Below are 72,089 nucleotides of genomic sequence, written 5' to 3'. Positions count from 1 at the left end.
TGGGCATCAGGAAGAGCCGGGTTCCTAGTCTTCTGCTGCCCTGTTCACCATGGTTTCTCTACTTTCCTTACACCTGGGAGTCTCCTCTGCCACAGCTCCTCTTCTCCATCTCCCTGAGCTTGCCTCGCAGTTTTCCTGATGGACTCTCTGGGGGCAGGGAGCAGGGCAGCAGGTGACCATATTGCCAAGTGTCTTGTCTGTTTGTTTTGTCTGAGACTGGGACTCAAACTCGAATTTGGCACCTGATGCTTTTGTTCCTTGGCTGGTGTTCTACCAAGTGAGGCAGGCCTCCCACCCCCTCTGGCTGGTGTGGCAATGCATGGCTGGAGCCTTGGCTGAGAGGTGGCGCTGGGGGGCTGCGGAGGGAAGCAGTGTCTTTCTCTGGTAGCCAGGAATGGCTCCATGCAGAATATCTCCATTAAAACACTGGGCTTTAGTGCAGAAATGGCCTGTCCCCTACCCTGGGCCCTGAGCCCGGGCACATGGGGTGGCTGTGTGTGGCTTTCCTTCATGGCCACAGCCTTTCTGGGTATGTGTGAGTGGACCTCCATTCTTGTTAGCGCTGGGAAGGTGCGGGGTCCTGGTCCTCATCTCGGGGTAATGAGTCAGCCCTCCATTGGCGCCACTCAGGGCAGCAGCTCGGGGAGGAGGGGGGCATGTGCCAGCATTGGCGAAGCAAAGGTGGTCATGGCAGATGGCTGGAGGAAGAGGACAAACAGGTCATTCCTGTGTCCTGCAGCACAGACAGGGTCGCTGATGGAGTTCAGCGTGCAGCCTGTGGGAGGCTGCTCTCTGTCCCCGTGGCTCTGCTGATTGCTTGTGCAGAGCACTCTGAAGGAGGTCATTTGGTGAGCCCCATTTTCCCCAGCGGTTCCTCTCCTCCCTCCTGCAGACTCCTTCTCTGTGTCCTGTTGGGATCCCTGGTCCTTCTTCCAGTTCTCATGCCATTTTCCTGGTTCCCCTAGATCTCACTGTGGTGTGGAGGGCTGTCTGCACAAGGAGCTCATTTCTCACGTTGGTTCCCATAGCACCCTTCCAGGAAGTGCTGCTGAGCACTGTGCCTGTGGCCAGAGCTCCTCCCAGTCCTGTCTATCCCCTTCTGTCTCAGCTGCTGGGCAGGGGGCAGGTGGCACAGAATGGTACAGCCCTGGGACATGACCTCAGCCAGCCACAGCCCCCCACGGGGACTCAGCCCTTACCCAGACATGGTGCTTTCCCCATTCCTAGAAGTTCCTCTCCCAGCAGCCGTGTGCTGCTTGTCCAGGGCTCAGGGAGACTCACACTTTGTCCTTGGCTGGCCCTAACCCTGCTGTCCATTGATCATCTTCTTCATGTCTATTTCCTCCCTTGTCCCTTTCCAGGTCAGTTTTGAGTCCTGACTGGCCCAGTTTGGCCCACATGTCCTGTCTCACTGAGACACAAAGACTGTTAGGGCTGTTGACTGTTTAACTGGCTCAGAGTCCAAGGAGCCAACTGTCAGATGATTCTGATTGGCTGAGCCTTGTGGCCACCTGAACACCTGAATAGCCAGCCAGGTGCTTGGCTCACCAACACACCTGTAGCCTGGGGCGAAAAAGAAGAGTGGAGAGGAGGAAAGTAATGGAAGTGATGTGGAAGCTAGATGGTAATTAAGGGCCTTTGTCCACAAGTTTATTGGTTCAATTTTCGTGTGTGTTTGTGAATAGTGAGGCTTGAATTTAGGGACTGGGTACTGTACCTTCTTAGCTTTGCTGTTCAGAGCTAGCCTTGTACCACTTGAATCATAACTCCACGTTCAGCCTTTTGTTTGCTAATTGGAGGATCAGAGTCTCACAGACTTTACTGCCTTTACAGACTTCAAACCACAACCCTTTGATTTTAGCCTCCTGAATAGCTAGAATTATAACACCCAGCTTATGGATATTATTATTATGACATTGGTGTATACTATTTGTGTGGACGCAGGTTTTTATTTACATGTGTTTTCTAGTGTCTAACTTCTGGGTCAACGTCTAATGCGCTGTTAAACTTGGAAGAATCTGGTAATTGGGTTTGAAAAGATGGCTTTGTGCTGGTGATAGCTGCTCAGGAGGCTGAGATCTGAGGACAGTTGATTGAAGTCAGCCCAGGCAGGAAAAGTCTGTGAGACTCTTCAGTCACCCACCAAAATGCCAATAGTGGAGCTGTGGCTCAAGTGGTACAGTGCTAAACTTTAAGGGAAAAAAGCTTAGCGGTAGCACAGGCTCTGAGTTCAAGCCTGAGGACCATCATGCATACATGCAGTGTTTGCCTGCACACATACGCAGCACCAGCGCTGTGCATATAATTCCAGAGAAAGTCACTCCAGAGGCTGAAGCAAAGGGGTTGTGAATTTGAGGCTAGCTTGGGCCACATAGCTAGACCCTCTCTATGAGAAAAAGTAAGATAAAGTACCTGTATGCTTTTCCATGTGCTCTAGCAACATATGAGTCCTGCTTTTTCTCCATGCTTATCAAGACATGTTACCTCTCCAATTTACTGTAGCCATCCTAGTGGGCATAAAACAGTAGTCTAATGTGCTTTTCCCCCACCTTGTGCCAGTGTTCTTAGCTTTTTTGCTTACTGCTAGCACTTTATCTCTTGAACCACAGTCCTACTTTCAAACTTTTGCTGATCAATTGGAAATAAGAATCTCTTGGATTTGTCTGCCCTGGCAGGCTTCACACAGCAATCCTCAGATCTCAGCTTCCTGAGTAGAAAATGATTACAATCTTGAGCCAACAGTGCTCATCTTCCTCTTGTGCTGCTGTCTTGCTCTAACAGCTAAGGAGTAGAACGTATTACCATGTGTTTATTGCCCAGGTATCATCTTTGAGGAAATGTGTATGGAAGTTCCTGCTCACTTTTTCCATCAGGTTGCTAAAATTTGTTCTAACATGTTGTACAAAGAGGTTTCAACATGTGGGCTTATGAGTGCAGTGCATTGTGATCAATGTCGTCCCTTCTCTCGTGCTCCCTCATCTCTCCTAACCCTACCCAGCCCCGCAAGCGAACCTGGCTCCATTTTCACATATGTTCATTGACTATAATGACTATTTTCTCATCCTTCCTCTCTATGGTAATGTGTACTGTGCAACCCAAAAGACTAACCAGGTTAATGCTGGGATTCCAGGCTGTATCAGACAACATATCTCCAAAGTACCACAAGATGGCAGCTCATGCACACAACAGAAATGATGGGAGTCAAGCTGTCCGTTAGTAATGCTCGGGAAAACTCTCCACTTAGAAGCTTATAATGCAAGCACACAGTCAATTCTTGAGAAAGATTCAAAGACTTCAAAATCTTCACCTTTATTTATTTATTTATTTATTTATTTATTTTGTCAGTCGTGGGGCTTGAACTCTGGGCCTGGGCACTGTCCTGGAGCTCTTCAGTTCAAGGCAAGCCCTCTACCACTTGAGCCACAGAGCCATTTCTGGTTTTCTGGTGATTAATTGGAGATAATTAGGTTAATTGGTGATAATTGGAGTCTCATGGACTTTCCTGCTAGGGCTGGCTTTGAGCCGCAATTCTCAGATCTCAGCCTCCTGAGTAGATTACAGGCACCCTGCTAATCTTCACCTTTTGATAGTGTGTGCCTTGCTCCTGAAAGCTAAGATAAATATCCTTTATAAATGAATTTGTTCAATCCAGATGACCTGCTTAGAATCAAAACTTGAATGTTTCATTAATTAAAAATTTAGCCTATAGGTAGAGCGCTCGCCTTGAGCTGAAGAGCTGAGGGACAGCGCCCAGGCCCAGAGTTCAAGCCCCACGACCGACAAAAAAAAAAAAAAAAAAAAAAAAATTAGCCTATAGGCAATGCCTTACATATGAATTATTCTCATTTAAAATAAAGGTAACGTGAGGATTAAAACTCTTAGGAACTTTTGCAGAAACTTTGATAATGAAACACTGCTGGGTAAAATGTGAGATGACCTAGCAACTCTTCTCTCCTGGTGTCCAACAATCTCCCGGGACCCTAGGTCAACATATATTGGGTTACATAATATATGTTATTTAAATTTTTACATTTTGTGGCTACTAGAAAATTTGGTATGTATGTGACTCATTACTTTTGTTGTTATTGTTGTTGTTGGTCATGGGGCTTGAACTCAGGGCCTAGGCACTGTCCCTGCGCTTTTTTGCTCAAAGATAGCACTCTACCACAGTTCTACTTCCACTTTGTAGGTGGTTAATTTGAACTAAGAATCTCACAGCCTTTCCTGCTTGCAAAGCAAGGATTGCTGGCATGAGCCACCAGTGTCTGGCTTCATTACATTTTTATTGTTCATTTATTTTACATTACTGGTCTAGAGAAAATAGATGGAGGAACCTGTGGAGAGAGTGTGAGGATACAGGGCCATTGTATTGACAAATGACCAAGTGGCACAAAGAAAAGGCTTCAGGGGTAGTTGAAGCTGGAAGAAGTCCAAAAGACAGAGGCACTGTGCCAGGGCTGAGGGACTTTCCAGAGAATCCTGGGATTCCCTGTGGGGCCCGGGCTAGTCAGGAACAAAAGTCCTAAAGAAGGAAGTCCTGATTTTTCTCAAGGCAAATTCTAGTGGTGACACTCTGAGTGCTAGCTAGGAACTCTTCCTCAGTCTGCCAGGGAGAAGCAGGGCGAAGCAGCCAGCTGGACTTCCTGATGGACTAGAGGAGGGGTATGGAAGGAAAGGGCAAGGAGGAGTCTAAGGTGTGGCCGGAGCATCACGAAGGGTAGTTTGTTTTTGTTTTCTCTCTAATCATGCAGGGAAGACTGCAAGTAAAGTGGGGAGTATGAAGGTTGGATATGAGCTCCTACTGGGAAATGTGAGGTTTGCTGTCCCCGATAGACCTTCAAGTAGCCATCTCGAGGCAAGCGCAATCAGGGCCTACAGCGAAGAAGAGAAGAGGCTCCCCTAGAGACGCAGATCTGAGACTCTTCAGCGTATAGACGTCATCCAAAGTCATGGGCCATGAATTCTGAGATCAGAGACTTGCAGATACATAAGAGATCGGTTGATTCACAGACACTTCTCTTTTTTGAATAGCCATGGTACGAACAACTCCCAATTTCTTTTAAAGTTGCATCTTCTTGCAGATGTATGTGCTCAATGCCATTTTTCTGGATTCATTTTACCAAAAAAAAAAAAAAAATGTGTACACTCTGGCTATACACCAGCTGGAAAGTACAAGGATTCAGAATACATTTCATCCTTCTGAGGACCTACAGCCACTCATCCAGAGCTTGCTTCCTTCTGCTCTACCTGGCTCTACACGTTGCTCCCACTGGTTTGCAAACATTTCCGGACAAATGTGAAATTTTGTCACCATGAGCAAAATGTGAAGGTGTTTCTAATCGGACTTAGTAAAAACACCATACATTAGACTAACTGATAAATAAGTTTCTCCAAAAAAGGAAATCTCTCATAGATTTAGCAATCCATTTTTTTACCTTTCTCATTTTATCTTGAGAATGGACCAAACACCAATGAACACTTGGTGGAGCTTTGTTTTAAAACTCAGCATAATGTTCCAGAGATTTATCCCCATTGTTGTGTTCTGAACTACCAATAATAATCTTCTTCTTTTCTTCCTCCTCCTCCTCCTCCTCCTCCTCCTCCCCCTCCCCCTCCCCCCTTCCCCTTCCCCTCCCCCCTCCTCCTCCTCCTCCTCCCCTCCTCCTCCTCCTCCTCCTCCCCTCCTCCTCCTCCCCCCTCCCCCTCCCCTCCCCTCCCCCATCCTCCTCCTCCTCCTCCCCCTCCCCCCTCCCCCTCCTCCCCCTCCCCCTTCCCTTCCCCCCTCCCCCTCCTCCTCCTCCCCCTCCCCCCCTCCCCCTCCCCCTTCCCCTCCCCCCCCCTCCTCCTCCTCCCCTCCTCTTCCTCCCCCCCTCCCCCTCCCCCTCCCCCTCCCCCTCCTCCCCCTCCCCCCTCCCCCTCCTCCCCCTCTCCCTTCCCCTTCCCCCCCTCCTCCTCCTCCTCCTCCCCTCCTCCTCCTCCTCCTCCCCCTCCCCCTTCCCCTCCCCCCCCCTCCTCCTCCTCCTCCTCCTCCCCTCCTCCTCCTCCTCCTCCCCTCCTCCTCCCCCTCCCCCTCCCCCCTCCTCCTCCCCCTCCCCCCTCCTCCTCCCCCTCCCCCTCCCCCTTCCCCTCCCCCTTCCCCCCTCCTTCTCCTCCTCCTCCTCCTCCTCCTCCTCCTCCTCCTCCTCCTCCTCCTCCTCCTCCCCCTCCTCACTGTTGAGTGGCTTACCATGGTGCAGATTTATCAGTTTGCTTAACCATTCATCCATTGACATGCATTATGGTTGTTTCCACTCTGGGGAATCCTACAAAGTTGCTATGAAAAACTTATGTATGCACATTTGTGAGGATGTAAGTCTTCATTTCTCTGAGGAAAAATTCCTGGGGTATGATTGCTAGGTCATATGTTCAGTGTATGTTCAGTTTTTAAAGAAACTGCCACACCATTTTCTACAGTGGCCATCAATGGCAAATCCCATCTTACATTCCCATCCGTGATGAGATGAAGATGTACTTTCTCTATATTACAGTAGCATCTCTCCCATATGGCCACTTTGTTTTTTTTTTTAATATAGCTGTAGTTATAAAAGTGGAGCGAAATGCTCTCACTGTTCTGCTTTGCATTTTCCCCTAACCAGCCCTGTATTCTTTTTGTTGTTGTTGTTGTTGTGGGGCTTGAACTCTGGGCTTGGGTGCTGTCCTTGTGCTCTTGGCTCAAGGCGAGTGCTCTACCGCTTGAGCCACAGCATCACCTCTGGTTTTCTAGCAGTTTATTGGAGATAAGAGTCTCACAAACTTTCCTGCCCGGGCTGGCTTTGAACCGAGATCCTCAGATCTCAGCCTCCTGAGCAGCTAGGATTACAGGCGTGAGCCACCGGTGCCCGGCTATCCAGCCCTGTAATCTTGATGTCACATCTCTTCCTCCAGATGATTTTGTTTTGTGATACCTTATCAGTTGTTAGATTTTCATTTTGGAAATACTGCCTGCTACTCTATAAAATTTCATCCTAACAGGTTTTTCACAAAGCGAATTTTAAATTTTTGTTAAAGTCTAGTTAATCAATCTTGTATTTTATGGATTATGCTCTTCTGGGTTCATGACTAAGTTTTTTTATTGTGAAAATACCGTACAGAGGAGTTACAATTACATGGGCAAGGTAATGAGTACATTTCTTATCAAGCATTGTTGCCTCCTCCTTTGTTTCCCCTTCCCATCCCTTTTCATCCCCCCCCCATACACCCCCCCCCGTTTTTTTCTTTTTAATACCAAAACTATTGCTGAAAGGGTTGGGGATATATGAGCCACCATTTGTGTGTGCTGAAACTAGGGCTTGAACTCAAGGCCTGAGCTTTTGTGCTCAAGGCTAGCACTCTATCACTTGAGCAACAGCACCACTTCTGGTTTTCTGGTGGTTAATTAGAGATAAGAATCTCATGAACGCTCCTGCCCAGTCTTGCTTTGAATCCTCAGATCTCCCCCTCCTAGTATTATAGGTGAGCCACCAGTGCCTTTTTCTTTTTGCGACAGGGTCTCACTATGCAGTCTAGACTGGCCTCAGACTTGCTACATAGCCCAAGCTGGCCATGCGCTCACAAATCATCCTGCCTAGGTCGCCAAGTGTTGGCAGTAGACCTCATCTGGCCTCACTGCTTTAAAAATTTTTTTTTCTAAATCTAGAAAACTGCATGATGTTCCCAAGGAAAAATGGATTTTAAAAAGTGGAGCATATCGGGCTGGGAAGGTGGCTCAGTGGTAGAGCGCTTGCCTTGCATGCATGAGGCCCTGGGTTCATTCCTCAGCACCACATAAGCAGAAAATAAAAAAGCCGGAAGTGGCACTGTGGCTCAAGTGGTAGAGCTAGAGCGCTAGCCTTAGGCTGAAGAGCTGAGGGACAGCGCCCAGGCCCCACGACCGGACCCAAAAAAAAAAAAAAGTGGAGCATATGAAGATATACTAACTAAAGAAGAAATTGTTTGGCAGTGACAAATACTTGAAAATATGCATATAGTCTTAAAAATTCTACTTTATATAAACTTTCACAAAACAGAAAAATAACTAGAAAGCTATTCATTTTAGAAGACCATCACAACAGTCTCTAAAACTTGGTAAAATAGTGTAGAACAACTAGGGGAAGGGTGTAGACAGTAGTGGCCTTTAACTTTTGGACCTTGTGATTGCTAGACAGGCCTTCTACCACTTAAGATACAATTCCAGAAAATTTTAAGTACATCTCCTAAATGTGGATAATATATTCTAAAACAAGCTTGCAAATAAATCAGTGTTAAAGGAATGATCTGAAAGGTAGTCAATATTACAAAATTAAGATCCACTTTTAGGGGGAAAGATTCTTTAGTAAAGAAATTTTCCTAATTTGACAATAGTCATCAACTAGAAAAGTTCAGTAGCCACAAATATATCCCTTTCAGTAGCCACAAATATATCCCATAATGATGGGGAAGATTGCAAGGTTTGGGATTGCTACTAGCTCATGAAATGAGATACCTAAAGTCAGAGAAAAATGTATGAACAGATGTAACCAGTTATCTAGAAAATCCCAGAGACCTAAAGAACACCATTCCCCCACTCCAGGGTTGTGCGTTGGAATGTCTACCATGCTGACTAACTGAAATTCAGCAACATAATCACAACAAGGAATAATCAAGAATTAACTGTTGGTTACTAAAGACATGTAACTAGAATCTAAAAACTCAATTTAAGAGTTTTTTTTGAAATACTACTAGAAACCAAACATTCTGAAGAGACTATATTTCAAAAATAATAATCCCAGTTGGGTGCCAGTACTTCATACCTATAATCCTACTCAGAAGGTTGAGCTCTGAGGATCTTGGCTCAAAGCCAGCCCTGGGCAGGAAAGTCTAATAAATCACTAGAAAACCAGAAATGGAGCTGTGGCTCAAAGTGGTAGAGTGCTAGCCTTGAGTTGAAGCCCCATGACCCTCCCCCCGGCCCGCCCCCAAGCCCTTCTATCTATAAGTGTAATATGTAGAAAATCAATCCATCATTGATTAAAATTCTGAGGGGGCTGTTCTGGAATTTGACAAAGTGACTCTCAACTTATTAAAAATACATGGAAAAATTGGGCAGTTGCTCCAACACCTATTATAAGATAAAGCCATAGGAATTATGAGGACTCAGTAAGAGGAATATCCTGGAAGATTCCTGGTGCCATAGAATGCTGAAGGGTAGCGTGGGAGCAGGCTGGTAAACTGTTAAGGTCTATACAAGGATGAGGTTCCCCTTAAGTGGCTAAGAGGAGGTGGGAATACAGCTACATATATGGAACTCAGGTTAGTCTGAGAAACCATAAAGGCCACTGAAACCACTGGATGCCGCTAAACTATTGTCAAACTTTTCTTTCTGATGTGGTTTGGCTTGTCAGTGAATTTCCTATCCACATTTCTATTTTCCATCTGAGGAAATAGGAAAAGGTGTGTTTTGATAAATCCAGTGGAAGACTACACAAATGGTAGAACTTTTATTATTCCTCGGTTTTTTTCCCCCCTATTTTTTCCTTGGTCAGAGACCAGGATTTGAACTTGGTATCTGTGGCCTCTTTCACTCATTGGCTAGCACTCTCCCAACTCAGCCAACCCCTCCTCAATTTTCCCCCAGTCCTGGGTCTTGAACTCAGTGCATAGGCACTGTCCCCGAGCCTGTTGGTGCTTAAGGCTAGAGCTCTACCACTTGAGCCATAGCACCACTTCTGTCTTTTTCTGATTAGTTTATTGGAGATAAGAACCCTAGAGACTTTTCCTGTTTGGGGTTGGCTTCAAACTGTGATCTTCAGATCTCAGCCTCTTGAGTAGCTAAGATTATAGGTGCGCCCAGCTCTTCCTCATTTTTTGTTTTTTTTTGGTTTTTTTTGCTAGTCATGGTGCCTGAACTCTGGGCCTGGGTGCTGTCCCTCAGCTCTTCAGCTCAAGTAGTGCTCTACCACTTGAGCCACAGCACCACTTCCAGCTTTTTCTGCTTATGTGGTGCTGAGGAATCGAACGAACCCAGGACCTCATGCATGCAAGGCAAGCACTCTACCACTGAGCCACCTTCCCAGCCCTCTTCCTCATTTTTAAACAGTGCCTTTTGTGTCATTTCCCTTCTTTAAAGCCATTGAACTTTTCTCTCCAACACATACCCCAGAATACATGACCCCTGCTAGGCCTTTGATTCACACAGGCTGTGACTCTAGGTGCTTTCACTATTACTCCAATCCACATCCTGTAAGGGCTTGAACACTCCTGACACCTTCATCCCAACACATACTCTCTCCTCCATGCCTCCGACACATGGCAAAGTCTTAATTCTATGCTTGCTTCATTGTGAGCATCTCAAATATATTTCTCACACTATACACGTTCACTGAGATATTTGAATAAATTTTCCCAGATAACACAGTATTTCTGCGAATATCCAACTTTCCATGCTGCCCTCTTTCCTCTCTCCCCCCACCCCCAAATGCATGGTCCAAATGTGAAATAAGAAGTAAATCAGCCGGGCGCCGGTGGCTCACGCCTGTAATCCTAACTACTCAGGAGGCTGAGATCTGAGGATTGCGGTTCAAAGCCAGCCTGGCAGGAAAAGTCCCTGCGGCTCTTATCTCTAATAAACCACTCAGAAAACCAAAAGTGGAGCTGTGGCTCAAGTGGTAGAGCACGCGCCTTGAGCTGAAGAGCTGAGGGACAGCGCCCAGGCCCAGAGTTCAGCCCCATGACCGACAAAAAAAAAAAAAAAAAAGTAAATCAACTGTACCCAAATCTAAATCAACAGGACTTGTTTGATCAACCTAGTGTGCCAAACAACACTATGAAAGACAAAGTGCCAAAATGCAGACAGTTGTGGAGAGGAGTCAAAGCAGAAAGAGCAATCATCCATCAGGAATGAGACCACAGGCACCCTCCTCCAAAGCAGCCCCTTCTTCATAGCTCATCTGCCAGGGGCAGCACTGACTGCCCCCAGGAAACTGTGTTTTACCTTCAACCCAAATTAAATATGTGACTCCTAGTAAAAAGGGTAGTGAGAATTCCAAGTGTAACTATGCACATCTGACAAAAAGCACACACACTTTAGAGAACAGAGCCAAACACACAAAACTGCACATTCACAGAAACTAGGGCTGTTGCCACCACCATTTATTTATCTAGTTCATAAGCAAGGACAGAATACTACAGTTGTGTTAGAAATCCAATGAATGCCTGCCCTTATGGGGCGTACAGTCTTACCAAGCAAATACAAAGCAGGCCAACTATAGGAAAGCTCATGCTAAGAAGTGTTAAGACTTCAGAAGGCAGCATGGTTTAAGAATGCAGGGTTAGGAGTCATGGAATCTGACATTTTAGCCCCCACATGGCAAGTCAAATCACTTCTCTGTGTACATTACCTCAGCTTCAAAGGAAGTAGTCCTGGAGGCTGCCAGCGTTTGTTTCCAGCATGGTTCCAATCAAAAGCAAGTTTTACAGAAGAGGAGGCACTGGAGTGGGACAAGTGACAGAAAGCAGAGAGGGCATTTCCACACAAGGAGGGCAGCACTGAGGTAGGCAAAAGTGTGGGCGTTAAGGAGAAGGCAGGCAAGTGTCACAGGGAATAACGGGGTGAGGTGAGTGGCGGAGCCATCGGCTACAACAGCCAGTCGAGACAGCACACTTCTAGTAAAGGCCAGAGAACAATGTGACACTTTAGTAAATAGTCTGTACTCTATTTCCAGAAAAGATAAAAGTATTTTAAGGTTATACCTCTACATTTTCACAACGACATCAAAAAGCCATTCAAATTGTCAAGATGTAAACCAACTCAAAGTTTACATTCATAGTAAAGTCCATTCCAAAGGACATCTCATTACTTCAATAGCTATTTATTTCCTACTGTGTCCATCATACTATGGAAATAAAAATGACAAGGTCCCTGGCCAGAAAGAACCACAGCCTGGTAGTTGTGACAAACTAGAGACTGTGATGATCTAGATTGTTCTCAGAGGCAGCATGATTGACCCATGTGACTTTATTAATAATAGGCATGATTGACATGTGTGACCCTATAAGTAATAAAAACAGGTTCCTCCCTTTGAAGGGGTTATGGCAAAGGCATAGAAGGAAGGTGAATGTTCCAAAGAGAAGTGTCCCGGGGAGAAAGAATGGAGTGGTGAGGAGATGGCTTCTAGACAGAGGAAATGTGGGCACAGATGGCCTGTGCAGGGCTGGCCACAGTTACAGAGTGGCTGGAGCACAGGAAAATGACAGTTGGGTCTGGAAGTAGCCCTACATAAACAATCATCTACTAACACTGGTTTCTAAGGAAGAGAAAGGAAAGGAAGTAAGCAGCCAGCTGTGCCTGGCAGTTACCATATAAGCCATTCCTGGCAGATTCTCCAGCCTGTCCTCCAGATTTCAGGAAATCGCAGTGGAAAGGCACCTAGGAGCACTGGGACAGAGCCAGAAATGCAGGTATGTAGCTGATCATTACCATAACGGAATGGCCACTGTAGTATACAAACACCTGCAGATGAAACTTCCTGTTTCTGAAAGGACCCAATTCATACCAAATGTTATACAATGCCATGAGATTTCAGATCCTATCAGCACATAACTAAGACTGGATCAAAACTGCATTTCTTGGCTTAAAATAAATACAAATAACTTTTAATTTCATGTCTTAATATTCTCAGCTACTTCCAAAATATGTCAATACATAAATAAACTGCCTTGCAAAGAATACAGAGGGAAATGTAGAAGCAAAAGAAGCCATTGCTTCAGGTCAATACTAAATTTGTTTCTCAGAGTAACATTACAAAACCATTCTACAAAAGTGACACCTTCTGGAAATTTCATTTTATAATAAAATAAATCTGCCATTTTATTTAACATTCATTCTTAAGTTACAATTATTGTTGTTACAATCTGTTTCTAATGAAATAAACTTTAGTATAATCCTAAAAACATGCATAGATATATAGTAAGAAACTCTATACGCCTAGATAAATTACATGCATGATATATTAACCAATAAAGAATACCAATGTAAGAATTCAGGACATTTATTTTTCTGAATGAACATTTAACTACTGTACAACACATGCAAAACAAAGCCCCATCTAGCAACAGTGTGTAATAGGTCATGAGGCGCTATAAGCATATTTAAAATGCTTATGAATGGGCTTTATTTTTAGGCAACAAAATATTTGCAATCCTTGACATCTTCTTACACTCACCTAGCACCACAGATGCAAGGATTTTTTTTAACAGTAAACGTGTACAATTTCATGCTTACAACCTAATGCATGCACAAGCCCAACTTATACTGTGATCTACTCTACTAAGTATGCAATACTTACTTCTTACTAATATTTTATACATTAAATTACCCTGCAGCATTTTTGGAATTTTAACATTTATACAAAGCAACTTTTGAAAGATTTATGAAACGAAGTTTCAAAGTTCACCTTCAGGCTGGTTTGGTTAAGCAAAACAAAAAAAATGGCAGCAGCCTTAAGGTTCATACTGAATGAAAATGGTACATGTGCGTATCAGTCCATGTAGAAATAGCTATATACACAGATGGCACAGGATTTGCTCAGGTGGAATAGCCAGTGCAAATGCATGCATTTGAGGTACTTATATTTCCATGGTCAGGTATAATTATGCATAGTCATTTTCCTCAAGTGCCAAAGATTACAGACCTGATCAAAATCAGAAATTCTAAGTGTAAATAATGAGATATATTTAAATAGTTAATTTCAAAGTTTTGCTTTTTTTAATAAAGATCTGTTTTAACATTATAGGCTTTACATATTTAGTTTAAAATAGTTACCAATAAATTTTCTCATTGTACCGAGAGTGACTGGTAATTATACCTGGCCAAGTGATTTAAATAGCATACTGGAAATTCTTGCAAGAACTGTAGTGAAAGAATAAAATACTTCATTATTGCTTCGTTGGACTGCAAAACCCAAAAGTCATAATGCTCAGTGATGAAAATGTAATACCCAGAAGAGCAGCGCAGGCCCCCAAAGGCCTCTATTCAATAATCACTAAGCATTCTCCACGTTATCAATGCCGTTGGCATCCACATGAATATCAGTCTCCCCACACAGAGAAGAAGGGACAAAGCGGCTAACAGTGGGACACAAACAGCTCTTAAGTTCTGGCAATTCTTGCTTCAGGCGTTCCAATTGCTCCACTTGGAATATATTTGGCTGTTCAGGCATCCAATCATATATCCTATGGTGAAACAAACACAAAATACATAAAATAGCGCAATTTTAGGCTTTACTTAAGATTGCCCGACTTAACCTTTTCAAGAGAATTCAAGTACAAGATGCCTGGAGCATCCATATTTCAGAGCTTTTGTTTAGTTTTTTAAAATGAAAGCATCAGCTTTATTTAAAAATCATTTTCTGTTAGGTGCTGGTGGCTCACACCTGTAATCCTCCTCCTAAGGAGGCTGAGTTCAAAGCCAGCCTGGGCAAGAAAGTTCATGAGACTCTTCATCGCCAATTAACCACCAAAAAACCCATTAAGTAAGTGGCTCTGTGGCTTAAAGTGGTAGAGCTCTAGCCTTGAGGAGAAAACCTCAGGGACAGTGCCCAGGCCCTAAGTTCATGACTGACAAATTATTTTCTTCTTCTTGGGCTATCTAAAAATGCAGAATAGCAGCACTGTTCTTTTGTACCCCTGATTACAAGGCAATTGAACCAGAAAATTAAAACCAAAGTTTATTAGTTATTCTGAAACTATCTGCCTTTAGCAGTGCTACCTTTTACAGATGAAAGCTTGTAAGAGCCAGAACTCATACTCAGTTCTGACTTCAAGGTCAATAAAGAACAAGATCCAAAATGGGGATCCCAGAAAGAACCTTGGCACTGCTGTCAAGCAGAGAAGTTGGCCTGGCATGCCATACTGTGAAAGACAACTATGCAGGGCACTACAAGAGAATCTTTATGACATCATATGAGTGATGAAGTTCTTAAGATAATAAACACACTGACCCTATTAAACATCTGACTGCACTAAGACTTTCTGATAATTAACAGTTACGTGCAGGGCTTGGGGTGTGGTTCAGTGGTAGAGCATTTACTTGCCCAAGATGTGTGAAGCCCTCAGTTTTGATTCTCAGCAATGAAAAAACAAAGACATGTTTTGTTTGTTTGTTTTTTAAGGAAGTAACTTCTAAGCTAGGTGCCAGTTGCTCACGTCTGTGGATCTGAGGATTATGGTTAAAAGCAAGCCCATGCAGGAGAGTCTCTGAGATTCTTATCTCTAGTTAACCACTAAAAAGCCAGAGGTGGAACAGTGGCTCAAGTGGTAGAGTGCTAGCCTTGAGCACAAAAACTCAGGAACAGGACCTGAGTCCAAGCCCTGGATGAGCACCAAAAAAAAAAAAAAAAAGAATTAAGAGTGACAAAAGTATGGGAGCTGGGGTGGCTACCAGGAGATGAGGAGCATGGTTGGAAGCCAGCTCAGGCAGGAAAGTCCCTGAGATACTTATCTCCAAAATACTGGAAATTGAGCTACGTAGGGTCAAGTGGTAGAACGCTAGCCTTGAGCAAAAAAAGCTCAGGGACATATCCAGGCCTTAATTCAAGCCCCAGGACCAATACAAAACCAAATCCAAAGCCCAAAAGAAAGGGACTAGGAAGGTGGCTCAGTGGTAGAGTGCTTGCCTTGCATGCATGAGGCCCTGGGTTTGATTCCTCAGCATCCCATAAGAAAAAAGAAAAAAGCCGGAAGTGGCACTGTGGCTCAAGTGGTAGAGCGCTAGCCTTGAGCTGAAGAGCTGAGGGACAGTGCCCAGGCCCAGAGTTAAGGACTCCCGAAACAACAGCAACAAAAAAAAAAGAAAAAAAATAGTATGAGTATGCAAAAAACTGGAGACAAAAAAAATGTAAAAGCTAGGAAATAGGTTATGTTTAGGGACATGTACTGATAAGGCTAAGAGCTACCTAGTGCCCAGAAAAATGGTTGAAAATAGATTCACTGGAGACCCATCTCTGGAAATTTGACAAAGAGAAATTCTCCTAGCTCCCAGATTACTTAAGGACTAGTAACCAATATGGCTTCACAGTCCTCAAAATCAATGCATAAAGTGGAAATACGATAGAGAAATGCTGATCAAATTCTAATGGAAAATCATATTTTGCACAAAATCAAGTCACACTTCTAGACATAAAAGACCTAAAAATGTTTACACCTTCCTTTCTCAGGAAGGAGGTTAAATATTATAAGGATCTTTCTTGGGACAATGTAAGGGTGTACGTAAACAAATGAACTCCGTAAAAATGAGAAGATCTATTTAGGCTACAGGAAAAAGAAGGAACACAGTATATACCAAGTTCCTGTCTCTCAGTACGACACTTGTGCCCACCAATGTGGGCATATTAAAAGGAGTGCATGCTGAAGTGATTATTCAAAGAAGGCTCTGTTACTTCAGCAGCCTTTTAACTTAAGGGGAGTATACCTAGATGAGTCAGTGCCAGCATCTTGGCTACTGTGCTGCAGAATACTGCAGTTCTTCTTGGCCAACCACATGTTAGGAAAGAACTCTGCCACTGAGCTGTATATCTCAGCTACTAAAAATATATTTTTTTTATTAAAAGGAGGGAAGCAGGAGCAGCTTACTGTGTGGCTAGTTCTCTGATACCAAAACTAGACAACCATTTGAAAAAAGCCATCCCAAATGCAAAACTCTCAAACAAAATACTAGAAAGTCAAATAAAACAGCTCATGTAAGATAACATGTTTAAATATAAAATTTACTGTTTTAATGTCTTTTTAAAGAGGAAAAAAAAAGTTTGTGCCTATCCTTGAACACAGGGTCTAGGTACTGTCCCCAAGCATAAGCATAGCACTCTACCACTTGAACCATAGTTCCACTTCCAGCTTTTTGGATTAATTTTGGTTAACTGGAAATAAGACATTGCTGCTGGGGATGGCTTTGAACTGTGATGCTTAGATCTCAGTCCCTTTAGTAGGTTAGGATTACAGGTATGAGCCACCACCATCCCGCTGAGAAAATTGTATTTGAACATATAAAATAATCACCATACCTTTTCTAAATGCATCAAATGCTCCAAACCACTAATCTCTCAAAACTTAATTTAGAAACATGCATGTAAATACAACAGCTAAAAGATTTAGGAGGTGGGGACTTGGCCAGGAACAATGGGAAGAAGAGATACAGATATTGCTGGTTTTTCTTTTGTTTCTTAGAGAAATGTTTGAAAATTTAAATATATACATGAAGTACTTTTGTTATATTTTAAAATACAATTTTCATAAGTAAAAATCTGTTGCAATATAATACACCTTATCTCACATCAGACTCTAAGAGAGTTCAATGCCAGGCTGTTCTCTGCAAAATACTATGCTCCTGCAACTCAACCCCTGCCCTGGTTCAGAGTCTTGCTTTAGCCTAAAACAAAAACCCTAACAAAGCCATTTTAATCATGGTCAAATTCCTACTAAATTATTTCTCTTTAAAGAAACCAGCCAGGAAGAACTTTTTACACTGTCATGGAACTTTCTGTTCTCCACTGTATGTCAACATATGATTCTAACCAATCAAGGTCCCTGAGGTGAAGGATTCAACTAAAAAGCTACACACTATATAATCTCACGTTACATTTTTCTTGTGAAAAATACTATGCAGTCATTCCTTTCTCCATACACATAAACTATTCACTTAAAATTTTAATTATTAGAAATACCTATAAAAAAAAAAACAAAACAGGTTGGGGCTGGGGAGGTGGCTCAGTGGTATAGTGCTTGCCTTGCATGCATGAGGCCCTAGATTCCATTTCTCAACACCACATAAGCAGAAAAAGCCGTAAGTGGCGCTGTGGCTCAAGTGATAGAGTGCTAACCTTGAGCTGAAGAACTGAGGGACAGCGCGCAGGCCCCACAACCGACCAAAAAAAAAAAAAGGACACAGGTTATGCTATTTTATGCAAAATCAACCAAATATGTTAAAAGGCGGGCAGTATCTGGACTACAATTTAAAAACCAGACTAATTCAGACAACAGTGAAGGGAAAAGCTTTATTTAACAAGTGATATCACTTTGTAGAACAAATAATATGAACTAAATCCTAGGACAGTGTTTAAGAGAACTGTAGATGCATCATTTCCTCTTTGCCTGAGACTACATGCCTATAATTCCACCAGTAAGTAAACAACATTCCAACCTAAACCTTCTTTATACTAAAGAAATGGTGGTTGTGAAATCTACACCCAGAAAGATGATTAAAAACAAAAACACTAACAACAAAAACAAAATGCAAAACGAGCATACGTTTTGAGTTCCTAATGTATCCTGGACTCTGGAGATGGTGATCAAAGCAGGCAAAATGCCTTCCCTTGTGCAGCTTCTGTCCCCATTTGTGTGTGTGCATTAGGTCAGGAGGTGGGAGTGTTTATGTACATGAAGCCAGGGGAAAGAAGCCAGAGAGAAAAACAGACAAGCAGCATATTATTCACAGGGCATGTATCAGGTGGTAATAAATGATATGGAGCAAAGTCAGGAAACATGCTGTGAACACAGGCTGTTATTTATGTTGGGTTATTTCAGAAAACCCTCTCTGAGGTAACAAGCACTCCACGCTCTGCAGGAGTCTTTCTCTGATAAAAAGAGAAACAGCAGATAGGCAAAACCTTTTGGAAGAAAGGTTGGAAGAGGGAAAGGTTGGGAGGTAGTACGCGGATCTGGAGGGAAGAGGATCAGACCCTTATAAAGACTTCACTCCTCCAGAGGACACAGCAAAACATGGGAGGATTTTCAATAGCAACATGATCTGGCTTAAGTTTTAAAAAGCTCCCTCTGGCTGCAGTTATGAAAACAAACTGTATGGAAGTACAGTTAAAAGACCGGTGCAAGGGCCAAGCCACATCAATAATGCACATGGGAGATATGGAGGCCTAGCTGAGAATGACAACAGTGAACACAATGAATAGATGTTATTTTGGCTACATATATCTTACTGGCTCTGGGTATAAAGAACAGTCATATAAAAAACAGTCCAAAGTCCCAACAGAGACTTGGACAGGAGCCGTTTATGTTGAAATCAAGATGGCAGTAGAAAAGGACATAAAAGTTTAACTATGACCAGGCCTTGAGTTTGAGCCCCAGGACTGGCATGAACTCAAGTCAGGGGGGAAAGACGTAGTTGGAGATACACAATAGTGTATGAGAGTGTGTGTATGTGTGTGTATGAGAGAGAGAGGGAGAGAGAGACAGAGATAGAGAGACAAAGAGAGACAGAGAAGCCACAGAATTGTAATGAGACTAATGAGAAAGAGGACAGACAGGGAAAACAGGTCAGGCAGACAGCTATTCTCTCTCCAATATGACTTAGAACATCTGGGTTAGAGATTGGTCATCTTTTGTGACTCTGATATGCTTCAAAGTTAGCTTAACTAACTTTATTTGTAATTTTATAAGACCAAAGCTACACTTTTTCTAGTATTCCATGTAAATTTTTTACAAAAAACAAATACCTATCATAAATTAGACCATTAACTCCAAATTCCTTCAATTTCCTTCTGTTTTCGGGATCATTGGTATCATCACCCCAACAGAATATGACTAGTCCCTTGGCTTTTGCCTCTTGGATATAGGATGGGTTTCTGAGCAGGTCTTCAGTATGTGCATTTATCCCCTAAAAAGAAATTGTTACAAAAAAAGGAAATTGTTAAAAAGAGAGTTGCTGCAAAAAAAGTAATATATTAACTATAAATGGTAGTCTAGAGGCAGAACAATGTTACAAAGAAATGTTACAATTTCTTATTACAGCTTGTTTATTCTCTGAAATAGATTTTTCATATACATATACATTTGCAAAAATTAATAATATATACACAGAACTTATAAACACACATTAAATGTGCATTCATTCTAATGACTAAGTAGTGCTAATTACTTGTTACATGTTAGTCAAAACCTTAAACAGATGTACAGAGTAATGTGAAGCCTTATTTACTGTTCTACAACACAGAACAATAGAAACTGAAAAAATAAAAACTGTAACATACCAGAATATTTTCAAATTGTGCAAAGCTCATTGCAATGGGGGTTGTTCGACATCTGAGATCCATTAGTTCAGGGTAAATATCAGATTTTCCCTGAGTCAAAAATAATATGGGATATTTGTTCTGCTTTTGACGAACCCTAGAAAAGACAATTAATAAAATACTTTTTTTTTTTTACGGAAACAACCATAATGTTCTATTTTTACATTTGAGAAAACAACGTAAAATTTAAAAGAAGTCATTACTCAGCTATAACCACTCTAAGCATGTGTTGCCTTTTGATCAAAGCATAAAAATGCAAAGCTTTTCTACATAAGAATTAAAATAAGCCACAAAAGTGGGCAACGAGTCAGCCCACTGGGGCTTACAGTTCAATAAGGAGGACATGAAAGGCTGTGATCCCTCACAGGGCCATAGAGTGAAGGGCATCTTGCAAGCCCAAGGAAGGGACACACAAATGTGGGCAATATGACCAGGGAGAGGACAGATGAAAGGCTAACTGTGAACACTTCCCAATCTTCCAGCCACCCTTGTACCCAAGCCCTAGCAACATTCCAAGAGTACTCACATTGTGCAGATATCTGCATCAAATGAAGAAAACACTATTCTCCTCTTCCCAGAGTTTTCTAAAACAGTTTTTAAAATTATATCCAAAAACAGATTCATGTCAAAATATGTTGACAAGTTTCCATCCCATATTCCATCCTAGGAAGAAGAAAAAGGAAAATAAAAGCCATTATACATTTTAGAATCATAGTGCTAGGAAAAACCCTAAAAACACATACATCAAAGTCACTATTTAAAAATTGTAAAATATATCTTACTGAATTTATTAAAGGTATACAACAGGACATTATGGGACACACAGATAGTGCAAGTATTACTTACAGTCCTCACATGTACAGGGGATCTATACTTATTCATCCTATACCTGTCACTTTATAACCTTTGACCTATATCTTTCTCTCTATTTCTTTCTCCACCCCAATTCCTGGTAGCCAGTTTTTGTTTTCTATCTCTGTGTATTTGAACTTGAAACTTTTTTTAGACTCCACATATAAGTAAGATTATAAAAAAAAGTTTAATGTCAGGTTTATTTCATTTAGCCTGTAATATCTTCCAAGCTCATTCATGCAAGATCAAATGCAAGATCTCATTTTCTAGAGTATCTGTGTGGTATTATTTCTTTAGCCATTTATCCACTTGTAGGCACTTAGGTTGCTTCTGTATTTTGGATATTGCAAGCAATGCTGCAATGAACATGGAAAGGCAGTTATCTTTACAAGTAAAGGTCATATGGCTGAGTCATATGGCAGTTCTATTTTTCATATCCTTAGAAGTTGCTCTTTCATAATGGCTATAACAATCTACATTCCCATCAGCCTTGTAGGGAATTCCACATAGCCACTCCTTGGCCAATATTTGTTATCTTTGTGTGTATGTGTGTGTGAATGTGTGTATGTGTGTGTGAATGTGTGTGTGCGCGCGTGCGCGCCTGTTCTAGGGCTTGAACTCAGGGCCTAGTTGCTGTCCAAGCTTTTTTCACTCATGCTCTACCATTTGGTAACAGTAGCTTTCCAATAAATATTTGTTTAAAAAATGAATAACTAAACCTGGGCATGATTTAAACCACACCTATAGAAATTTTTTTTCCAGAGTTACTATTAGAATTTACTACTGCCTAACCAAAACTGTTTAATTAAAAAATGGTTAGATGGGGAATTAGAAAATAAAAATGAGGGGCTAGGAAGGTGGCTCAGTGGTACAGTGCTTGCCTTGCATGCATAAGACCCTGGAGTCGTTTCCTCAGCACCACATAAAGCAGAAAAGGCTGGAAGTGGCACTGTGGCTCAAGTGTTAGAGCGCTAGCCTTGAGCTAAAGAGCTGAGGGATAGCACCCAGACCCAGAGTTCAAGCCCCACAACCAAAAATTAAATAAATAAAATAAAAATAAGAATGAGGTTTTTGATTGTCTTTTAAATTAGGCCTGGAAAACATATTAATATGCATATAAGATACACGTTAACTGAAATTTCTGATACATGGACCTTTAAGAGTACTCACAGACAGAAATTATCTAAAAGATCAAACAAGAACTGTGTTTTGATGGAAGAAGCTATAAGAATTGTTTCACTCAATCTCACTGAAGCTAAGAGAGATTTAAAAAAACGTGAGAAAAGAAAGAACAGTGTCATATATACAAAATCACTTACCCTTTGTTGACAGATCCATTTTATTTCTATGTTAAATCCTACATCTTCTGGCAAAGACTCTAAAACCTACATGTTTTTGATGAGATTGATAGAAAAAAAATGATTTTAGGAAAAAAAATGATTACAAAAGTAATCAGTAAAGATCTACTACTAATAAGAATACAATTTTTTTTGTCTCTGATATAAACCATCATCTTTTTACATACTGACAATCTGGTTGATTGTGTTCAATTAAGAAGTATAATCATAGCAAAAGCAGTGGTTTCCAGTGTCATAACTGGTAACTATCACCACAAAGATAATGAACCCAAAACTCTTCTAATTATTCCTTTTAAACATCCTAGGTAAACTGTAAGCAAGAATCAAGAAGACATATACAATGTTTTCTGTGTTACATTCAAGTGTTAATATACTTTACAAAGACAATTATATGAAAAATTATGTTTTTTAGTTTGTTTTGAATACATAGTGACAATGCTCAACAAATACCACTCCTGATAGGAAATAAGCTAGGAAATATAGTATTCCCAACTGGAAAACTATGCTGAGGCCATAAATCAAATTTCTATCACTTATTTAATAAGAAAATTATGGGGATTTTGCAATCAGATTAGTTTGGCAGTCATAAGGGAAAAAAAATCAAGTGAAATATAAAGCTTAATCATTAACCTACAAAAAACTGTCTTGTATAGCCTTAAATACCAAACTAATATGTAACATGTGAGGGCAAAATGAATGACATTTGTATTTACTTCAATCTATTTCAAATTTTCAGCACCTGGGCTAGGTGTGCCTCAAATGGCAGAGTATCTCCCTAGCAAGTGCAAGGCCCTGAGATCAAACCCCAAGTACTTTCAATTTTTTAAAAAGTCATTTCACATGTCTAACACATATGGCATTCAACTTTATAATAGCAAATCAAGTATACTAACACAGAGGGGGAAAGGAAAGCCTGGGAGTATGGTGACCTGGCATCTAGCCCCGTCTGTTCACTGTGAGCTGCATATAAACCAGTACGACACAGACTTTTTTTGGCCAGGCTAGTGTCAATCTCTGACTCTCAGATCTTAGCCTCCTAAATAGTTGGGATTATAGATATGAGCCACTTGCATCCAGCTGTGATATCCTTGACTATCAATATTTAATTCATTCATTCATTTATTTATTATTTTTATTTTTGGTCATTTGTGGGGCCTGAACTCTGGGCCTGGGCGTTGTCCCTCAGCTCTTCAGCTGAAGGCTAGCACTCTACCACTTGACATCAGCCCCACTTCCAGCTTTTTCTGCTTATGTGGTGCTGGGGAATCAAACCTAGGGCCTCATGCATGCAAGGCAAGCACTCTACCACCAAGCCACCTTCCCAGCCCCTCAATACTTAATTTTAACCACTTGAGATATTCTTTAATGATCTAACTCCTTGAATAGTGCATACCTAAATCCTAATGTACACAACTAAAGAAAACAGTTTTGCTATAGATTGCTTACTATTCACTTTCCTTTCAAACTACAGTAATCAGTTCAGCAACCAGACAATACACTGTTAAAGCTAATATGCTCTATCCCCAGCCCCCCCTCAAATCATTATGAATATCATGATAAAGCCTTTTCAACTAGGAAATCTACTGTACGCTATATTATCAGGGGAAAAAAAGTGAGGAGAGTAGAAGTTTGTAGGAGGGAGAAATGGGAATGTTATTTCTCTCTCAGTCTAAGATACAGGTTTTAATACTGGTTTGGTTTTGTTGTACCAGTACTAGGAAGTCAGAGCCTGGTGCTCTTGCTTGGCTTTTTCACTCATAGTTGGTACTATACCAACTTGAATGTATACATCTCCACGCTTGGGTATAGCTTTCCATCTGATGAACATACTTATCTCACCATTATCATTCTCCCACCCACTTTTCTGTGCCCTTTTCAACCTTTTATATAGAAATATGAGAATTTCCTACCAATTCACCCACTGAGAATTTTGAGCAAGTACATGGTATTAAAAAACAAAAAGCAGCACAGGTACCCCATGCAAAAATGATGGTTTTCCTTAGCACACACATTGACAAACTTACATTAGTCATGTTTTCAGCATAATACTTTTTGGTGCCCAAATAAGAAAACAAAATATTCAGGAAATTAGAGAATAAGGTAGCTTTGCTCTGATTTTTCCAAAGGAACTTACCATCTTAAGAGAAGGAAATGGCTGGTTTTCAGAAAAGGAGCTTTCCTCTTCAACCACAGATTCTAAAATTTAAATTTAAAAAAAAAAAAGACTCAATAAACTGCTCCTAGATGAGTCTTTTCTTAAATTTTGAAATCATGAGAGCATTTGTGTCTCCATGTTGCTGGAACATACTGCCATACAGTGGCACGGAGAATCTCAAGTAGGAGAAATGCAGTCTAAGCCCTGCATTACAATCTCTCTAGCATCTTCTCCCCTTACAGAAGTGAACTAACTGCTGGACAATCTTGGAGCACTGAGACAAGCAGGCAGAATGCTTCAATCGAACAGTTCTTTCCAGCCAGTGCAGAACTCAGTGATCTATTTGCTCATATCACTTTCCAAGCATTCAGAGGTTACACTAAGGATTGGTCACTTGCTGCCTTGCTTGGTTGGGCCACAGTAATGTAAAGGTCTCTGCAGCCAGCAGACCTTATCGCAAAAAAAAAAAAATAAGAAAGGTGTCTGCCCAGAAGCAGACAGCAGACTCTTTTCTACAAAAGACTCCAGTTAGATTTCCTTTGTCTAAGCAGTGCTGTAATTCCAGCTTAGTGTTCTGAGCACTTGGGTTAATGTTTTCTTTTTTGCTACTGAGCTATAATCCAGTTTAATGGTGAAAAACAGCACCTCAATCATACCTGACCCTTGAGGATACTTCAACTAAAACACAAGTATTTAAAACTTCCAACCAACTGCTTGGTTTCATATGTGCAAATCCCATCACAAAAAAAAAAAAAAAAAAAAGGCTCCTCACCTCCCCCCCCCCCCCAAAAAAACATAATTTCTCAAAAATTGAATGTTAGGGGAACAAAACAATGATAGTGAAGTGGATAAAGGCTCAAAGAATACAATAAAAAAATGATTACAAGAATGATCAATGAGCATTTCTCTCCACTCGGCCATCCTGTCAGCTGCTTTGGTTGGAAGCCCTCCCACCTTAGGCAAGAAGATGGTGGCTGCCAAGAAGATGAAAAGTCCCTGGAGTTGATCAACTTTAGATTCCAACTTGTTATGAAAAGTGGGAAAGTATATGCTGGGGGACAAGCAGACTCTGAAGATGATTGGACAGGGCAAAGGGAAATTGGTCATCCTTGCCAACAACTGCCCAGCCTTGAGGAAATCTGAAATAGAATACTATGCTACGTTGGCAAAAACTGATGTCCATTACTACAGTGGCAATAATATTAAACTGGGCACAGCATGTGGGAAATACTACAGAGTATGCACACTGGCTATCATTGATCCAGGTGATTCTGATATCATTAGAAGCATGCCAGCACAATAAAGAGTGCACAATTTTTCTTTAATAAAACTTGCCACGCGGGCTGGGGAGGTGGCTCAGTGGTAGAGCGCTTTCCTTGCATGCCTGAGGCCCTGGGTTCGATTCCTCAGCACCATATAAGCAAAAAGAAAAAAGCCCAAAGTGGTGCTATGGCTCAAGTGGTAGAGCGCTAGCCTTGAGCTGAAGAGCTGAGGGACAGTGCCCAGGCTCAGAGTTCAAGCCCCATGACCAACAAAAAACAAAAACTTTAATAAAACTTGCCAGACCTGGTTTAAAAAAAAAAAAAAAGATCAATGAAATCACAGAGGACATCAATAAACACCAAGCTGAATGTTAAGAAAACTACCCAAAGAGTTGAATGAGGTTGGAGGTATCAGTAGTAGTTGCCTAGCATGCAAAAGGCTCAGTGTCCAAGCTTCTGAACTGCCTGCCATACATAAATAACAAATTTGAATGAAATACAGAAAAGACAAGAAAGAGTAATTCAATAAAGAATACCAAAAAATCCTACAGAAATTCCATATTGGTACATACCTTTCCGATCTTTAGATTTTAGTGCTGTCACATGAGAAAGCTAAAAAAACACAAACACACAAAATGCCATTAGAAAAGGCCATCGTTTAAGAGATGGTTAATGAAACTAAGTTGAAAGCAGTACATTAGAAAAGAATTATAAAATGTAGCATTAGTAGTTTAATAAAAATAAGCACAAACCACTGTATGTAGTACATATATATATATACAAACTCATGAACAAACATGCAAGAAGGAAAGACTATATAAAAACTCTTAATTTAGAAAATATACTTAATCATTTATTTAGGCATCATAAGATGGGAATAGGAATTATGTAAAATTAGCATGGTAAAACATAATATACAAAGACCCTAGAAATTAACACATACCAACTATAATGTAAAAGCCTTATTATAAATTAAGGATAATCTGGTTGAACCACTACTAAATATCCTCATGCTGCTGATCACAAATATGGTATATAACATGTGAACACTGTTATATATTACAGACTGTGGTAGACAATTTGCTCCAGGGAAGTAAGAATGAACTTGTGACTTTGAAATTATGTAATCATTTAATCACAATCAAAAAAAAAAAAAAAAAAAAGAACCTCGGGGAAGGGAGGGAGGGAGGGGATGGTAGGGGGAAAACAATGGAGGGGGTAACAATGTTCAAGAGGAAGTGTACTCATAACCTCACTCATGTAACTGTAACCCTCTGTATAGTAGCTTTACAATAAAAAAAAAAAAGCTGTAAAAAAAAAAAATAAATAAATAAATTAAGGATAGTTTTATAAGAAAGGGTTACTGAAGACCAGAAGCAACCTAAGATTGTGGATATGAAGGGCTAGCTCTAATGCAAATTTCACCTTTGTGAATGCAAAAATCAATGGGATGCATGACTATCAGATGTCTAGACCAAAGGTTCTAGAGCCATAACATCCCAAACACACCAGTTCTCTTTTGAGCTCAGAAACTAAATGAACATGGTCAGGCCTGGTTAGTGCTTGGATGGTAAAAGACAAATCAACACAAACCCATCCTTCCCTTCATCAATGCATGCTGAATATATATTCAGCCATGTTGTATATATAATAACATTACACAGAGGCAATTATAAGAAGTACTAAAGCTAAGGAAACATTCTCATGGTATGCTACTCTTAGTACCTTTAGCAACTGGAGTTGGTCAAATGTTAATTCCTTTACTGGAATTTCAAACAATTCGACTGGATCAGCATCAAATTTCTATTAAAGAAAAGAGAAAAAAATGGACGCCATTTCTTCATTAATAAATATTTACATTACACGACCTATAGTTTCAATTACTTATGATAAAAATAACTATAGGTAGGCAATATGATTGCCATGCAGAAAAGCCCTTTGTATCTAACACTACCTCCCAGCTCTTCTATTTTGGCATTTTCTTTTTTTGTCTCTAGTGCTCTGATCAACCTCATGGACTTGCACATGCGAGGCAAGCATTCTACCACAGAGCTGCATTTCCTGGCTTGATTTTAATTCAGGCAGTGAGTGCCTAGAAGTAAAGGGCAGCTGGGAGGAAGTTGTGAGACAGCAGGATATCAGTCATCATTTCCTCTACTTCCTTCATGCACTTTTCACATTTATTTTGTTTGACATATATTCATGCTACATGCCTAAGAAATCAACATGCAAATACTGAAATATTAATCAGTAAGTTTCTAAACTTTTCTAAGACTTTTAAATATTTAAGTTTGACTTAAAAGAGCAGCCACCAAACAAATTGCCATGAAAATTGTCTGAATAGCCATAAGCAATAATATTTAATAAGAACTTTAATCTGCCAAGTATCCCCGACAAGCAAATCTACTGTACTAGGTTTTAATGCTATGTCAAATATCACACGGCTACAGGTACTACCATCTCAAGAAAATGAATTAAGGTAGTACCAATAAATCATCAATCCAACAATTACATTAAAAGCCATTGCATGTACATAGTTACTCATGTACACTGGTACAAACCTGCGTATGCATAAACTTTTTCTGGAAGGATACACAAGAAACTATTAAAAATAAGTGAGACCAAGGAAACAGGGGGAAAGGAAAACTATAAGTTTCAATTTTTATCTTCTATACTACCTGTATTGTTTTTCTAGTGGACATGAATTGTTTTTACATGAAAGATGCCAGTTTAAAAATTAAAACTTGAAGCCAAGTGCCAGTGACTAACACCTGTAATCCTAGCTACTCAAGAGGCTGAGATCTGAAGATCATAGTTCAAAGCCAGCCTGGGTAGAAAAGTCCCCATGGGATTCTTATCTCCAATTAACCACTCAAAAACTGGAAGTGGTGCTGTGGCTCATGTGGTAGAGTGCTACTCTTGAGCACAAAGAGACTCAGGGATAGCACCCAGGCCTTGAGTTTCAAGTCCCACAACTAACCAAAAAAAAAAAAAAAAAAAAAAAAAAAAAAAAATATATATATATATATATACCTGACCTAAAAGACCATATGTACACTATGTACACTATGTTCATTCCCAAATTAATTCAGATTGCTCCAATTTTATAGCCTAACAGTCTCATGAATTTGAAGGATCAGCAACACTCTTCAATAAACTAGGATATTTGTTGTTGTTGATTGTCCTAGGGCTTTAACTCCGAGTCTGGGCACAGTCCTTTAGCTTTATTTGCCCAAGGCTGGAGCTCTACCACTTGAGTCATAGCTCTACTTCTGGCTTTTTTGCAGTGAATTGGAGAAAAGAGTCTCAAGGACTTTTCTGTGTGGGCTGGCTTTGAACCATGATCCTCAGATCTCAGCCTCCCAAGATAGGATTATAGACATGAACAACTAACACCCAAGGCTAACCTAAATTAAAAAAATTTTTTTTTAAATTAAAAAAACAACAACAAAAAAACCCTCCACCATTCTTCAATAACAATCAACCTCTTTCATTCCTTTTTTGTTTGAGTTTTTTTTGGGTCCAGTCGTGGGGCCTGAACTCTGGGCCTGGGCGCTGTCCCTAATCTCTTCAGCTCAAGGTTAGCACTCTACCACTTGAGGCATAGCACTACTTCTGGCTTTTTTTTTTTCTGCTTATGTAGTGCTGAGGAATCAAACCCAGGGCCTCATGTATGCAAGGCAAGCGCTCTACCACTGAGCCACCTTCCCAGCCCTCATTCCTTTTTTGTTATTCTGCTTCCGTACTCTGAATTGATAAGATTCCTTTTCTTCCCTCTCCAGATACCATTTCACAGATGGGTCCCTTTCTGTCATAGTAAGCCCAACCTAGGACTATACTTTGAATCCACTGCACGTGATCCAGATGTCTTGTCACTCTATTTTATATAATATCAAGTGACTGGTACAGTGTTCTACGTGTTAACAACTCACTTGAAATTGATACTTAACAGTTTTAAAGAAAACGCCAAATTAACTTTCCAAAGTTGCTGAGAATCGCTCGATCATTTGTATACTGAAGTTCAGAAAGCATATAATAACAATAATGTTTGTACAACAACAGTGATAAAAATGTACATGCATACAAATATCACTGTGGATTCTCCCCTGGCCCTCTTGTCCATTCTCTCAATTCCTACTATACCCAGCACACATTAATTACTGCTCCCCTTACCTGTACCCTCTGTCCTTGAGATTCCCTTTACCTCAGGCACTAAAACACTGGTCTTGAAGTTTGATTCTAAACATTTTCCCAGTTAACATGTCACTAGCTAAAAAAAAAAAAAACCTCAAATATCAAGTACCCTTCTCTGCCAAGGTCATCCAATACTGACTCCTAACCACCTCAAGTTTTCACTATGACCCTTGCTTTAGCCAAATTATGGTAGCCTACTAATTTGAAAAACAGAATAAAGCAGACATAGAGGAGAACCTAGAATACAAACCCTGATATTCCTCCTCTTCTGCCTCCACACAGTTACAGTGGCAGACTGCTTCACCACTTCGGAAGCCTTTCATCAGTAATGTAAAAAGCAAATTCAGCAAAACAGACATTACTCCAGGATATCAAGTTATACCTCTCCTCACTCTCAAAATTTCAAGGACTCAAGTGAAGACTGACAGTAACACATCAAGGAAATAAACTGACCATTTCTATTTCATAAATGACTTCCTAGTTTTAGACCTTCATATAGTAAGTTTAAAATAAAGGAATTTCAAGATACCTTCTTCATAGTCAAACAACAGGTGAGATCATGATATACCACAGGCACAAAGTCCTTTGAAAGGTGTACATCAAATTCCACAAAGGCCGCACCCTGGCAGAAGAAAGGAAACAAAAAAATTGAAAACCATAATCTAGTATACCATATAATTTTAAGAACATAAAACTAAGAATTGCATTAGTCGGAATAAGATTACTGATAAGTACACAAAATGTAAAAATGTTCTAATTAATACCATACTTTAAGCTTCTTCCCAAAAGGTAATATATTCTCTTAACGCAATTTTTTTTTGTCTTGCAAAGTACAATTTTTTCCTTCCCCTCAAGGAATTACTTCAAACACCCAGAGTACTGCTTGTGGTAGAAACAGGACCTAATAGGAGCTGGGAATACAGGGCTACTACTACATACCTTTGTTAAACAGCTCACCTCAGAGATGAGGTGAGGAAAAGAATACACTGAAAAAGCTCTGTTCCTGGGTCTATCTAAACAGTATATTTTAAACTTTTCTTAGCTGGGCGCTGGTGGCTCACGCCTGTAATTCTAGCTACTCAGGAGGCTGAGATCTGAGGATCACAGTTCAAAGCCAGCCTGGGTAAGAAAATCCATGAGACTCTTAACTCCAATAAACTACTCAAAAAACCCAGAAATAGTGTTGTGGCTCAAGTAGTAGAGCACTCACTTTGAACAAAGAAGCCAGGACAGCAGCCTGGCACGGAGTTCAAACCCCAGGACCAGTAAAAAACCAAAAAACAAAAGTTTTCTTAGAAAATATCAGTAATGAATAAATGGAGAGTGTGAATGAGGGTTACTATGGTTGAAATACTTGTTTGCATGTATGAAAATAGAATAATCAAACCTGATGAGATTATTTTAAGAAGGGGCAAAGAATCTACCCTGAACAACAGGAACCAGTATACATGGACACATGCATCTCCATGTTTATTGCAGCACTGTTCACAATAGCCAGGATATGGAAACAACCCAGATGTCACACCACAGATGAATGGATCCAAAAATTGTGGTTTCTATACACAATGGAATATTATGCAGCCATTAGAAAGGACAAAATAATGGCATTTGTAAGGAAATGGATGGAGCTAGAAGAAATTATGTTGAGCAAGGTAAGCCAAGAGCAATGAGACAAATGGCACATGGTCTGCCTGACAAGTGGATGTTAAATGTAAGGTGATACAACAAAATTAACAAGACTTAAAAAACAAAGGACTTCCACTCATCTGGTCGAATCACTACTAAATAACCACATACTGCTGGTCACATATATGGCATATATGTGCACACTGGAGGGAAACCAGGAGGATGACACAGAACTAGAGGGAATCAGAGAAAAACATACAACAGCGGGATCCATCAGCTGTACTGGACATTGATAAAAATGAACTAAGCAACTCAATGGCAGCGATGGGAGAGAGGGAACAAGTGGGAAAGAGGGAACAGCTGAAGCTATGCAAAACAAAAGAAATGTACCTATCACCCAATGTGGAAGAAATAACTTGTATTGTCAAAGCTCATAGAACTCATAAATGTTAAAGACCACAATAGACAATCTGCCCCATGAAAAGTTAAAATGTGTTTGTGATTTTAACTAAGCATTACTATCCCACAACACTGCAATTTGGGAAATTATGTAATCACTTAATCACAATAAAGAATTTGAAAACAAAAAGGAGTGGGGGCAAAGAGGTTAAGGAGAATGATAGAGAGGAAGAGGTTGACAGGACACATTGTATACATGTATGGAAATGTCACAGTGAAACTCCCATTGTACAACTAATACATACTAATAAATAGTGTCAGTACTAGATTAAAGCAGAAACTACAATTGCTGAACAGAAAGATACAATCAGGCAACACCAAACTCCCAGAGAGAGGCCTAAACAAATGAGGAGGACAAGAATATAATTTTAAAAGCAGCTCCATTCTGCCCTATGAATTAAGGTCTAAGAACACAAACTGACATATAAATGTCTATCTTCACTAAAACAAAGCCACCTGAAGGTTGAAGGTCATAGTCACTGACTATAACACACAGAAAGGCAATATAAGAAAGGGTATGTGTTGGGCTGGGAAGGTGGCTCAGTGGTAAAGTGCTTGCCTTGCATGCATGAGGCCCTGGGTTCAATTCCTCAGCATCACATAAGCAGAAAAAGCTGGACGTGGTGCTGTGGCTCAAGTGGTAGAGCGCTTGCCTTAAGCTGAAGTGCTGAGGGACAGAGCCCAGGCCCAGAGTTCAGGCCCCAAAACCGACCAAAAAAAAAGAAAAGAAAGAAAGAAAGGGTATGTGCAATTGACTCCTACAGTGTCTCTAAGTCATAAAAGATGTGCCCATTTTAGGATAGGAGCACACCATCAATCACAGATTAGAACCAAAGGAACTGAAGAGTTTGGCAGTAAAGTTTACTTCACTAAAACAAAACATAACAAAGCAAGAACAACAAAAACAGAAGGGGGAAGGGGAAGATATCAGTCTTAAGTGTAATATAAAATCACCATTGCTCTTCTAAGCAATACTGCCAAAGTGAATAAATGAATAAGCATATTCAGTTAGTAGAAGTCAGTGATAAGTACCAACGTTTACCCCTTTTCCAATAACAAATTTCTTTAACAAAGGATGGTTATAATTTTATGTTTAAAAACTAATGTTCAACAAGAATCTATAAACACAAATGTCAAGAGCTGTTTTGTCTTCACCTGGAAATATGTTAAGAAGAATTATAAATATTTCTCCTTTTCACCTAATAATGCAAACTGGGAGAGACTGCCTGGAGCCCCATTTATCTACTTTAACAATCCACAGTTCTTTTAACAAAGGTCACTTACATGACTAGCAGCATTTCTTAAAGAAGCAATTGTATTTTCTTGTACTTTAGCCAATCTGAAATTGAAAAACATAGTTATAACCAAAGAAAAGAAACAAATGTATAAGTGCCAACTACAATATTTAACAATGGAAGTAATAGTACCTATTCTTTATTTTGACACTAATTTGTAATTCTCAAAATATGACCATAACACTTGGCTGGTTTCTTTATTCCAGAAATGCAAACTAACAACTGTTCAGGGTTTCTAAGCTGAAAACAAGTATGTGATGCATTCCAACTCATATGGATTTATTTTCTTATAGACAAGATGAGTGATTAAGCAAAAACAATCCCCTTTAAGTATGAAGAATAGAGAAACAGAGACAAGGGCCAGTGGCTCACACCTGTAATCCTAGCTACTCAGGAGGCAGGAATCAGAGTCGTAGTTTGAAGCCAGCCAGGGAATAAAAGTCCCTAAGACTCTTATCTCCAATGAACTGGAAAAGGCCAGGTGTGCACATGCATGTGCATACACACATGCAAGAGAAATAGAAACTTAATTCTTGTAATGAAGCCTCTAGATAACTGAACACTGGCACACTGTGGGGAAGTGGAAAAGATGGATACACCAATAGGATGGAAATATGACAACTGCTTTGCCCTTCCTAGGTAGGCCCTTTACCATCTGAGCCACATACTAGACCTTTTGCTCTTGTTAGTCTTCAAACAGGGTCTTATTTGCTGCCTAAGGCAGCCTGAATCCTTGTGGAATAATTAACACATGCCACACATGCAGGAGCTACTGCACCCAACTAGAACAATAAAAATCTTATTAAGAACAAGGGAAAAAGCCAGGCACCAATGGTCATGCCTTTAAGCCTAGCTACTGAGGAGGCTGAGATCTGAGAATGGCAGTTCAAGGTGAGCCCAGGCAGGAAAGTCCGTGAAACTCTTATCTCCAATTAACTATCAGAAAACCAGAAATGGTGCTGTAGCTCAAGTGGTAGAACGCTCGCTTTGAGCTGAAGAGCTGAGGTACAGCACCCAGGCCCAGAGTTCAAGCCATGACTGACCAAAGAAAAAAAAAGAACAAGGGGAAGGAAAGAAAAAAACAACTTATTTAAATGGTAACTAAATTTATTTTATGGATTTTTTGCAATGCCCCCAAAAGCTATCATGATATAGCTCTAAAATAAAAAGAAGCCTATGTCAATAAGTTATAACAATATAATTTTTAAAACCTCACAAAAATAATTCACTAAAACAACAGATGGGACATCCTTCTGATGAGGACTAGGTTGAACTAATATTCCCTAAGCTTATTTACAGTTTCTTAGAATCATAGAAAAACATTAGGAACCAAACCCTTCCATTTTATAGATGAGGAAACAGTCTCAGTGAGGGCAAGATGCAAAAGCAAGAACACAGACACAAAGAAGCCACAAAAGCTTTCTTTCTTTTTTTTTTTTTGGGTCTGGTTGTGGGGCCTGAACTCTGGGCCTGGGCGCTGTCCCTCAGCTCTTCAGCTCAAGGCTAGCCCACTAACACTTGAGCCACAGCGCCACTTCCGGCTTTTTTCTTTTTGCTTATGTGGTGCTGAGGAATCGAACCCAGGGCCTCATGCATGCAAGGCAAGTGCTCTACCACTGAGCCACCTTCCCAGCCCCAGCCACAAAAGCTTTCTGCATCAAACTTTCCTTTCTGGCTTCCTACTTTTAATGATTTCACCTTACTAAAACAGCATAATTAAAAAAAAAGAATGACCAGAACCTTAAGACAGAGTTGGCCTGTACTTTGAAATGGTGATCCTTATCACCAAATTATATTTAATATACAAAGTAATAATAAAGGTATCAAGTAGATCAAGCTAATTAACCTAATCAAGCCTTAGTTACTGCATGATGACTCCATCTACTCAACCTACTGGGCAGTTGTTGTTGAATTCCCTGCACCCCGATGGCCAACATCCAGTGGTATTCTTGGCTTCCAATACTTGGAAAATGAAGATTTCATGTCACAATTGTATCCTGGCAATGGCTTAATGATGATAAAATCAACTTTCATAGAAAAAAAGAGAAAAAGAAAGAAATGATTTTAAAGGTGATTATAAACTCAGTAAAATTCTGGACATTTAAACCAGTTACATCTTCTATCATACAAAAGAAAAATCATATCAAAACTACAAAGGCTTCCAGAAAATTCAAGACAGGCTCCTATTTTAATCATTACTGTATTAGTAAATAATCTAAAGGCATGCTATTAATTTTTACTATTTTCAAATAATATAAGGCCAATGAAAATTTTAACTTAATCTTAGCTTATTTGCTTCTCCCAACTTACCTCTTACTTTGCCAATTGTTTTCCTGGAATTCCTGCTCATGATGGGAAGAGTAAGGATCCCAGCACTCCTACCACTCTCAGCGATGGTAGATGACAAAAGGCATGCTGTGCCCACATGTCCAGGAAGGGCATCACCTTGAACTACGGGCTCACTGAGATCTTCCTAAAAAAGTAGGTTTACAAGACTCAAATCTTAACCATGGTCAATGTAAGGATCAAGGATGTGTTTAAAGTCAACTCAGAATCTACGCAAAAGCACTACTGAAAAAGAAAAATACAACTAGAGGCTGAGAGAGGAGAATTGGGAATACAAGGCCAACTTGGACTTCATTGCACTCTGATCCTACTACTACTCAGCCTCCCAAAGAAAAATTCCTAACTGGTATTATACTAGTGCATTCAGGTAGTTTAGATTGCTTCTTGTTCTTTAAATAAGTGATATTTCCTTTTGGGAGCTATCTCTCTCACATAACTATTGGCTTGGCTTTGATGGGTTATTATACAACACAGTACTCTGCCCTTGCCTGGCCAGTCAGAGCCCTAAAGCCTCCTGGAATAGGAGGCACAGGCTTAAGACATACCCAGAGCCAAGTATTGGAAAGGCCAGGGCTGCAGGTACTTATGTGTGTTAAGACGCAGGCATGAGCTGCTGGCAGCCACTATGTTACCAGATAAAGCTGAAATGTAAGAGTAGTAGTCCAGGTAACATCACATGAGACCCTGGATCTGAAGCTTATTTGAATTTTGAGTTAATATATAACTGGTGGTTTAAATCAAAACATAATAATACTCAACTCTACAATACCATTCACTTGTATTTAGATTGCTTAGTAGACACTGACATTTAATCTTGATTTAAAACACCAATTGTACTGAAGTTCCCTTGGTTATATACTTTCATTTTGTTTTTATTTGTTTGCAGACTCAGAGTTCCATCTGGAGTCTGCAAATAAACAAAAAAACTTGGAAGGCTACCATTTGAGCCATGTCCCCATTCTATTTTATTCTTTGCTTTGTTTTTCATGTAGGATTTCATTGCTAATTTTGGCATATTCAGCCTTGAACCATGACCCTCCTGTTTCTATCAAATGAAAGGTTGAGATTCCAGGCATGCACCAGGTGCTCAGCCTCCATTCATCTCCTTGCAGCAGTAGCTCTGTTCTTTTTTTATTTTTTGGTCTGTCGTGGGCTTGAACTCTGAGCCTGGGCACTGCCCCTCAGCTCTTCAGCTCCAGGTGAGTGCTCTACCACTTGAGCCACAGTGCCACTTCCAGTTTTCTGGTGTTAATTGTAGATAAGATTTTCACAGACTTTCCTGCCTGGGCTGGCTTTGAACTGCAACACTCAGATCTCAGTTGTGAGCCACCAGCGCCTGGCTTAGCACTTTTCATAATAGTACTAACAACTCCAAGCTTTTTTTTTTTTTGGGTCCGGCCGTAGGGCCTGAACTCTGGGCCTGGGCGCTGTCCCTCAGCTCTTCAGCTCAAGGCTAGCGCTCTACCACTTGAGCCACAGCACCACTTCCAGCTTTTTTCTTTTTGCTTATGTGGTGCTGAGGAATCGCACCCAGGGCCTCGAGCATGCAAGGCAAGGCTCTACCACTGAGCCACCTTCCCAGCCCCAACTCCAAGCTTTTTTAAGTGGCAAAAATCCAAAATACTGTATGGATCATATTACACAAGTTAGACTAAAATAAAGCAAACTACACATGAAAATAAACTGTCTACATTGTCAAATTCCTCACTGAAATAAAGACTCACCTCAAAGAAATCAAAGATTAGTTCCAGGTTATCTGGTTCCATTGTTTGTATGCTGTATTCTGTCCAACGATCAGGCTGTAAACCATACCCACACTCTGGCTGTGAATGCCTGCACTTGAACTCATTGTCACTTATTAAGGATATCTCCAGACTATTAGACATTTTGTGATGAACAGTGGGAGATACCCTATCATCATCATCTTCCTCTGGACCCTCTAGTGTAAGCTTTACCCTACAAAACAAGGGAAAATAATAATGCGAAAGTGACATGGAGAAAAATTTAAGTGTTCCCCCAATATGCTTAATAACAAAATAATATGTGAATAAAGACTACACAAGCTATACAGGTTAAAGACAATTAGCGTGTTTAGGTTTACCTATATATAGAAATTTCAGCAAGATATTAAAATGAGATAGATATCTATTATACTTACTAAAATTAAAGGTTGTTTTAGTTCATCATTATTTTCAACAAGTTTCAAAGAGGTGTTTACTATTATCTCAATTGTAACTGCCTACTTCAGTTTCTTAGCCTTTAATAATAAATATTTTTAAGGAGTGTTGTGTGAGAAAGCACTGGGGTCTGAATTCAGGGTCCTGTCCCTTCTAAGCAAGAGCAATATCATTTGATACATGTCTGAAGCCTTTTTTGCTTTAGTTGGTTTTTAGCTAGCATCTTACACTTTTGCTTGGGGCTGAACTTTAGACCATAATCCTCTTACCTACACATCCAAGTGGCTGGTATTAATTACAATAGTTTACCACCAAACCCAGCTTATTGGGTGAAACAGAGGTCTTGCAGGCCTCAAACTACAGTCCTCCAGATCTCCATCTCCCTATATCAACCCAGAGCAGAAAAATCCTGAGCCAATCAAGATGTTACTCTAATAATAAAAAAATTACAGCTATCACGCAATTTACTTTCAAATACTTGAATTTTTGAAGTCAAATAGACTTCCCAGATCCAGTTTTTCAGAAGCTAAGGGCAAGGTATATACATGCCTAAATACTCTTATATCATAGCCAATGCTGTGAACTACCAACCACCTTTTCCGTCCCTCCCTATTCTTGGTATATGTATGAACTATAATATTTAAACAGTTACAGTAAAATGTTTGATTTGCAGACTATAATATCATAAAAAGAATGTATAATCATGTCTTTTTAGTTATTGAAAATGACTAAAATCATTCCTGCCATTTGGTCAGACAAGTTGTATATTCAGACTTCTAATAAACTACCTTAGTCTTTCAGAAGCTAGGTCACTCAAAAGTATGTACAATATTACATAGGAAAAAAGTTAAAGAGCTTTACATCTATTTGTGACACTAAGAGGCTTACCAACAACAACCAAAACATATCTGGAAAATTTTTCATTTTTTAACTCACCAATAACCAATTTTCTTGGTTATTCTTTGAAATTTTGAAGGGTATTTCTGTATGTCATTTTCTCGTCACTTAACACAAAATTCTGGGCAGAGGTGAGGGTATGATCGTGGGTTTGAACTGAGGGCTTTGCAGCTGCCAGGTAGATGTTCTACCACTTGGAACTATGTCCCCAGCCTCCATTTGTAAGTTTTAAAACAAACTGTTTACTACTTAACTAGGAGGTTTAAATGATAGCAACTATAAAAGTAACCTAGAAACTACACATCTTTATTAGAAAAAACTTTGTTTCTAAATGAGAGATTATCACTAAACCAAGTAGGCTGGAGGTACCATTAGGTGATAAAGCACCTGTCTAGTAAGTACAAAGCCCTGATTTCAAATCCCAGTACCAAAAAAAAAAAAGACTAAAACAAATATGTATAATAATAGTAATTTTTGGAAAAAATCACTATTACAGAAAAAAAGCCACTATTACAGAACCTGTAACTATTAGAAAATGACAGGTAGGTGTTATGTTTAGTTTATATACGTAAAGTCTAAAAACCAAATTGGTCAGAAATCTATAGCATTAGTAAAAATAAATGGCCTAAGTAACAAGCACACATTGTCATACCTAAATCTAGATTTTTTAAATATTTTCTTGGTTATTGAGACTGGAGGTTTTTCAGAGTAATGCAAACGTAATCTTATTTCAGTCTGACATGTCAGCCATCCAGAATCCAGAGTTTCAATACCATCTGGCAAGTAAATATAAAGAATGGTAATTATTATGCATGTTTTGGAAATAAAAATACACAGTGACAACTCAAGCTTATTCACATTTTAATACCCAAATTATATATAATCTTGACACTCCCTCCCTCAAGCAAATATAACAGCAGTCTTAAATTTGACATTGAACAAGAAAACTTTTATATAAATAGGAAAAAAGTTAAGTAACAACTGGACATGGTGGCTTACATATGTAATCATAGCCACTCAGGCAGTAAAGATCAGAAGGATCACAGTTTGAGGCCAGCTCAGGATTTGCAAAATCTACCTCAAACAACAGCTGGGCACAGTGGCACACCTGTCATCCCAGCTATGAAGGAAGTGTAAATAGGAAGATGGCGATCCACTACAGTCCAGGCATAAAAGAGAGATCCAGACCCTATCTCAAAAATAACCAAAGCAAAAATGGCTATGTAGCTCAGGTGGTAGAGCTTCTACCTAATAAGTAGAAGGCCATGAGTTTAAACTCTAGTGTTGTTAAAAAAAAAAACAAAAAACTAAACTAAATAAATACTAACAATTATGCTTGAACAACTTAAAATATCTTATTGTGGCCAGTTAGGATGATGGTACATGCTTATAATCCCTGAAACTGAAAATATGGAGACAGGAATGTTGCCCTTGGGAAGTTAGCCTACACAAAATTAATGTAAGTTCCTATTTGAAAACTAAAGGCAAAAGGATTGGGAGCATGGCTCATGTAGTAATAAGTGCTCCTGTAGGAAGTAGAAGGCCTTGAATTCAAACCCCAGAACTCCTCCTCCAAAAAAAAAAAAAAAAAAAAGAAATTTGAATCCTTTCTTGAATCCATGCAAATCTATTTCAGAAAGAGTCTATGTTCCAAGATGGATTCTAGAACCTAACAAATACCCCCACGCATTATATTTTCAAAGTACCCCATGAGATAGCCAGCTGAGAAATTTGTTATGCCATTATGGTTGAAGGTGAGAAATATGGGAAGGTAAAAATATAAAAGAATCAATTCTGTATTCTTACATTAACATTCTGCCAAAATCAAATGAAACAACAGTAATGACTATATCAGTACTGTTTAACTTGAAGCTTCCTATCAACACAGATAATACATTTTTCATGAATACTAGAGAAGCTATCAACTGTTTCGAACCTATGCTTTTTCATCAACAGGTCTTCAAAAGAAAATCGAGAAACTTTGCTCCCTAAGTGTTAAGTTCTGAACATTTAAATAATTATTACATTCCTTTCATCCTTTTTTTTTTGATAGAACTGGGGTTTGAACTCAGAACTCAGTACTCTGTCCTTCCTAGGCAAGTACTTAGTAACTGTCCATTTTCAAACAACTGTTTTTAAAAAAATGGAAAAGTCAGAGAAATAGCTTCCATCCTAAAAGGTAACTAAAGGTGAATTTAGGATTTCAGAGAGAGAAAAAGAAGTACATACTAACCCCCAAACAGTAAGTAACAATGGACATGACATGCATTAGAGCTAAAAAGAAAACCATTCCTCCAGAAAGCACTCCAAAACCACGAAGCATAAATATTGCTTTCATAAATAAGTGAGCAAGAACTTTTAAAAAATACTCAATTTATTCAAGTAGACCTTATTTTGATGTAACAGTTCAAAATGAAATCAAGGAAAAGTTTGGTGCCTTAAATACTGCCAAACCATGTATGTTACTGATATGTATAAGCATATGTACACAGTAAAATCACAACCAAACATTCAGGCCTTATTCCTTCCTGAGCTTGACAAGAAAGCAAATTGGTTATCAGCAATTTATCTGTGGTTCAGAGTTAGTATAAGCACATATTCCACCAACCCTCCCTTCACCTTTTGATTCCTAAGGTGTCTAAAATGAGAATGTAAGTTAGCATGGTAACCCTGGGGCACTAAGAATTTCAACTGCTGAAGAAAACATGAATTCTGAGAATTTGTCTGCCTAGTCTGGCTTCATACTCTTAATACTCACCTCCCAGCTTCCTTAAAAGAAGCTAGGATAATAGGCATGAGCCACAGCTAATTTTTAAAGACTTTGCCAGAATCATTTGAACATTTGGCTATACCATAAGTGCATAAACAATACAAAATGTAGGAATTTAGTCTAATGGTAATATTTCACCCTTTAAATGTTTAGAACCATTAATAAAGACAACTTTATTATAAAATATATAAAGTTGTTTTCAAAGACAACTATAAAATAGCCAAGTATATAACTTTTAAAACTCTCACATTGCACTTATTTATGGGAACAGTACATGTATAATAATTTAGTCCAGATAATTAGCATTTCTACATCCTTAAAAAAGCATAGTACTGAGTTGGGCACCAATGGCTCATGCCTTTAATCCTAGCTACTCAAGAGGCAAAGATCTAAAGATCATAGTTCAAAGCCAACGTGGACAGGAAAGTCAATGAGATTCTTATTTCTAGTTAATCAACAAAAAACCAGAAGTGATGCTGTAGCTCAAGTGGTCGAGTGTTAGCCCTGAGCATCACAGCTAAGGGGCTGCACTCGAGCCCTGAGTTTAAACTCCAGCACAAAAAGAAGAGAAAAGAAAACTCCTTTTGAATTATATAAACATACATCTAAACATCAAAAATAAATATTTAAAGCTTTAAGAATTACATTTTCAAAGCATAGTGTTACTTACTGTGAATTCCAAATTGTCCATCATCAATAATAATTTCACTTTCTAGAATTCAAGGAAAATAGGAACTCTAGTTAAAATTCATGAGGCAAAAATAATAAACAATCGAGAAATTACTCACTTTAAGGAATGTTCAAATATTAAATCTATAACTTTAAGCGGCTTAAGTGAATAAGCATATTTATTGTAGCCCTTACTGAAGAATTCCCATTTGAAGATGCTAGCAAGCAGTACAGTTTGCAATTTTTGGTGACTTTTCATAGTGTAAGGAAGAGAAAGAACTCCTCAGAGACATACTCTTGAGGCACTGGGAGGGACCATGTTTTACACCCACCAATGTTGAAGACTAACAAGCTGCTGGACAATGGTAACTCCATGCAAAGCTCTTGGCACAATTAAAATGCTTATTCTTTTGTAGTGCAATCCTGAACTTATCTAACATGTGATTGTCCTCACCCTCAACTACTCTTTATAGCTGGATAAAAGCTCTATAAACAAGATAAACTTACCTGTACACACAGAGCTGTGAGGAGCTAGCAATCAAAAAATAAGTGCTACCATATTCCCTTCTATCAGTTCAATTAAGTGAGAAAAGCTGCAAAGCCCCATCCCTAAGTAATACACTAATTAGCTTTCCTTCTAGTATTCTTTGCAGCTTAGTTTTAAACAAGACTGAAATGTCAAGATGTTTTCATAGTTGTTAATAAAGACTCTCTGGGATGGATTATATGAGGCTTTAAGTTTAACAGTTACATTTCTAAAAAATATAAATTTCATTCTAAAGAACAGAAATAAAATAATTCAAATTCTCACAATACAAGAATATATTTAACTACAATATACTTTACATTATAATTTCTTTTTTAAAAATGTTTAACATCTATTAAATTCCAACCTCAGGATGGGACTATTTTATTCTAAGTACACTCCCATAAAATTCTATGTATACTATAAAAATGCATTAAAACATATACAAAGAAAATCCAATAGAAGGTGGAATGAGACATTTGTTTCAATAAAATGTGTTGATACAGAGTAAAGCAGAAACTCCCACTGTTTCTAATCTAAGCTAGTAACTAGGCAAGTCAACTATTATTTTCAAATTTTAACTTAACCTAAGAACTAAAATATGTATTTTTCAGCACTGAGTCAATTTATAGATGAATACAAGTAGGGATTTAATGTATATAAATAAACTAAAAATTCTATTTTCAATCTGGAAGGGGAAATTCAAAAATATGACCAGGCACCAGTGGCTCACGCCTGTAAGCCTAGCTACTCAGGAGGCTGAGATCTGAGGGTAATGGTTCAAAGCCAGACCAGGCAGGAAAGAAAGTCTGAGACATATCTCCAATTAACCACCAAAAAACCCAGAAGTGGAGCTATGGCTCAAGAAGTAGAGAGCTAATCTTGAGCCAAAAAGCTCAGGACAGCACCCAAGCCCTGCATTCAAGCCCCAGGACCAACATACACACATATACTAACAAAAAAAGAAAAAAAAAGAAATTAAAGGAAAATTGCCATTTTTAAATACAAGCAAACTAAAAAAAAAACAAACACAAAAACAAAAAAAAAAAACTTCTTTAACTGTGAATGTGGAAGTGGACATGTGGCTCAAGAGATAGAGCACTAGTCTTGAGTGAAAACACTGGGGGGCAGTGCCCAGCCCCTGAGTTTAAGCCCCAGTATTGGCACCAAAATCAAAACATCAAAAAAAAGGTGTGAATTATAGCTAGCCAGGAAGGAGTTAAATGAATTAGGAAGAATGTCAAATAGAACAAGGAAATTTAAGTTTACTAGGTTTAAAATAAAAACAGTACTTAGGGAACTTAAAAAAAAAAAGTAAGATAATTTACTCTATTACTACCCAAAGCTAAATAGTAAGAGTTTTAGTTTAGGATTAATTATGTCCTCAAATGTTCTCTACATTTGAGAAGGAAATCAAAGCCATGAATGCTCAGTCAAGAAAGAATGTTATCTTATAATCTTTCTAACTACATCCACTGAAAATGAGTATTTCATTGTAAATTAATCTAACCCCCAAAATAAAAATAAGCAAGCATTTCTAAAAAGGTTTATAAAGAAAGGCAATTAAGAACTGTTTAGTTTTGAAAGTCAGATCCATGAAATGCAAGTGAAATTTGTAGTACTGGCAATGCATTGCCTTTAAACTTTAGAATAAAAATTTACTCAATCCCACTAAGCCACTGAGCAGCATTAGTAACTTTACGCATATGCCTCAAACAGATGCAGTTAATGCCCATACCTAAAGGGGTTATTGATCGTGGTTGTAGATGAGTCTCCCACTTGTGAACTATGACTTGACATGGACCACCGATAGTCTGCAATTTAAAAGTTAAATGTCTGCAATAATTTCTTGTATCTTATTTTCTACCCATGACTCCAATAGATGTTTGTAGCCTAAGTCTTATACTAAGTAATAGACCAAGAGATTTGACTTGCTAATTATTGATATTATAGGCCCCAAATCAGAAATGTACCCAAGTCATAAAACATGATGGAATTGCTGGAAGAAAATGTAAGTCAGTAAAGAAAAGTGAGATGAGCTGGCACACAAAAACTCTTAAACTCCATTGCAAATCTACCTACAATACTCAGTTTTTTCAGAGAAATGATAGCACTGAATGTACTTTGGCAAGTCAGCAGTCAAAGGGGTATTACCAGATAAAGTTGTACCCACTCTTTTTAAGAAAGTCTCTCCACACTTAGAACAAGCCTAACAAGTCTATAGTACTAGGAATAGCAGAAGCAAGCAAGTACTTGAAGATCAATGTCACAAATTACTTCAGAAATTAAAAGGCATTACAAAGGTTTTTTTTTTACTTAAGAATACTAAAGGGAAAATAAGAATAGTATCAGATTTCTTTTATCATAGTAAGGTTTTGAAGAGCACAGGAAATCCTAAAAGAAAGGATACCTGGATGCTAAACTTGAAGAACAAGTATGATTTAAAAAAAAAAAAAAAAAGGACCATCCAGTTTGAATCTTTGGCCTTTCAGTTTACAAATTCATACAGTGCGACATTTCCTAATGTTATCTTTCATTACCAAGTTTCCTTACTAAAAAAAAAAAGTTGTAGGTGTTGCTGACAACATAATTTTAAAACAAGAATTAACTGAACTACCTACCATAATTCTCTAAATATACTTAAAAGACTGCAGTCTAAAGGTGTTCTTTTACTTTTTTTTTGGTCCGGTCACGGGGCCTGAACTCTGGGCCTGGACGCTGTCCCTCAGCTCTTCAGCTCAAGGCTAGCGCTCTACCACTTGAGCCACAGAGCCACTTTCTCTTTTTTGCTTATGTGGTGCTGAGGAATAGAACCCAGGGCCTCATGCATGCAAGGCAAACGCTCTATCACTGAGCCGCCTTCCCAGCCCATGTGTTCTTTTACTTTGATTAAAGAAATTTGACCAAAGCAAAGTCCTTAAATACATAATTTAAGATACATTTTTAAATTGCTAACTTACAAGGTATTATAATTTCTTTACATGTTCTCTGGAGAAATTTAATAAAGAAAAGCACAAAGAAAAACTTTATACACACCTAAATATCCTGGAATATGTAAGCTTCTGTATAACTACAGCATATCTTTAGATGGCATCAATACTCTCATACATATTTCTGAATTTTAATATTAATTTCATAAGTATACTAGATGCTAACAAATATGTACACATCAGCCATGAGGCAAAATTCAATTCTATCACAACTTAAATTTTTCTTCAAAATTTCAAAGCTTTCTGAGGCTTAAATACAATAGCATTGGTATGCATTCAAATAATTTATTATGCCATACTAAATGAAACATCCTTTTCCTATACCTGAATACCTCCTTGTCTAGGGTTCACTTATAAATTGATTAGATTAAGTCAATTTTTTTTTTTGGGGGGGGGTCCGGTCACGGACCCTGAACTCTGGGCCTGGGCGCTGTCCCTCAGCTCTTCAGCTCAAGGCTAGAGCTCTACCACTTGAGCCACAGCGCCACTTCCGGCTTTCTTTTTGCTTATGTGGTGCTGAGGAATCGAACCCAGGGCCTTGAGCATGCAAGGCAAGCGCTCTACCACTGAGCCACCTTCCCAGCCCCAGATTAAGTCAATTTTTAAAAAGAAATATGTCAAATTTCTCATCTTAGAATATATTACCACTACCTTAAGAGAAGAGAATGTACATTTAATCTTAGATTTGCTAGATTTTTTTATAACTTCTTCCTTGACCTATTTTTTTTTTAACAAGAGGTTTTTGTTTTCTTCTTATCTTTTTGTCTTGTTTGTTCTTTTTTATTTTTATTTTTGCCAGTCATGAGGCCTGAACTCTGGGCCTGGGTGCTGTTCCTCAGCTCTTCAGCTCAAGGCTAGCGCTCTAACACTTGAGCCACAGCACCACTTCTGGCTTTTTCTGCTTATGTGGTGCTGAGGAATCGAACCCAGGGACTCATGCATGCAAGGCAAGCACTCTACCACTGAGCCACTTTCCCAGCCCCCCTTGACCTATTTTTTAAATGCTTTTTTAATAGCTAATTTTTCTAATCTTCAAAAGATGCAATGTATACAGAAAGTACAATGTTTCTCAGCAACACAGAATGAACTTATATCTTTTCTGTACCCCTCTCATACCTCTCAGGCACCCCTGAACCCAATCCTCTTCTTTAGAAGGATTTATAAAAAGTACTAAACAAAGGTGAGTTGATAAGGACCATGAACAGAAAATATTGACAGAAATTTTTCAAAAAGTAGGTGGAAAGGAGAGGATTTTGCTTTGTTTTAAATCAAGTTTCAGGGAAACTTCATAAAGAATTCACTGTACCATATATTATGTAAGACAGTCATATTTGATATAAACATTATAATAATTTCAAATCCCCACTCATATTTTAGTAATAAACCCACTATCTATATCATAAGATCACCTTGACTTGAATAGAGTGAGGAGCAGTCAAAGGACATGTCAACAGATGACTTGCAACTGTACATTAACATTCACACAACAAAACCAGGTTGGTTGGTATACAGAATACAAAAAAAAAAAAAAGAGAGGAAAAAAACTCTAGCTGTAAAATACACTGAAATTCCTAAATTATGATTATGATAATTTTATTAAACTTTAGAGGGCAACCTTAAAGTTTACTTTACTGAAGTTCTTTTAAAAACAAATTCAGTGCTGGGCACCAGTGGCTCATGCCTGTAATCCTAGCTACTCAGGAGGATGAGATCTGAGGATCACAGATCAAAGCCAGCCCAGGCAGGAAAGTCTGTGAGACTCTTATCTCTAATAAAACACCAGAAAACCAGAAGTGGCACTGTGGCTCAAGTGGTAGAGCACTCGCCTTGAGCTGAAGAGCTGAAGGAGAACGCCCAAGCCCACAACCAACAAAAAAAAAAAAAAAAGAAAAGGAAATTCAGTTATCTTGGTGATGACTCTAATACATGCACTGCTTTCTAGTATGCTAACTCATTCCCCTCAATCTTAGAATAATTATATTTTGTAAGAGGATGTGACAATTTTAAGCCTTTTGGAATATTAATCTTTGGAGAAATAACAATTCAAGAGAATAGAGAATATTCAACTAACAATACTGATAGGAATTATTTTACAATTTAACATATATAAAATCAGATGACTGAGGCAGGTGTGATGGTAGACATCTATAACCCTAGCACTCAGGAGGCAGAGACAAGAGGATTATAAGTTTGAGGCTGGCCTGAGCTACATTTTATGGCAAAACCTGTCTCCCTCTACTCCTGGGGGAGAAGAAAGTCAGATAACTAAAACTATTTTTAAACATGCAAACCAACAAAAAAAATTGTTTTTGCAAAAAAAAAACACAACTATTACTGTAATTAGTGATATTACATGTTAACCACTAATGGAAATAAAAGGTTATTCAATCTGAAGACCAGGGTTTTGCTTTTTAACACACTAGCAAGCAAAATTATCAGCAAGTATTATCAGTATTCACAGACAAACTTAAGACTTTTCAACTCATTGTCTTCTTTGAACAATTCTAAAAACAAACTGCATGTAAAAGGGACTAAGAAATTTTAAACTACAGGGCCAAATGTATGTATGTGTGTGTGTACTTGTGTGTGCATGTGTGTGTGCCTGCATGCCTGCCTGCCTATAAGAGGGCTTGAATTCAAGGCCTTGCATTCTAGCTTGGCTTTTGGCACTCCACCACTTGAATCACAACTCCACTTCTAGCTTTCTGATAGTTAACTGGAGGTAAAGACTCTCACAAAGCCAGGCACTGGTGGCTGAACCTGTAATTCTAACTACTGAGGAGGCTGAGCTCTGAGAATCATGGTTTAAATCATGGTGTACTGCCAGCCTGGGCAGTAAAGTCCATAGACTCTTATCTCCAATTAACCACCAGAAAACTGGAAGTGATGTTGTGACTCCAAGTGGTAGAGCTCTAACCTTGAGCAAAAAGAGCTTATGGATAATGCCCCAGCCCTGAATTCAAACATTATCATGTACCCGCTCTCCCCGCTCCCCCCTCCCCGCCTCAAAAAAAGTCTCAATCTTTTCTGCTCTATCTGGTTTCGAACCTCAATCCTCAGAATTCAACCTCCTGAGTAGCTAGGATTAGATGTGAACCATCAGCATCTGGCACCAGTGTTAATCATTTTTTCTATATGACCAAGAAAAATAATCACCTAGTCATGATTCAAAATAAAGGAAATTGAGTGGATATATATCACTAAGGTTTAAATTTCAAATTAACAACTGAAACCATTTAGCATCCAGGAAAACTTAGCTGTAGTAAGAAACCAAAATCATTCTTCAAAATGAAGAAAATGAAAATGAAAATTATCTGCCTCTACCAGATGATTTATTCTTTTGTTCAAAGGTTTAAAGGAAAACAAAGAAACATTATGCTCAAAATAAGAATTTGATTACAAATTATGAATCTAATTATGAATGAATGTTAGCACCACGAATAAATCAGATATATTACTGAAAATTAAAGGTCTATTTTCACAAAAATCAAGAAATTTTTCAAAAAATGTAACTAATAATTACCTAACATTTCATTATGAAAAGCATTTCTACTTCCAACCACAAGGTAGACATTATTGAAAATGCATAAATGATTTTTAAAAAGTTCAAATAATTCTTCTTTTTTTAATTTTTTTTGGGGTCTGGTCATGGGGCCTGAACTCTGGGCCTGGGTGCTGTCCCTCAGCTCTTCAGCTCAAGGCTAGCGCTCTACCATTTGAGCCCCAGCACCACTTCCAGCTTTTTGCTTTTTGCTTATGTGGTGCTGAGGAATCGAACCTAGGGCCTCAGGCATGCAAGGCAAGCACTCTACCACTGAGCCACCTTCCCAGCCCAAGTTCAAATAATTCTAAAAGCGTCTTTGATGTGATATTAATGAACTCAGACTATCTATACACTAATTCTAATATTTTTATTCTAGCAATATATACTACCTTATTTTTTGCTATGTTTAAATAAGTTAATAGTATGTCTTGTCTCCTGTAAAAGTTATTATTATTGTTACTGTTGGTGTTGTTTTGTTCTGACAGTATTGCTAGGTAGTCCAGACTATCACTGAGCTAATGATTGTCTTGTCTTAGCCTCCTCAGTACTAGGATTTTAAGTGTGCATCATCTGCCTTTCCCTTCCACTGCCTGCCCCTCCACATCCCCCACTTCTCCAGCAACATTGAAGATCAAACCCAGGACTGTGCACACACTAGGCAAGCACTCTGCCAACCCTTAAGCTATATCTTCAGGCCTAAAATTACTTTAAAACTCAGAATATTACTAATGCTTTACTTAAATTTCGCAAAGAGAAAAGAGTTGTTACCTACCAAGCATAAGCCTAAATTCAATTTCCTGTACCACTCCAAAAGAAACAAAAAACCATGAGGAAAAACTGAGAAAGGATTTCAGGATTTAACTAAAAAGAATATGCCAGAAAAAGCCAAGCAGTAGGAGAAAAAATATAAATGGTAGAATATCATTTGCTCATGATAAAAATTTTAGTAATGAAAGAGCCCTAATATAGTTTAAGTTCCTTATAGATGAAGAAATTGAAATCTTAATGATAATGTAACTTGCCCAAAATATAATCACAAGATATTTAGTATAGATTTCTAAAAATCCTGCTTAGGCTACCTCCTCAAACCTTTGAATTAATAAAATTCTTACCTCCTGTTAAGGATTTTAGTGCCTCTGTCATTACTTTGCTTCCCTCTCACTTTAACATACTCCATGAATTCCTATCATTTTGTGATTTAAGATTATTTGTACATTATTTCTATCAATTAACAATGCATAACTGAAACAAAGTTTCATAATGTTCCTAATAAAAATGTTTCATTTTAAAAAGGACCACCAACTTTTAGATGATAAGTGTCATTCTAAGCTGGGATGTGGAAAACTCGAGCCATATGCATGAGCTTTTTAGCTATTTACTCTATTCCATGAAAAACATACTTACCGTAGCAGCCCCTGCATCACACGGTACATGTGTACACGATACAGAGCAAGCACCTACTTAAAGAAACACACTCACCAACACATACTGTAAACTTTTGCAAGTATTACAAGCGGAAAAACTTGTTTACTACTAGGCAGACTTCTTGCCAATTTTTCCAAAAGGCATTTTAGACTGATTTGCTGCTTTTGGTTACATTTTCAATGAAGAGGAAAAATACTACAGGTTTGGCTTAATTTGACCTATGTTGACAATAGTCTTACTTAACTGTGCTGAAAGGACCCATAATTTTTCTTGCCCAAATTCCCCTTCCTATGTAAGATTTGGTGGATTTTAACAATACAGAAGTTTCATAAACCAGAATTCTCAATCTTTCAGTGCCACGAGTGTTATGACCAATGTGTGTATATACACACAATTCTTCCATTGACACTGATCTTTAACAAGTTATATAACCCCTGTGCCAAATAATTTTAGATGCTACTTTCTTAGGTTGTTAAAGTAAGACTAATGTCAAGATAAGCCAACATGATGATCAACTATAATGTAATTTAAGTTCATTTATTGAGTTTTTACAAAATATTCTTGAAATAAAAAGTAATAGGTGCAAAAGACAGCTGAAGTAGGTTTGTCAGTTTTTTTTTCTTTTTTCTTTTATAACGGTTGCTAAGAGAAGGAGGTAACTAAAAGTGGCTGCTTACATTTTTCACAAATAACAAAAGTATTCTAGGACTCCCAAGGGAAATACATCTTTTACAAAGATCTAATTCATGTTTCATTTCCTAAAGCTCTGCCTAAATCTTTAGTCATATGCAGCCCAAGTGTGCCAAATGTAAAAATCTGAAGGAAAAGAACCCATTCAGCATATAAATTATCTGTAGATTAAGAGGAAAAAAATCAACTTTTTTTTTCCTTTACCAAAAATGGAAAAAATACCAAAATAGTAAGTTGCTGTGAGCAGGGAGACTTTAGAAAAGATCCTGGTCAATCAAAACCATGTATTAAAAACTCTAAAAGAAATCATTTCATTAGTTTATTTGTGATAGGAATTAAGCAGTAGTCACTAAATTCTTGGCTGCTACAAAATTAATTTTTAAAAACTCATTTAAAGCTGGATATAAACTTATAATGTACTTACACCACATAGGATTAAAAGCAATTTTGTGTTTTAAAAGATATTGCAGAACATACTTACTATCAGTCTTTAGAAAACTTTACGGCAGATATATTTTTGCCTCTGAAGTAGCTACTTACTTGGTTTTGTTACTAAAATATTGAGAGTTCTTTTCCTTACTTGACCAAAAGATATTCATTTAATTTTATGTTTTCAAATTTAAGTTGGTTGCTTTTGAAAGTACTAAGAAAATTGGAATCTAGATAAAGACAACATACCTTTGGTTCTAAAAAGCACCCTTTGAAGTAGCGATACTGAACTGATACTCCTCTATTGAGTTCAACAGATGCTTTCCATAACATGCTGTTAGGGAGGAAAAGCCAAAAGCAATAGCATCAGTACAAAACTAACGTGTATAAAGACTTCACAATTCATAACTTCCCAAATAAAGTCTGTGACCAACCACTCACATTTTCCTATCATAATGTTACTTCAGGCTTACTCTACAATAGGCAGTAGGAAGGAGGATAGGAAGGAGTAGGAATGAGCCTCATGTTTACATACTCTCTCTTCCATGTGGGCAGACAAATATGCAAGCATGATACCTTGCAAGTTCTGGAAGAGGTGTTGGAGCCCAGAACTGAGTGAGGAAGAACTGTCTGAGCTGAGACCTAAATGATGAAGAGGAACCAGCTATACATAGAGCTACACAAAGTAATCCAAATACTGCAAAGGTAGAGGCCTATGTCAGAATCTTCCAGACTTCCCACCCTGTTAGGAAGTTACATGGTTACTAAAAGGCTTTTGGGAACAAGGCCTCTAGGTCACAAATAAGGAGTGAACACTGAGGGCAAGTTACACTCTGATGCCTCTATTCTTTAACAGTGTTGCTCAGATGCTGGCTATTCTCCCAGCCAACCAATCAGTATCTGTAACTTTTTTCAATTCAATGTCTTCTCTGACATAGAGTAACTATGCTATTCTAATAGAAACAAATGCTTTGGTTCAACAGCTTGCATCAAGGTGAAAAAAATGCACTAAAATCATGCTTTTAATTGATTTTTAATTTCAAAAGATAGGACAATGATATTCAAAGTATGGTCTTGAGATCACCAGTATCATGTTGAAAATTCAGGTTTTCCAAAGGTGCACAAATACAGCAGTGGTCCTCACAAGATACTATATTGAAAATGAACTATACAACTTGTTGGGGGAGACAGCAGGAAAGAACTAGCAGAGAGTGAGGAAAATGGTGGCACTGTCCAAAAAGAAATGTACTCATTATTTGACTAAGAAAATGCAGATGCTCAGGATCCACCTAGTCCTACCTGTTTAGAAACCCTGAAGGTTTCTGGGTGTTGGTGGCTCACACCTGTAATTCTAGCTGAGGCCTGAGATCTGAGGATCACAGTTCAAAGCTAGCCCAGGCAAAAAAAAAAAGTGTGTGAGACTCTTATCTCTCAGAAAAAGTCAGAAGTGGCACTGTGGTTCAAGTGGCACTGAGGTTCAACACTAGCCTTGAGCAAAAGCTCAGAGACAGTTCCTATTCCCTGAGTTCAAACCCCACGAACACAAAAAAAAAAAAAAAAGAAAGGAAACTCAGGGGTTATAGGCTCAAGTTGTACAAATTTAAACAAGCCTCTTGTGGACTGATGAGCACTTAAGTTTAAGAGTCATAGTCACAGACCATTACCTAATCATTACTTCAGCATGAGTAGTTCAGCAAAAAACCAGAAGCTCCAAATACTTTTTTATGGTACCAGATAGTTAACACTACTTCTTACTTGACTCTGCCAAAACATATTCACTCTGATTCAATCCTGGGTCCTAAAAAATATCTACAACCAGATGTCAGCCATGATGGTAGCTTCAGATGAATCTGTCAATATTAACATATGTATGGTCCAAGGTCTATCTTTTGGAGATGGTTTTCATGGCCTCAAGTGGTACCTAGTCATATACAGTTTGATAGAACTTCACAGCTTGTTAACAGGCATATGATTGGTTACAATTCACTGACAGAAGTCAGGGACAGCAAATTCCTACCACATGTTCCTATTTTTTATAAACCTCAGAATCATTTTTCAAATAGGACTCTAGACTCATACTCATTTCTGCTAAAAATAGTAAAAAGTTAATAAATAAGAAATCTGGGAATGTGGCTCATTGGTAAGGTGCTTGCTTAGCATGTATGAAGCTCTACGTTCAGTTCCTCAGCACCACATACACAGAAAAGGCCAGAAGTGATACTGTGGCTCAAGTGGTAGTGCTAGACTTCAGTAAAAGAAGTTCAGGGACAGTGCCCAGGCAGTTCAGGGACAGTGCCCAGGCATGAGTTCAAGCCCCAGGACTGGCAAAAAAAAAAACGAAAGGAAGGAAGGAAGGAAGGAAGTAAATTCAAGCTGGACACCAGTGGCTCACACCTGTAATCCTAGCTACTCAGGAGGCTGAGATCTGAGGATGGAAGTTCAAAGTCAGCCCGGGTAGGAAAGGCCGTGAGACTCTCTATTTCCAATAAATGACCAGAAAACCAATGTGGCAATGTGGCTCAAATGGTAGAGTGCTAACCTTGAGTTGAAGAGCTGAGGGACAGGACAGTGCCCAGGCCTAGAGTTCAAGTCTCATGACCGACAAAAAAATAACAATAAAAATCCAGTACTATGTCATCCACAAAGTCATCCAGAGTATGCAAAACTAGAACTAAAGGTGCGCAGAATTAGTTGGGGTGGGGGGGAGAGGGGGAATTTCTCTCTTCACTCACTAAAGCAGAATCTAGGCATATGGGATTTGGGTTGGTCATTTGTTTGTCTAGTTATTATGGTACTGAGGATTGAAACCAGAGCTTCACACTAGCTAGGGAAAAATGCTCTGCCACTTGAGCCATATTCCCAATATTTTTTCAAAGTTCTAATGTGTTCCCCTCAATAATAATCACAAAAGAGATGAAAAATGCACAGAAGTATTTATACGCAACTTCTCTAAGGAAGTATAGCAAAGAATGAACAGTTCTTAAGCTAATAAAAATGGAATGGGAAGAAAAAAAAAGAGCTGTCAAAAAAGAAATGGACAAGAACTTCAGTGAATTCAGGGCTAAACATAATCTGATCAAATCTCCCCACCCCAAAAGGAAAAAACAGGAAAGACAGGTAGTGAGGTGCCTGAGTGCAGCTGCCTGATACTGAATTACACCCAAACTACCAAAAGATATACAAAGAGAGCAAATAAACCACAAATGATCCATATCCTCAGCCTCATTAGGAAACAATACAACTCTTCCATCTGTAAGCAAGAAAATTCCAATAGAGCAGTAGCTACACCACAAGGAGAGCTGGTAGGGGGCTGAGAAAGGCTTTGAACAAGACAAGTACAGGTAGAATACATAAAACCTCAATCACGATTTTAAAACATACAAGGATGTTGTTTACAAGAAAACTTTCTCTTGAAGAATGCTTGCTTTCTCCATATGAAGTACTATTTATCTGTAGAATGAGGTTTTATTTCAGATAGGAGTGCATTGTATGAAAATCAGGGTATAAAAGTTGTTTGAGAGGGGCTGGGAAGGTGGCTCAGTGGTAAAGCGCTTGCCTTGCATGCCTGAGGCCCTGGGTTCGATTCCCCAGCACCACATAAGCAAAAGAAAAAAGCCGGAAGTGGCGCTATGGCTCAAGTGGTAGAGCGCTAGCCTTGAGCTGAAGAGCTGAGGGACAGCATTCAGGCCCCAGAGTTCAGGTCCCACGACCTGACCCCTCTCCCCACCAAAAAAAAAAAAAAGTTGTTTGAGAGGAATGTTATAGATGTTATCTCACTATGACAGTCTAGGAAATATATGTATATAAAATACATGTGCATATATTTTACCAATAGGCACTGGTGATTCACATTTATAATCCTAGCTACTCAGGAGGCTGAGAACAATGGTTTGGAGCCAGCTTAGACAACAAACCTAAGACTAATTACCCAGTAAAAAGCCAAAACTGGAAGCATGGCTCAAGTAGTTGAGCATGAGCTGTGAGCATAAGGCTCTGAGTTCATCTCCAGTACAGTTGAAGACTAGCAAAGTAATAACATCCTATTGTCAAGTTTTCACATCACTGAGAAGTGAAGTGTATGTTTTCTTTCCCTTAGCTGACATTATGGCATGGATTCATGTTCCTCTGTTGTTTTCCTTGGCATTGCTATCAGTACTTCTCAAACTATCTGCTATCAAAGACTGGGTTGATGGCTCGGTTGCTTTATCCATGACATCTGACAACCAATAATTCTGGTCTACATATGCAATAAAGTAGTGCAATGATGATATATATATATATATGGATGCTCTGTCAATGTCCAATTGCTATCAACACTACTAAATGCTTGCTCCCAAATTTTTATTTCTCTTATCACTAACTTACAGGTTTTTGGAGAACAGCACTGGCCCATAAGTCACAGTTCTGAAGCATTCCTCTACAAGAAAACTTCCTTTGAAATCACCTAACCTGGTAGGGTCATCTAAGTAACTGAATTGGTACATTGTTTAGGGTAGTAATATGTAGGATAATCACTATATTTAGGACAATCACTCCCAGGTAGGTGTGTGTGTGTGTGTGTATGTGTGTGTGTGTGTGTTTAAGTGCTACCTCTGTTGGCATCTACTGATAGTCCTAGGGGTGGGTGTGTGTGTGTGTGTGTGTGTGTGTGTGTGTGTGTGTGTGTGTGTGTGTGTGTGTGTGTGTGTGTGTGTGTGTGTGTGTGTGTGTGTGTGTGTGTGTGTGTGTGTGTGTGTGTGTGTGTGTGTGTGTGTGTGTGTGTGTGTGTGGTTAAGTGCTACCTCTGTTGGCATCTACTGATAGTATCCTAACCTTTTCAATTGTAGATGAACTGGCTGAGTCATTAGATCTGCCCCAGATTACACCTAGCTCTTCCCTTCCGTAGTCCACAGCAACTGTACTAAGTTTACTACTGAACTTAGAGTGCTGATGGTGAATGCTTTTCCTGAAGTTAGCTATATCTGAGGATGTATGTATTCTACTCTCTGCCCTTTTTATTAATAACATACATTTCAAGAAAATATCATAGGTGAAAATAATTTTTTCAAAACTATCTACTGAAGGCCAGGGATATATTGTTGAGTAGATGCTTACTCAACATGTGTGAGACCGCTGGCTCCATCCCCAGAAACATCTAAAAAAAAAAAAATCCCAGAATAAAAAAAGAAAAAAAAAAAGATTCTTAAAAGCCCAAAGATAACGTATAACTTTTCAGTATGAAGATGACCTACACCTGCTACTACTTAGTACCAAAAAAAAAAAAAAAAAAAGGCAAAAGTTTTTAGTATTTGAGAAATGGTGATTGAGAAACAAAGGAATTTGTGGGGTTTTTTTTTCACACACACATTAACTTTGGTAAAAATTAAAGTAGGGTTGGAGATGTGGCTCAAATGGTAAAGCATGAGATTCTGAGTTTTGTAGTACTCCACTACAACAAAAGAAAAATAAATAAAATAAACTAAAATGCAGTGGTACTCACTAGACACAATGTTGAAAATGAACTATACAACTTGTGAAGGAATGGGAAGGAAAAACTGGGAGAGATGAGAAGGGGTAACATTGTCCAAAAAGAAATGTACTCATTATCAGACTTGTATAACTGCAAACCTTCTGTATATCATCTTTATAAAAACAACAAGAAGGGGCTGGGAAGGTGGCTCAGTGGTAGAGCGCTTGCCTTGCAAGCCTGAGGCCCTGGGTTCGATTCCTCAGCACCACATAAGCAAAAAGAAAAAAAGCCAGAAGTGGCGCTGTGGCTCAAGTGGTAGAGCGCTAGCCTTGAGCTGAAGAGCTGAGGGACAGCACCCAGACCCAGAGTTCAGGCCCCACGACCGGACCCAAAAAAAAAAAAAAACAAGAAAGTAATTTTTTTTAATTAAACTAAAAGAATAACTATACCTGGGCACTGGTAGCTCATGCCTATAATCCTAGCAACTCAGGAGGCTGAAATCTGAAGCTTGCAGTTTAAAGCCAGCCTGGGCAGGAAAATCTGTGACTCTTATCTCCAATTAAGCACCAAAATAAAGCTGGAAATGGAATTGTGGCTCAAGAGGTAGAGCTCTAGCCTGAAGCTCAAGTGTCCCAGGGGCCCTGAATTTAAGCCCCAGGAGCAGCACAAAAGAATGCTTATACTACAGCACTTTGACAGTTCATGACAAAAATATGAAAAACTTCACTCCTAAACCACCTTTCAGCTTACCTTTCAGCTGTCTCATCCTCTGGAAGAAGAGTCACAGCATTTTGAGGATTCCAGTTTCCCAAGGCATCACAGCTTCCACATATGGCAAAAACTTCTCCTAAAGAAAAGCCTTATCAGTTGTTTCCTACTCACACTTCAGTTTCAGAAAGCAATAAAAAAAAACAGTCAGTTGCAATAGTTCAACTGACTTTGGAATCTCATTGAAGAGGGGAAGAGACTGATGGTGATCTGGGGCTGACCAAGGGATCACACTAGCACCTGCCTAGTAACTTGCCTGACCTCATCAAACTCAAAGCCAGAAGGAGGAAGGCCAGATAGGAACTTTTTTTCTTCATTTCTTCAACTACCTATTGAGCTCTCAGGAAACAGAATGACCAGGCCACAGCCTCTTCAAGCAGTTTTCAGTGTAAAGCAGCAACCATTCATTAAATGCATGAAAGTAGTCAAGCAAAAAAACAGTATTTTGGGCTGGGAAGGTGGCTCAGTGGTAGAGCGCTTGCCTTGCATGTCTGAGGCCCTGGCTTCGATTCCTTAGCACCACATAAGCAAAAAGAAAAAAGCCAGAAGTGGCTCTGTGGCTCAAGTGGTAGAGGGCTAGCCTTGAGCTGAAGAGCTGAGGGACAGTGCCCAGGCCCAGAGTTCAGGCCCCACAACCGGACCCCCTCCCCCCGCCAAAAAAACAAACAAAAACAACAGTATTTTCCAAAAATTCAAATAGTAACTATAAAGCTAAAGTAACATTATCATTAGGATAGTACTAATAGTACTGATCCTAGGGTTTGAACTCAGGGCCTGGGTGCTGTCTCTGAGTTGAGCCTTTTTGCTCAAAGATAGCACTCTACTACTTAAGCCACAGCTTCTCTTCAGCATGGAGATAAGAATCTCAAGGATTCTCTTGCCTGGAATGGCTCTGAACATCTATCTTCACATCTTTACAGGTGTGAGCCACTTGAGCCCAGTTAACAATGCAATTTTTATACCCTAAAACAACTCATGAGAAACCTAGCACTCCTTACTAAAATGGCTTATCATTCCACCTGAACATTTTTCACCAATAAAACCACCTTTACTTGCTAAATTTTCTGTACTCTGAAGGTCTTGACACATATCACCACATTCTGAACTAATATAATTAAAATACACAAAGTACATGACAATGAAATTGAGTGCAAATTCTAATTTGGCTCAAGATGCATTTCTACTTTTCGCTCTGAAAAACATCCCAAATGGACAGTATGAAACTTGCATCAGAGGTGTGCTTTCTGCATCTTAACAACATCCTGGTAAATGGCTTTCTTGCTGCTTCCCTATGAACAGGACTTCTGAAAAAAAGAGTCTTTTTACTAGAACAGACCTGTCTTTAATTAGCCCTAGTTTATAAGACTATAAGGACTTGAAGGCTAACTAAAGAACACATTCTTGTCACTAAAAATGAGGATCTAGAAGAGTGTACCAACCTATCTTGGTTAAGAATGTGAACTTGGCCAAAAAAAAAAAAAAATGCGAACTTGGACAGACAGGGACACAGATATACAGACTCTCCCTTCATCCCCTCTGGCAATTGCTTTAATGGGGAGCTAGGCATGGTGGCATACACATGTAATCACATCACTATGGAGGTTAGGCAAGTGGTTATAAGTTCAAGGCCAGCCTGTGCTATATAATTGGGACTATCTCACCATTACCAACCCCTCCTCCTGCAAAAACTGAAACAAAACAAATAAAAACTTCTGTGATGGTCACTAGAACAAAAATATTATATATAGAAAGAGGCATTTATTCTTTGAACATGTTTACCACATTCCTTGTTTGTGTCTATCACTGTGCTAGGCTCATAAATTATAAAGATAAGGCCCTGACTTAGCTACCTGTAATTCTTGCTACTCAGGTGGTCAAGATCTGTTTTCATAAAATCCTATCCACATATTAAATCATTCAAGTAATCCTATAAAATCTCTACAAGATATTAGAAAATAGAAACCCTGAACATTTTAGAGACCCTTACCTTGTAGAATGTGGGAGTTAGGGGAGAAAGTGGGCACAGATATAAGCAGATGCAAACAGAACTGGAGAAACTGCTCCAAAAGAAAGAAGGAAGGAATGGGAAACTAAATGTGCCCCACTATAGCCAGAGTTTATTTCACAAGGTCATATATAACCCATTTTAATGTTATATTACACTAAAATTAGTTCACAGTGCTTCAAAAGGTAACATAAAAAAAGCAGTGAGACTAAAAAAAAAATTCACAAGTAGTGAATGGTTATATTAGTCAAATATTTCACCAACATCTTGAACTAACTCAGTTTCCCTCATTTTTTTCTGGGCAAAATCAAATAGATTTATTACAAAGCAATAGAATATTGTTTGAGATTCCTTTTGCCCTCATGTTTACTATATTTTAAGCATATTCCTGATAGATGAGACCTAAAGATATTCACATATAAAATTTATTTATGTATTTATTTATTAACTTATTTATTCTTTGTCAGTCCTGAGGCTTGACCTCAGGGCTTGGGCACTGACCCTGAGCTGCTTTTGCTCAAGGCTAGCACTCTACCACTTGAGCCACAGCTTCATTTCTGGCTTTTTCTGTTTATGTAGAAATAGAACCCAGGGCTTCATACATGCTAGGTAAGCACTCTCTACCACTGAGCCACATTCCCAGCTCCTCTCATCTAAAATTTAAACCCATTCTAATATAAATATTTGATATTTAAAATAGCCCAGATAAGAAAAATATACAATTTTAAAAATTGTTTTAAAGTAAAGCTTTACAATACCTGGTAAAAGAGTTCCTCTTATTTCAAAGGTAACCTGAGAAGGTGTCATTCTGATGGATTTACTTTACAATTCTTGCTAGGAAGAAAAAGAAAAATTTGTCATTCATAGGACATGAAAATACTAACATTAAGCTGGGCACCGGTGGCTCATGCCTATAATTCTAGCTACTCAGGAGGCTGAGATCTGAGGATCACGGCTCAAAGCTAGCCTGGACAGGAAAGTTCAGGAAAGTCCATGAGACTCTTATCCCCAATTAACCACCAGAAAAACCAGAAGTGGCGCTGTGGCTCAAGTAGTAGAGTGCTAGCCTTGAGTTTAAGAGCACTAGCCTTGAGCTGAAGAGCTCAGGGATAGCAGATAGCACCTAGGCCCAGCGTTCAAGCCCCACAACTGACAAAAGGAAAAAAGAAAAGAAAATACATTAGATTGTTACAATCAAAAAACAAATGAAATGCAGGCATGGTACTCAATAGACACTACATGGAAAATAAACTATGAAACCTGTAGGCAGGAACAGGAGGGGGAAACTAGGTGAAAGCAAAGGAAAGGGTGACATTGTCCAAAAAGAAATATGCTTATTACCTATTAATTAAAAATATTGCTTATTACTTAATTGTAACCTTTCTGTATATCACCTTTATAATAACAATTTTAAAAAAGAAAAAGAAAATGTTGAAGAGGGAAAATTGTTTGAAAAGCAGAACACAGAATTTGAGAAACTGCTCAAAACAAGAAAGAAGGAAAGAATGGGAAACAAATGTGGTCCACTACAGCCAGAGTTTATTTTACAAGATAAAACATAACCTAGGTGTAGTTGTTTTAAGGTTATATTACACTAAAATTATTCCACAGTGTTTCAAAAGATAACCCAAAAAACAATGAGATTTAAAAAAATTCACAGGTAGTGAACAGTTATATTAGCCAAATATTTCACCAACTTCTTGAGTTAGCACAGTTTCCCTCATTTTTTTCTGGGCAAAATCAAACAGACAAAATGAAAATGACTTAACTATGAGGAAAAGACTCATTTCAAGATCCTTCTATGTAAACTGACCATATACCCAAAAGGCATACAGAAACACTTAAGGCTTTAAGTTGCAGACCTGTTCACTAGAAGTATATGAACCAGAAATACTGCAAAACAGTGAAGTGTCTACAGTTTTTTATTTAAATTTTAAGGAGATAAGATTCTCTAGCCACACACTTTTCTCTTCTGATAAGCAGCTGCTCTGAATTCAACCTATCTTTTCTGGGCAGGCTGATGTTATGATGATGTACAAACAACAACAAAAAACAGAAAAAAAAATGCTTGATTCAAAAGATTTCTACTTTAATTAGTATAGTATTTTAACACAAGGAAACAATCACTGAAACAAATTAGATATTTTTTTCAAGTTTAAGAATCTGTTTCTAGGCCAAGTACTGATGGTTCACGCCTGTAATCCTAGCTACTCAGGAAGCTGAGATCTGAGGATCAAGGGTTGAAGCCAGCCTAGGTAGAAAAGTCCCCAGAGACGTCAGTAAACTACTTAATAAACTATTCAAAAAAGCCAGAAGTGGCACTGTAGCTCAAGTGGTAGAGCACTAGCTTTGAGCACAAAGAGGCTTGGCATCCAGGTCCTGAGTTCAAGACCAAGGACCAGCACCCCCCTTCAAAAAAAAAAGGCTCTAATTCTAACACAGTGTAATGAAGCATACACACAACTACCCCCCCCAACCCTTGCCAAAAAAAAAAAAAAATCCTCTCAGATTTTCTCTTCATAGAGCCATCATTAAAGTTCTGCACATTTCAAAGCACAATGTTACCAAATTTTACTGGTTCTAATTGATCTTGCAGGCTTGCTTGCCATTCTTCCCAGTTATCAAGTTCATTTAGTCATCTATCTGGATATAACTATAACCTGGATATACTATAATCCTAATTTAAGCTTCCAAATCTCTTTCCAATATTTTGTTAGTGAGAGTATTTCTCCTTACATTGTGACTTGGAAAAACTGGTTATTTACAGAAGTTGAAACTCCTAAGTTTTAGTTTAGAATTTACGCTTTAACTCCTTTACTGTTTTATCTATTTTCCTCTCTGCTAATGTTTTTCTTTCTTCCTGCTTTCTCAGCCTAACACATCTGTTTACCATCACATAAGCAACTGAAGATTTAAAATATAGATATACTGATCAAGGTACTTATATAGTTTAAATAAAGAACATATACTCTACAAGAAAAAAGAACCTCTTCGTACAACTAAAGATCACTTTTTAAAAATTAAAAAATAACACCCACATTGGTGTCACATATGCCTGAAAGTTCCAACATGCTCTAATCATCAAGGTTCCTATCAAGTCTTTATTCTGAATAATGAATTTACCACTTAAAATTTTATTTGCATTTACACATTATAAAACCTTCAAGTACTTTTCATGGCTATTCCTTTTTCTATTTCTCCTTTGTTTTCTTCCCTCTTCTTGAACAAATTAATTAACTCTGCAATGGCCATTTAATAAATACTGCTACCAGCCAGGTGCCAATGGCTCATGCCTATAATCCAAGTTACTCAGGAGGTTGAGATCTGAGGATTGTAGTTCAAAGCCAGCCCGAACAGGAAAATCTGTGAGACTCATCTCCAATTAACCACCAGAAAACTGGAAGTGGCACTGTGGCTCAAGTAGTGGAGCACTTGCCTTGGGCTGAAAAGCTCAGGGACAGTGCTCTGGCTCAGAGTTCAAGCCCCACAACCAATAAAAAAAAAAAAATACTGCTACCCAACAATCATATTTCTAAGTCAAGACAAGTAAATCTGTATTAGCAGTTCTCACTGATGGCCATTTTGCCCACTGGGGGATATTTGGTAAATGTCACATCATTTGTGGTTGTCACACTGGGAAGGAAGGATGCTCCCAGTATCTAGCAGGAAGCAGCCAGTGCTGCCAAGTACCGTACAATGTACTCAACAGCCTTCCACAAATAATGTCCAGTTCCAAATATCAATAGAGCCAATGCTCAGAAATCTGATCTAGTGTCCACATGGAGCTTTTAAATAAGATCAAGAATCCAATTTCAATATTAGCAATGAGCTATGTATCATCACATTTACGTCAATTATAAAATGTAATGCTGAAAGTATATTTCATCAATTAATGTATATGTCAAATATATTAGGTATATGTTTGTGGCAACATCACTGACTCATTTCAATATAGCCACCACAGCGTCATGAGGTATAGAGATGAAGAAAGACTTAAGTCTACACTTAATAAAAACTTGGTAGAAACAATTTCCATGATACTGTATTTGGCTTCCTGTGTCAAAGAGTAAACATGAGCTATTTAAAGTATCTACACAGCCAGTTCTCCAAGTACCAAACAATGTTCTCAATATAAAAACAGCTCCAGATTGTTACCCCCTCATTAACCTGTTGTCTGAATATGTGAATAGTTGTTTGAAACGATACCTGATATTATCTGGGTATACTATAATCCTAAGAGTATAAGTGCTTTCCAACAAATACAGTGGTTTATTGGTACACTACAATCTTATATTTAACTATTTCCTTCACATTAAAAAGATACCTTAAGGCTGGAAAGGTGGCTCAGTGGTAGAGCGCTTGCCTTGCATGCCTGAGGCCCTGGGTTCGATTCCTCAGCACCACATAAACAAAAAGAAAAAAGCCGGAAGTGGCGCTGTAGCTCAAGTGGTAGAGCACTAGCCTTGAGCTGAAGAGCTGAGGGACAGCGCCCAGGCCCAGAGTTCAGGCCCCACAACCAGGCCCCCCCCCCCAAAAAAAAGATACCTTAAGCTAACAATACTTGGAAAAGACCCTAAACTCCAACCACCCAGCAAAATGGCTGAACAGCCAAGCTCAATCTTAAACCATAATGTGTACTTTCTCATCCAGTGTTTTCTGGCACAATTCTCAACAAGGGAGCAGTCTCATATACATGATTACATAGTTGGCACTCAGCTCTTTGTTAATCAATCTTAAAAAACTAACCAATTTAAGGGAAATCAGATGTAATTATTCCTATGTATGAAAACCAACAAGAACAAAAGACCAAGCTGGTACAAAATTATCTCATTTCTACTACAAACAAGAAATGTAAAAATTCTGAAGAAAAAGGAAATTGATTATTGAGTTTTTCATCCCTAAAGTTGTTTATCAAGTGGCCATGGTAACCTGGAAGTAAACAGCTGCAGTATTATCCAAAGCTATATGCAAAAACACAAAATCATCCCCCGAAATTCAACAAGGCATCATCTTCCACTTGATTTGCCAAAAGTTAAACAATTTAGTTCACTTTCTACCCTTCAAAATATGTACTACAACACCAAATAAAAGTGTGGGGAGCTGCCTTGAAGGCAGTGCACTTGCCTGTGAACACAAGCAGGGCTGAAACATAGTTTGGCACTTAGCTACCACTAAACCCCAAACAGCAGTGAAGTAAAAAAACTGTTTTATCATGAAACTGACTGAAAATCTGTACTTCCTCTACTTCTAAATAAGCAAAACCATCCTAACTTGGATGCAGATAGTCTTCCACATAAACAAAAAACAAGAGTAAGATGAAAAATGCTAGTGGTTGTATGCACAAGAGCTGATGGTACAATTTACCCAATCTAGTATAGACTACACTTCCTGACACGTTTTGTTTTTGCTTTTCAGTACAGCCTCCTCCATCATGAGATTTTTAAGAATACTAAATACTCTCATCCAAGATTTTTAGCATTTTAATATTTTAAAAGATCAAGTTTGCAAATTGATATTGTAATTTATTTATTTACACATTTTTAGAGCTCCCAATACCTGACAAAATAAATTTCAATCTATTCTTTTATCAAACAACACTTTTCCAGCACAAAGCCTTACCTGCTTGGGAAACAAAAGGGAGATTTAAGCAAGGAAGATACAGGAACATTTAAAAAGCTGAACTGCAGTCAAGGTCTTTTTAGCTAACGTATAAGTAATTTCTAACAACAACAAAAAAATCTGTTCTAAGTTTTTCAAGAGAAAAAGCTGTTTCCAATTCTTGCTCTTTCCTAGACCAGCAGCTTTGGTCTTCTCAACTAGCTATAAACATATGAAATGCTTACACTAATTTATCTTCATTTTGGCAGAGGATCATTATGATCATTCTTCTCACTTCTGTATACTTTTTATTTTTGGTACCAGTTCTGGGCTTCAACTCAGGGTCTGGGCACTGTGCCTGAGTTTCTTTTTGCTCAAGGGTAGTGCTCTACCATTTGAGCCAGAGCTCTACTTCTGGCTTTCTGGGTAGTTTTTAGTGGGAATAAGTGTCTCACAGACTCTCCTGCTTGGAACTGTGATCCTCAGATCTCAGCTTTCTGAATAGCTAGGATTACAGTGAGCCAGCAGCACCTGGCTCCACCTCTGTATACTTTTAAACCATTATTTTAATCAGACCTGTAGACAGTAATGGATTTTTTAATTATGCATTTCTGGAGATCTCATTAAGCCAAATTCATTCCTTGACTAACTTTCTAAACAATGTAATGTTTTTCCAAATATTTTCCACTTCATCTTATTCTGATATTATTTCATATATATTTCACAAACTTTTCCTAGTGAAATTATACACAATGATTTATCAAACCTGCTTTTTTACATATCAAAATTTCCTCACTGAACCTTTTGTGTGTGTGCTCTCCTAGTCTCTGAGTTCAACTTTCCTGTATCTAAGTTGGAAGATTTAAATTTTATTTAGATTATTGGTGCCCTACTTGGTTTTCCCTAGTACTTGAATCAAGAATGGACTAAGTCATGTGCATCGTGATGTCTGCTTAATTTTGTTCACTGAACCCAACATACAGATGGGAGGAGCGGGGGAGAACTGACAGCTTGTGACAGCTTGTATTTATTTCTTAGTCATATAAGAACTGTCAAGAGGGGAGAACTATGGAAAACATGACACTGAACAAGATGCATTCACTTTACTCATAATCTGAACTGAAATCCCTTTGTACAACGACTTAAAATGGGTTAAAAAAAAAAAAAAAAGCAGCAAGCAGAAAGACGTATGGGAAGGGTAGACCAGGAAATGTAGCATGTAGAAAAAGTATAAAAGAGTAGATCAAGTGGGTAAGAGCTAAATGGATGAAAGGGGGGGGGGGGAGGGCGGGATATAAAGAAAGAAGAAACGATCCCCAGACCCTAACATCTTGCTCGTTTAGCTCGGCAATTTTTTTTTTTAACAGAGCAGATTCAACAACTGCCTCAACGTGTAAGAATCCTCTCCCCTTTCGGGACAGAAAAATCATGCCACCCAGTTCTCTTTGCAAGCAGGCGATGCAGCAGGAGGGGGGGGGGGGCAGGTGGGGGAGGGGGGACCTTCTTCCCTCCCCATTCCCCCCTCCTCTCGCCCCATCCGCCCCGAATCGGCCAGACACTTGGAGGAGGCTCTGCGGAACCAACGGAACTGGGTAGCCAGCCGTCTTCAGTTCTTCTCCAGGGCACTGGTGGGGATGACTAGGGTGGCGGGCGCGGCGGGTCCCGGCGATGGCTGGAGAGTTTACCCAAGCCCAACTCTCGACTGGCACCGGTCGAAATTTCACCCGGCTGCTCCCTGAGGCTGCCCCCCCACCCCCACCCCACCAACTCCCCCCACCCCCACCAGCCTTTTCCTTTCTGTCTGTTTTTCTTCTCTGACCACTATTTTTAGGTAACAACAGAAAACAAGCAAGTTGTCAAAGCCCCGCGAGCTGCCGAGGACCGAGTATCGCCCGATGATGGGGGGGGGGGGGGGATGCTGTGCGCGAGTGGGGACCCTAGAACTTCAGAGGCATCCCCCCCTCTTTGTTCCTAATTGACTGTTTCGTGACGGTCCTAAGGCCCTCCCTCACCCGGTCCCCAACCCACACACGATCCCCCCCCCCGTCCACCCCCGAAGGACACGAACCCCACCGGGCAAGTCCCAGGGAGTCGGGGATGACAAGAACAATAAAGGCGGGAGACCACCAGCCGGCTCCACACACAACGCCCCGAGCGGACGGCCGGGCTCCGGCGGGGCGGGGGAGGACCCCGGCCGCCCCGGCCGCCCCGGCCGCCCCGGCCTCCGCGCTCTCCGCACCCCGGCCCGGGGGCGTCCTGACACCTCGGCCTGCCACGTGAGTGGCCGCTGTGGCCGCCCCGCACCGGGCCCCGCCCGCCTCACCTGCCGGACCCCCCCCCGGGTCAGTGGGGCCGCGCCGTGCCACGCCGCGCCGGAGAGCGAGGGCTGCGGTCCGACAAGCCGAGCGCCGGCCGCCCGCGCCTCGCCAGCGCTCCTCCAGGCCGCCCGCAGCAGCGCCCAGCCCCGGGAAAGCGCCTCCGCTCAAACCGGTTTCAGCTGCTCTAGACCAAACTGCCGGGCCACCCCGTGGGGCGGGGCCGAAGAGAGACCGGGCAGTGCCTGACGTCACGCCCGGCGCCACCAGGGCCAATCAGAGGCCGCGCGGGGAGGGCGGGCCTTCAGGTTCTTGAAAAGGGCCCCGGACGGCGGCCGACAGTGGCCGGGTATCCCCGGGTTTCTCGCCGCGGGGCATTTTCTTTTAAACTGGGACCTGGGGCCTTAGGGCGTGTCTCGTGTTGGCATTTTGGAAAATGAGAGCGATTAGCTGGTCGGATGTTTTCCGAGAACTTTTCTGAGATCTTTACGTGTCCGTAGGGAGGAGCCTTAGGGGAAACCTGCAGAGGCTGAGAGTCGATACTTTTGCTGTGCCGAGTACCCTCCGACGACCTGCCCGCGGGTCACGCTCTGCCATCCCTAACCCCAACCCCCTAATTCCAGGCGAGCCTCACCGAACCAGTCTCCAGCAGATCCCAGAGCAAACCAGACTTCGTAGGAATTTTTCTGAATGCAAATCCTAGATTTGCCTAATCAAATCTGCCTGAAGATAGGTTGTCCCTATGCAAATGAAGGTCTGAAGGAATTATTCCAAAAGTGCCCCCTCTCTGGACAAATTACAGGCCTTTATTTACACACTCACACACACACAGAGCTTAATTTACTTTGCCTCCCCTTTTATGGTCCCCTTTAGCATTTGCCACTTGGTGAACCAGCAACAAAATTCTGTTAATCAGATTTTGATAAAGGTCTCACTCGTGGCTCACACCTGTAATCCTAGTTACTGAGCAGGCTAAAATCTGACTATGGTGGAGCTTTGAAGCCAGTGGGCTTGAAACTCCCAGAGTCTAGTTAACCATCAAGAAGAGGGAAATAGAGCAGTGGCTCTTGTGATAGAGCCCTGGCCTTGAGCAAAAAAGCCCAATGACAGCACCCAGGCCCTGAGTTCAAGCCCTTGAATACACAACACACACACACACACACACACACACACACACACACACACACACACACACACACACACACACACACACAGGCAAGCCTAGAGCTGTGAATTGCTTGGAGTGGGCCTTTGATAAAGAGATTTGGCTTAATGAACTCTTGTTTTAAACAGAACTACAAATCAGATTGTGCCTACATTTGATATTTGAACTTGGATTTGAACCAGGGAATTTCTGACAATGTCATCCATTCAGTTAAAAGTGCTGCTTTAGGTTAGGCACATACTGCAATGGTTTTCATTTTGTTCTGCCTTGATGCGTCATGTTTTATTACCTCTGTGTGTGTGTGTGTAGGTATTGGGGCTTGGACTCAGGGACTGGGCCCTGTCCTTTAGCTTTTTTCAAGTCCTATGCTCTACCACTTGAGCCACAGCTCCACTTCTGGCTTTTTTTTTTTTTAATGGCAATGGGAGATAAGCTTTATGAACCTTCCTACCCAATGGACCTCTCTATCCTTACATCTCAGCCTCCTGAGTAGCTAGTATTACAAATGTGAGTCACCAGCACTTGCCTCCAAATTTATTTAAAAATTAAAGGTTCCTCCTAGTTATATACCATTATCTGTTAAAATCTATTGTTGTATATTGCTAATAGCTCGGAGTTCATTTCATTTTTCTGCTGTAAGTCATACTTCAGTGATGTTTTTCAGGAGTTTGCTTCCTTGAAATAATAGTAGATCATTATTTTCCTGTAATCACCATTTAATCAAGCTATTATATGTCTATTGCTTTAATATTCAAGATGATATCCCTAACCCAAGTTTTTTCCCTAAATATTCTTTAAATAACAGAATTATGGTTACCTCTATGTATTCTTTGGTTCTGTATCTGCAGAGTCTACAAATGATGGATCAAAAATTGAAAGATAGGAGAGGAGCATGGAGGCCTTTTCCAATTGAGCTGGAGGAATAGGTTGGAGAATCTAGGCCCAGATCTGCTAGAGGACAACAAAGCCATATTAAAGGATTAAAGGAAAAATAGGGCTGGGGATGTGACTCAAGTGACAGTGCACCTACCTTGCAAGCTGGAGATCTTAGCTCCACTATTTGTTGGAACCGTCCGCATGCTCCTTAAACTGCTGCAACTGGGAGATCAGACCATGGAAACAAGGCTTGGGGTGCCAGGGGACCTGTAGCCTAATGTTGGCAACTGATCCCACAGTACCATTAACTAAGTTTTTATTGGTCTTGTGCAAGGAAGTAAGGTACAAACTTCAACATGTGACCATATTTTGTATACAAGTGGTAGGTAACCTTCTGGGAAGGAGAGCTAAACAGCAAACAGCCTACAACTTCCATAAACCTAAATCTAGCCTAAATCTCTCACACAGTTAGGGTGGAGTCTGAGTTCCTGGTAAACCAGGACTGATTGACCTCTCCAGGAAAACTCTAGTGTTCTGAAGGTATTCCAAACTCTCAATGCTTTGGGGGTCTCACAGCTTGGATTTTCCATCTCTTACAACTATTGCCCCAAACAACAACCACCACAACAAGAAAAGCAAGACTTTTCTTCTTGAGATCATTCCCTAACTAATACAATTTAGTAATGCAATAGTAATACAATACTATTTAGATAGCATTTTCAGTTGTATTGGTTAATACAATGTAACAACTATTCAGTTAGTATTGACTTTGTATTAGAAAGAACTTGAGGTCTTTGATATCCTGAGTGAGGCAGGGGATGGGTCTGGAACCAGTCCTACAAACACTGAGCCACATTTGAAGGAAGCCACTGTGACCCAGAAACTTTGGAATTTCTAGAAGATAAGAAAAAGCCTGTCCTTTTGCATGATTGACAGAGAAGCCAGGACTCACCTAGGGAAAGAAGGGATTTCTACAGATAACATTTATCAATCTTTCTTAGAAACCCTTTGATAACAAACAGAATATTAGGTAAGTTGTGCTACATTTATCTTGCTGTGATTGTAAACTCCTGGCACTTCTGTAGAATGATATAACACATGGCTAATGAGATTAATTTAGGTCTTAGCCTGCTTTTTCCACTATGGCTCTGTATGTTTTGAATTTTACAGAATATTTAACATTCATTATTTTATTTGATTAAATAATGAAATGTACTTTTTCTCTAAAATCAGCAATACAAGATTTTATTTTATAGATTTAGTGCCTTTTTAATGTATTAATTATAAATCTTAAGAGCCAGAGCTAGATATGTTTTCTGTCTCTCACTTTCTGTGATGTTTTAAATACAAATCTTTTATATGCATTTTATACAAATATATGTGTGTGGTATATAATATATTATGGTACAATATATAGCATATAATATATAGTATATATAATATATATGGTGGTACTGGGGTTTGAACTTAGGGCTTGCTGTTGGCTAGAGATAAGAGTTTCATAAACTTAGACTATTTGATAGGCAGATGCTATACCAATAGATGCTCTTAAATAAAAATATTTGGTAAAAAATTTACTAAGAATTGTGACAGAAACGTCTGCTGAGCCCAATTAATTTCTTAATTTTTATAAAAAGTGATTAGTGCTAAATTGCTCCATTTTTACTTTATTGAAGTTTTTAAATTCAATTTTCTTTTTTTTTTTTGGTCCGGTCGTGGCACGAACTCTGGGCCTGGGCGTTGTCCCTCAGCTCTTCAGCTCAAGGCTAGCACTCTACCACTTGAGCCACAGCACCACTTCTGGCTTTTTTCTTTTTGCTTATGTGGTGCTGAAGAATCGAACCCAGGGCCTCATGCATGCAAGGCAAGCGCTCTACCACTGAGCCACCTTCCCAGCCCAAATTCAATTTTCATACATATTTGATTACAAAAAATTATACTGATTGATTTTTTTTTTTTTTTGGCCAGGCCATGTGCCTGAACTCAGGGCCTGGACACTGTCCCTGAGACTCTTTGTGCTCAAGGCTAGTTCTCTACCACTTGAGCCAGAGCACCACTTTCGCCTTTTTATGAGTAATTTATTGAAGATTAAATTCTCACATACTATCTATAGCTTCTACCTATGTAAGTTTCCTTTTGCGGGTATTATGAATTAATTAATTAATTAATTGTTGGTCATG

General features: G+C 39.3%; 1 protein-coding gene and 1 pseudogene across 4 annotated transcripts; one reads left to right on the top strand and one right to left on the bottom strand.

The window, feature by feature from the left end:
• Window positions 1-12,626: 12,626 nt before the first annotated feature.
• On the bottom strand, window positions 12,627-68,037 carry Gpcpd1 (glycerophosphocholine phosphodiesterase 1). 4 transcript variants are annotated; one of them, XM_042694286.1, is made up of 20 exons: window positions 67,877-68,037; window positions 60,714-60,785; window positions 57,933-58,029; window positions 51,983-52,067; window positions 44,394-44,469; window positions 42,131-42,172; window positions 39,343-39,466; window positions 37,341-37,572; window positions 35,581-35,743; window positions 35,165-35,297; window positions 33,260-33,314; window positions 30,420-30,512; window positions 27,422-27,499; window positions 26,269-26,308; window positions 24,414-24,475; window positions 22,241-22,306; window positions 20,596-20,732; window positions 20,031-20,166; window positions 19,497-19,657; window positions 12,627-14,226 (listed from the first exon to the last, which is right to left on the bottom strand). In XM_042694286.1, exons 2-20 carry the CDS (start codon window positions 60,760-60,762, stop codon window positions 14,037-14,039), a joined length of 2,019 nt encoding a protein of 672 aa, XP_042550220.1. In that variant the 5' UTR covers window positions 60,763-60,785; window positions 67,877-68,037; the 3' UTR covers window positions 12,627-14,036. The 4 variants fall into 4 exon arrangements, with proteins under 4 accessions (XP_042550220.1, XP_042550216.1, XP_042550221.1 ...); XM_042694282.1 differs by having other exon boundaries at window positions 60,714-60,789; window positions 67,877-68,036; XM_042694287.1 differs by lacking the exons at window positions 57,933-58,029; window positions 67,877-68,037 and having other exon boundaries at window positions 60,714-60,781.
• LOC122120177 lies at window positions 25,402-25,765 on the top strand (annotated as a pseudogene).
• Window positions 68,038-72,089: the final 4,052 nt, after the last annotated feature.

This window comes from Dipodomys spectabilis, unplaced genomic scaffold, assembly GCF_019054845.1.
Source record: "Dipodomys spectabilis isolate Male_0828 unplaced genomic scaffold, ASM1905484v1 ptg000175l, whole genome shotgun sequence".
NCBI classification, from domain to species: Eukaryota; Metazoa; Chordata; class Mammalia; order Rodentia; family Heteromyidae; genus Dipodomys; species Dipodomys spectabilis.
This window is presented reverse-complemented; position numbering and strand designations above follow the sequence as displayed.

Coding starts and splice junctions, on each gene's coding strand:
- Gpcpd1 (XM_042694286.1), bottom strand. CDS start 60,762: ATGACACCTTCTCAGGTTACCTTTGAAATAAGAGGAACTCTTTTACCA. Junction 58,030..60,713: donor AAGAGGAACTCTTTTACCAG/GTATTGTAAAGC, acceptor GCTTTTCTTTAG/GAGAAGTTTTTGCCATATGT. Junction 26,309..27,421: donor ACCAACTCCAGTTGCTAAAG/GTACTAAGAGTA, acceptor GTGTTTTTTTAG/CTTTCTCATGTGACAGCACT.